The following is a 60,948-nucleotide window of genomic DNA, read 5'->3' on the forward strand; positions in this document are numbered from 1 at the left end:
TAATTATTTACAAATTATTATTGGAAGGACTCAGAAATGATGCCCTAAGCCACAGGACCTGATCCTTTGCATATATGTATGTAAGTTTATTGAGGTGTTTTTTTAGAAGCCATTAAATCATAATCAAAACCCTGTCCTATAACATTTTAAAAATCTGTCTGGACAATGTCATAATGTCTGGACATGCCAACATAAAAGAAAAGAAAAGAAAAGAAAAGAAAAGAAAAGAAAAGAGATGTACTAAGAAGTAGTTCATAACACAACACTGTTTATAATTATAATCATATCAGCATGACTCACTGTAGCCAATAATGGTGGTTGTGTCATCATTTCCAGTTGAGTCTGATTATGTCACAATCATTTTGTCCAAAGTGTGTCAGACAGTATGGTCACTGTGCACAATGAACTTCAACACTAACCTACTTCATGTTTGGGGATAGTCATATTAATATGGATTCCAGAGATAAAATTGAACTGTATTTTGTGATCTGTGAGTGTCACACTTTGCCATTGTTGCTATAATTTGTTTTGTATGCAGTGCAGTGTTCATTACATTTTTAAATACAGTATCTTTGTCCCTAATATGTTTTGTTTTTGTGTTCTAATCAATTACATGTAAAGAAATAATTGACTTCAATGTAACAGACAAATATGTCTTTCTGTCTGTTGTGGTTATATTAAAGCAATAATCATCACTTTTTCTTTTTCTTCATTTTGTTTTGTTATGGAAACAATCAGCAGGCAGCAGCACCCACTCACACAGCAAATCTGGAGTAGCCAGACGTTAAGCACTTTTTGCATACATTTTGGATTACACTGGAACAAAGGCTCAAGTAACCAGTGTGACACTCAAACCTCAGCTGGGCATATGCTGTTGTTGTACCATCTTGGGACATGTGAGCATGAAGGAAAGGTATGAGTTAAATGCCTGCTGGACAAAGCACATCTGTAGAGAGAAAGCTAGTATGAATGAAGATAAACCTGCAGCTGGAGGCAGAGGATGAAAGAGAAGAGGGCATGACAGAGCAGCCCAGTATGCCTTATAATAACATCCAGTTTGAACAGTTCCTCACCTTATGATTTACATCCAATTTTAACGTGGAGAACAAAGTATACACCATATCATCTCCCGGCCTGCATGGGCAAGTTGTTTTTCATTGTGTGTATATTGTTATTGTATTATAAGCAACATCAATTACAATGCCTATACAGTATTACATCATAGTCAATGTCATAAGTCTGTCCATTGTCTTAGTGCAACCAATATATAACACAATATGTACACAGACAACTAATGTCCCTGCCAGGTACTCTGGTCAAATAGGAGTTGAATTAATCAATACGCTGTTTTTTACTACTCAGTTTTTATTTTAACTCTCACACTCTCCGCAGTGTGTTGAAAGCGTAGAAACATCAGAACTGTTCTGCTATTGCAGAAAGATCAAACTGCTCACTTTTTCCATTCCTTGGTGATGAGTGGGCTGAGATGAAACTCCTGTTTGTTTGAATAGGAGGGCATTGGCATCAATTATAGGATTTTCTTTTCTTTTTCATATACAGCATTTCTGTGCCCCCTGGTGCAAGTACCAGTCTTCGGTCCTTTTAATGTCTATTTTACATGTTCTTCACCAACTCCACAGTGACTCCACTTCTCATAGACCCCCTGCTATCACACACTGGAGGCCTTTTTCTTTCCTATACATTAACATCCTTCTTTGACATACTGTAAATTAATGTATTACTGTTTTTCTAATTATATTGGGTCTTGCATCCATGCTTTTGAATGTCTGATGGAAGCACTGCTGTTTCTCTATGCAGTCCTGGACTCTTAAATGTTTCTTTGAGCCAAAGCTGCAGTTAATTGCTATTGGACATAAACATAAACCCAATATCAAGGTAGCTTAATTTTATTAATTTAAAAAAAGCATACACAAAACCGGTCAGGCTAAAAAAAGTCTTAATAATTTATCAGATGCCCTCAACTGTCTACAGCCAATAGCAGGCTTACAGCAGACTGACGTCAGATGTCTGTTGACGCATGTTTTATCTCTGATGGGTTGCTTGGTTGCACGGGGTGAGCGAAGTAAATGAAGAGTGTATATCTTGGTTACACATATACACACTCACTTACAGCAGGCACGTACAACCTGATCAAAGTTGGCATAATGTTCCAGACACAAACAGAAGAAATGACAAAAAGTTACTCTTAACTATACAGAATACACTGGCCTGCTGAAAGAGCCCATGCAGCTCAATTTATTCTTCCATTTCATTTCCTTTTTACAGTTTCTGGCTTGTTTTTTCCCACTCCTTATAACAAACCTTTTGTAAGTACATGAATTGATGGAAAAGCACACTTCAAACCTGGGTCCACTGTTATCTAACACTTTTGAGTATTTGCTACTTTTTAGGGGGGAAATTAAGTCTAATCTTGATTTTATCAGCAGTGTTAAGGTTCTGTCACTGCTAGATGAGATGGAGGCTGTGTTGTACTCAGAGTGTTGCACATCATACATTGGATCTTTGAGCACATAATAATAATAATTTTATTCCTGTAGCACCTTTTAAAACCAGAGAACAAGGTGCTTCGCAAAATAAAATGTAATGAAATAGAGAGCAGCAAAGAAAGCAACTGTGGAGAAAACAATAAATAAATAAATAAATAAAAGTACATCATAAACAGAAAATGCAATAAAAACAAGAAGTTTCAAGAAGTGGTCAAACATAGAACAAAATATGTGCACATTATGAAAATATTTGCCATTCAGTACAGGTGGGATTTTTAAAGCTTTTTAAACTGAGGCAATGACTCATCTGATCTGATACTGAGGGGGAGTAAAAGCATGACCCCCCCTTTGTTTAGGGAATGGTACGTGGAACTTAGATTATTGATCTAAGGAGTGCAGAACAAGAGTTAAGAGTTCTGAAATGTAAAGCGGAGCCAGACCATGTAGGGATTTAAAAGTAATCAATAAAATCTTAAATTGAATTCTGTAACACATGGAGAGCCGGTTTCATTTGGCTCGCTGCTACATTCTGCACCAACTGTAGACAGACAACTGCTTCATGGTTAAGACAAGTAAATAATGAATTGCAGTGGACTAAGCAGGAGGAAATGAGGGTCTGTTGAACTATGTTTTCAGGGAAGCATTTTTTGACTTTGGTAATATTTCCAATTTGTAAATAGAAGAATTGAACAAGACTTTTAATGTGCTGATTTAAGTTCTGTGGAGTCTATGAATAGCCTTCCTTTACCTACTCAATCTTGGACCATGAAACTTAATATTCTTCCATAGGTTTAGTTATTGAATTCTTGGTTAATGCAGACTTTGCTCTTTTTTTGGATGAATAAAATATTGTTTTTCATCAAACTACTGTTGTTTCCTCATTGCCTCACTGCTGGGTCCCTAACAGGTAATCTGGAAGTAATGGTGTATTACCAACAAACAAGCCCCATCAAACAGCCCTGTTCTGCTGGACATGTATCACTTGAAAAACCCTTTGCAATACACAAAATAAATAGTTGTAAAACTATGAGGCATATTACTTTTATGTTGAATGTGATGTAATCTGCTTTGTACAACAATGTTCGCCAAATTGATACAATGTAGTGTGTGTGGCCTGTGGGCCGTGGCTCACTCAGGGAATTATATGAATGAACTTGTGTTATGGCAGTGGATCTTTACCGTATATACAAGCTATTTTCCAAAACTGTTAAAAAATGACAGTTTGGGAAGTCAAGCAGAAGCATCCTTTAACATAATTATCATGGCAGGAGTACAAAGCACAGCATATTTACAGTAACAATACACTTTTATAGTAGGTGGTAATCAGGGTCAGGAGAAGTGAAACAAAGGGTGTAAGGAGTCTTTTCAGAGGAGACCAGGACAATAAACAAATGACTCTTTGTGGGGCTAAACCTGGCTATATCACTGAAGATAATTGACTATATAATCCTGGCAGTGCTTCCAGACACACACACAAATTATGAGGATTTCTTGCACACCAATTGAGAGGTGATCAGTGTATTTATTGAACCTGAGCAGCTTTATGAAGACCTCCTTAGGAGAAAAAAATCAAACAACTAAAGCAAGACAATCTGGATGTCCTGTATATTTCTTTTTACCCATTTGGCTTTTGGACTGCAGAGTGTGTTCTCATCAGATTGATTGTGCTCTGTTATGCGACTATCTGTTTTGGTTATTGGCTGATGTTCGCTTGTGATGTAACGCAGCCAGCTCTGTACTCTATCCAGGCGGTACATTACTGCCTGTGGAAGGTCCTACATGAGGGTCTAATCAGACAGCTAGCCTGACCTCCTTTCTGTATCAGTTAACCAGTCAGATGGCTTTCTTCTCTGGCCAACCAGTTAAGCAGCTTGTCCCTCCTACTGTTTGAGCCAGTCAACCAAACTTGAAGCACAAAGTCTTCTTTGATCGAAAAGCCAATTAGGAAACGATGCACGTCATTTTGTACTTCCCAACCGCTTACAGCTGTCCCCACCTCATTTCTGCAGGAGCTAACCAGTGAGTCAATGTGATTACTGAGCTGGAACACCACATCATGGCCAACAGCTACTTGGTGAAATTACAGCCTCTCATATGGCAAGCATGAAAACACGGCTCAGATTACTCAAGAACCAATCAACATATGGTATTAATACATGGCCAAGAAATATTACAGATCAACACACTGCAATCAGGGAAATTCAAGTTTCCACATAATCAACCAAAAACCTGCTGGAACATTGTCCAGCCAGCCCATTTATGCTGGACCTGTTTGACTATTGCCCCTTTATAAACTCATAGCCAACCACACCTCTTCTTTGTGCACAAGCAAATAATATGACATCCATGAACCAGTTATGAACTAGTGGAAGTGAACTCCCTGAATGTCAACTATTCAAGAGAGTCTGAGTGTGAATCTGTGAATGTGTGAAGAACTGATAATTCTGCATTACAACAATGACAGTAAGCCAGGGAATTTGAACTCACTGCTGATGAATCATCTGAAGTTGGTGGATGACATGAAGGGGACAATTGGTATTGTACTGCATTAATAAGTCATGTCTATCATCAATATTAATTTCTGTGTAAAGGACAAGTCTTTTATTTTCTGGCATATCAATATAATCTAATGTTTTATATCTGTGGTGGTACATATTATACATTGTAATATATGCTCCGTTTCATTTTATTGCATGCATTATCAAATAAAAAGGGTAAACCAATAATATGTTTAATGCATACATCCTTACATACTGGGATTTCCATATAGTCATTTCCTCAAATACATAAACCAAACTAATGAGGTGTAATGAGATTGAGGAAAATGGGGAAATGTAATTTAAAGTTGTCAGGACTGTTACAATTAGCTGGAAACCATATGTAGCAAATGCTACTACTCTCATATATGAACAGATGTGCCCTATAGCTACAGTGCACAATGCATTTACAATTTGAAGACAATTTTCATATGTACAGTAAACAGATGGGGGACAAATTAAAGGAAAACGGACATAAAGTCCCTTAGTATGGTATTTGGCCACCACATGTTGCCAGAACAGCTTCAATGCTCCTTGGCATTGATTGTACAAGGAGGGATGAACACCATTCTTCCAAATTCCCTTATTTAGTGTGTTGATGATGGCTGTCTAACCCGTCAGTCTAAATCTCTCATAGGTGTTTGTTTGGATTGAGATCTGGTGACTTTGAAGGCCACAGCATAGTATTCATATCATCTTCATACTCATCAAACCAGTCAGTGACCCCTCACCCCCTGTGGATTGGGGCCTTGCTATCCTGGAAGAGACCACTCCCATCAAGAGAGAAATGTTTCATTATAGGATGAAGGTGATCAATCAGAACAACTTTTATTGATTTACAGTAGACCCAAACCATGCCAGCAAAATGCCCACTGCAGCATTATAGATCCACCAGATACTGTCACTGTAGGGGTCAACCATTCAGACCTGAACCAGTTTTTCCTTTAAATGACCTTCTGTCTGTATTTACAATAAGAACTGCAAAAATATAATAGGACAGAGGTTACAAAAGACAATACATAGAAGCAAATATTTTTTTCAGTCCATCATTCTTTTCTTAAAGATTAAGAGGCACTCTGCAAATCTGATGCAGTTCGGTAACTTGTTCCAGTACTGCATTGGCAGAGTTTGATGAGTGAGAGGGTGCGTATACCTGAATAAAGGGGATCAGGTAGAAGGAGCTGTTTTATTTGATGTTTTGTAAGTGAATGTCAGGGTTCTGAAGTTAATGAGGGCAGCAACTGGGAGCCAGTGAGGGGATATTATTAGCAGGGTGATATATGTAGTTTTGGCATGGCTGGTTTTCAACCACTGTGTTCTGGATCATCTGCAGGTTAAAACATACATTTGGGGAGGCGTGCCAGTAAGGAGTTGCAGTTGTCAATGTATAATGTTATGAGAGCCAAGAGTAAAGGAGGAGTGAGTGGAGGAGAGTTTTATGAATGAATAGAATTTCTCAGACTTACATTTTTCTGCCTAGAATGACAGAGATGTCTTTGTTGTAAATGGTGAGTGAAGCATGTCCTTTCTTGACAGACTCACAAAGGTAGACTCACAGGTCTTTACCAATTCGATCTTAACACAATAAGGGCTCACACATAATAGCTGACACTTCACTGACACTACAGCACAGCTTGTTTGTTTAAGTACCAGGAAGCATCATGGCTGAACTTGCCTTTTAAATTTTTAGACCAAGGTAACAACAGAGGGTGTGGCCCACGGAGCTGACCCACTTATCGAAACTCAGAGAGTGAAGCCAGGAAGTACACTGCTCCAACAAAGCCTGACAACAGCTTAAGTCTGTGTCAAATTCAAAAAACACTTACCAACCAACTGCTATCATTTATGTTCAAGATCCAAGGTTGCTCTGTTCAGAGCTTCGTTCAATCTTTCTTCGTAGGAAAAAATCCCACCAATTTCAGATTTTCACAGCAAGGTAATAGAGATTGTGACCCACGCCAGCTGACCCACCTATTGAAACTCAGATGAAAGTCCAGCAGAAGAGGCAGCACTAGAAGTAGCATGAAACATATTATGTAGCTTGAAAGCCAGCTAATGGTTTGTGGAGTGCAATGCACAGTGAGTAACTGACAGCTTCCGCCATTGCATTGAGTTGAATTGAATTGATTTTTTTCACTATGACTTGACTGTAAAGGTGTGGGATGCAATTGTTGTGATGTTTATACTATCATAAACTGTTTGGATTGTCATGTAATCAAATGTTTAATCATACTGTGAGGAAATATTAACTATGATGTTTATTTATGTGATGATCTGAGCACTTTACAATTCAGGTGATTTAATGCAACTGACCACTTCTTATTAGGTCCCCACACCATTTTACTCATTTCTACGGTTTTGAGACACCCACTCCCTATGTTCAACTTGCATAACTCACATCCACATTTCCATTTTATCAGAGGAGCTGTAATGAACAGATCTCAGATTACTGTTTGATGTCGTCTTTAATCCTTCCAGTCAGGCAACTGAGACACCTTCTGGACTGCCTCTGCTGAGCAGATCTGGATCAGGGGAGCTGGGACTGCCTGCCAATCAACACTGTGAGTGTTCAGCATGTGAACACTGACTTGGATGTGTTCAGGAAATAGACTATTAACTAAGCTACATTTATCTGTAAAGCACAATGAAAATGAAATTTTACTACTCTGACCATATGCCATTTGCAAAGTGATTCAAAAAATGTGAACTTTGTGGGAACCAAAGACATGTCTGAAACTGAAAGACAAAGTGTCTCACAGTTCATCTGTGATATAAACAAAATTAAGTGAATCCATTGCATCCCTGCAGTGGACTCCACTAGCACACAGCATGCATGCATGCACAGTGAACAGAAAAATAATGGGTTAGGGTTAGATAGTATGATAGTATAATAGCTATTCACTTTATTCATACTTAATGCATAGGTGCCACAAATAAATAGTCAGAAGCAGTAGTAATCCTTTAGTAAATGTAATCATTTTCTCTGAAAATAAGACAATGAAAACACTGTTGTTATCCCAAATGTAATTGATTAATTCTATATAATGGTCATAAATGGGCATATATTTAATATTTGATATATTTAAGGATAACAGTTCCTATCTATTAGTTATGTATAAAATATAATAAACTAAAATTTGCAATGCAAATTTCTGAGGGATTTTTTTAACACCATGAATGCTAGTCTAGGAAAACACTTATTTTCTGCATATCATTAATCTCTTTTTTTAACCATCTACAGCTAACTATTTACTTACTGCTTTTATACACTGTATAATGGCTACTCTGCAGGCGGTTCATTTACTCACTATTAAACTAACCACTGCTGCAGCAGTAATGTTATTGCTTACTAGTTAAATTCTGCAAGACTCACTTTTAATGTGTAGATTTCACACATTAAAAGTGTGCATGAGACATGGGAGAGAGTGGAAAGGAAATTCACATTCAGAACCAGTTTTTCATCCAGAGTAAATTCAAAAACCTCCCAGTAACAAAAGACAATTAAAATGACATAATATAACTCTTTACTGACACTTCTCATACATTTAAAAATGAGCCAGACAAAATTAGACCTGACTAGCATAAACTGTTGAAAAGTGGGAAGTCATGTGTGTCAGATCTGAGCAGTTTAATGGAAATATTAAATGCCCTTCAAACTTACTGCTTAAAATCTGAAAAAGGTATAGAGGACAACAGGGCAAGGTATAAATTAAATCCTGCCCAACCAATTATATGCTTCCTGCCTATAAGATAAAGTTGATCATCTGAGCTTAAAATACTATACACAAACTCTCCATATTGAACAAAACACCATTCCATACTTCACGCTAATAACCTGCAGATACATAAATATTCATGTCACATACTGGCTCATACATCTCACTTATCCTTGGTATGTAGCGTGCTAATGAAGGCTGCAGTTGGGGATTCAACATTTTATCTTCATGAATTAAGATAACACTTTTATTGGCCCTAGTTTGAAGACACATGTTTGCCTTTCAGCCATTCAATCCATATTCTAAGCAGCTGTACCCCACAGCTTGCTCATTGTTTACTGGTTGTCAGTCTATTGCACACAAACACATTCAAGCTCAGCATCATATGTCAGTGGGCAATGGGAGAAAAATGGTGCAAACCCACACAGACACAGGGAGAACACAGACGAGACACACCATGAGTGCTCTGCCATCATACATATGGAAACATGAGAATGAGAAAGCTTAATGATGGATACATGATCCTGTATTCTGCAATCTAAAATTGATGGAAAATATATTTAGAATGGAGTGGGGCTTATGAGTGTAATATTAAAAAGAACAGTCCCAGCAATTGAGGTCATTCTCTGGACAGATGAACTGCCCTCTCTGTAAATGTATCCTCTCATAGTGAGTCCTAACCAGACAGGAGCCATTACTTTATCAATGACTGTAATAATAACTGACAAAGTACTAATCAAACCAGTCAAATCAAACTAATGACTAGATGACAGAAAAAAAAACAGCACACACCCATAAGTGCAGTTATTGATGGAATGGGAAAAGTACTTTTACAGAGACTTCAGCAGCTCTAGCATTGTTTTAAATATGGCACTGGTTGGCAACTGATACCACTGACTTTTAATATTATGCTCTGGTAAAGATAAAAGAAAAAGAAAATGAAAAAGCAAATTGAATACCTAATCTTCATTGTTGAACACTAGCCAGATGCTGAGGAGCATGGAAGGTTGGCTGCATTACAGTTTCGATTTGTTTAGGGCTGTTGATTTTACAACAAAGAAGGGCCAGTGCAGCGTCTGTTGTCCTTACAACACTGGGTATCTCAGCAGCTATCAACAGTTTTAAGATTTTATTGGTCCTCAGCAAAGAGTAGACAGCTCACTTCTGCAGCAGCAAGTCAGTTCACTTTGGCCAATTGAAAAGTACAGTAATTTAAGGTGTGGCTGTGACGGCACCATGATTGCTGTTCTTGAGCAGCAGATGAGAAGCTTGATAGAAATGGAACAAAAGCTGCAACCTGGATGAGGCAGGTCAGTAGTTTTGGACATGTTTCTTTATTGGCCAAACTGGTGAATGTGTTTTTTTTCACACACTTTCATTCTGTACCCCTCAGAGCCCCCCATGGGTGTATTGTTTTTTTTTTTTAAATATAGCTTTTAATAAATATTCTACATATTCAACCTTTAAGGGTTAATGAAAAAGAACGGACAATACTGATGTCTAGACTGATGCCTGTCTAGACACACACACATACACACACACACACACACACACACACACACACACACACACACACACACACACACACACACACACTGTACACAAGACATTTATTAGATTAGATTCTACAGTGACAGAAATCCAAACCCTTGTGTTTTAAATTGTAAGAAACACAAATTCATAACAGAGTACAGTTTTATAAAGATGTATTATTACTAAATACTGTATACTTAAGACAAAATACCATGATTCATCTGATCCCATTCCTTTATTTGCTTTGCCCTGCTCTTCACTGAAGAATCTGCCCTATTATCTCTGTCTTAAATGTGAAAGGGTCCATGTGTCGTAAGGGCACTCAAGTTTAGAACACATGCTTCTAGATCCAAAATTAAATTAGTATTGGAGCGTTTTCTTTTCATCTTACTATTCATACAACTGGTGTCACTGAGACAGACAAATTCATTAAGAGCATTTCCTCAACTAAAAGCTTTCTAAATAAAGATCAGTATTTACCTCATAAAATCTGCAGTTATAATACATTAAGTACATTTCATTAAAGAGTTCCCTCCAGTCTCTTTGCTTTACAGGGAAATGCAATTGTGCAATATTGTTTCTCAGTGAAATGATTACAGGGATGAACAAAGTTAATCTAACATGTGGATTAGTCCGTTAATCCATGCATTAATGATTAGATGCAATTAAAGCCATCTTTTACATACTAAATCTTAATCCGCATTATTAAGGGCAAACATAACCAGTCAACTGACCTTTGAGATATTAAAATTGTCAAACTTTATCAAATGGAAATATGAGAGTAAACTGTTTTGTTGAACTTCTTATGTGGTGAACTTCAATTGCATGAAGTAACATTTTAATATTTAAGTGAAGATTGGAGCGATAGTTAGCAAAATACTTATACTAATTTTTAATCACTGACCTATTCATCTGTGATAGCAGTTTGGGTTCTGTTACTTTTCATCTGTGCTGCCCCCTTCCTCTTATTGTAGTAAGACACATATTTGATGAATGAGGTTATGAGGGTTAGCACTTGCAAAACCCTTTTTTTAAAGTGTCTTATCACACAATTTCCAAGAAGTCCCCATTTTATACCTTTATATAGTGAAGAAAGTGTTATTTTCTCCACATGAAAGATTCATCAGTTGTATCAACAGCAAGTATTGCCCTTTTTTTTACATTATAGTAGCCATGTGTGTATTCAATTTGATTATGGGGATGAGTTGAGACCACCATCTGGATATCGTCCACTGCAATTATTCATCTGAAGCTACCAGTAATTTATCTCAACCACATCCCCATTTCTTTATCATAATCCTTGCCTCCGGTGCTGGATCACCTCCAGCCACTTGTCCATGTCCTGCCGTCTGCTAAAATCTAATCTGCATTTACTTTGCTTAATGCCTTTTTCTGTTGGGTGTCTGTCAGCCAACAACATTACAAAACTGTGTGACTATAAATTACTTCATAACATTGGAAGCATTGAAAGACTGCTAAAAACACTTCTGTGTCATGCACTGATAATTGGACAATTATTTTTAAGATTCAATATCCTGAGACGTGTAATTTGCGAGCACAGATTAGTTGGCAGAGGTGGATCAAAGTAAATTCACTTCAAGTTTTATTGAAAAACAAAAATTAAGAAAAGGAAACGCTAACCCTAACCCTAAACCTTTACATAAATGTTAACTACCTCATTCACATCCCTATTCACATCCTCACCTGAAAGTGCATGTTCACTAGCCTGGGTAAACCCATGCTCTCTTTCCAGCGACATTCCACTTCGCTCAGAAAGTTAGCATGGCCACCACCTGGGCTCAAGGCGATGATGACCATAGAGCGACTCAGTTTACATCCAGCATGGCGGCCACAGAGGTGCAGCGACCGTTCAAAGCAGCAGTAGATTGTGTGCTAAATAAATTGGAAGTCAAGTTCACTTTGAAAATAGAACAAAAACTCTCACTACATGATTTTTCCTTCATAAACAGGAAGTGTTCGCTCTACTCCCTACAGGCTCTGAATACGTCATCATCTATCGGTGATATGATTGGCTGTAAATTTGTCCAGTAGCGTATAGTTTAATCGACATTCTTTGATCCCGCCTTAAATACGAGGAAATTAACGTCTCCTTGCCAGACCCTACCTCACTTGTGGTAGAGTCTGGCGATAGACAGGCTACATGTTCACAGTTTTTCAAATCTGGCCTAAAACAACATTCAGATGCCCAAATGAACATTGACACATGCATTTTCTTGCTGTAATCTTACATGGTGCTTATACTGGCCATCATAATGGTCATAATACACTTTCCATGTAAGTGATGGGGGATGAAATCCACAGCCCTCCATCTGTGCAAAAATGTATTTAAATATTTATTTGAAGATAATATGAAGCTTCAGTCATCCAAAAACATAAAATTAAGTCAATATCTTTAAAGTGTTTTTAGTGCCAAATTCCCTATGTTAGTATGTATTGTCCTATAGCAGCTGAAGAGGAAAATACTGAGACAAACTGTAACTGTGGAAGATATTCCACTTGATTTGATATGACTGAATCCCCCATTAGTTACATTATATAAGTGCATTGGAGGGGATCTTGAGGAATGATTACAAGAAGAGACACATTTCTTTAACATGCATATGGGCACCTGTTGTCATTGAAAAATTGTGAACCATTAATATGCTTTAATGCTTTCATCCTTTAATATGCCTTCCCTTGAAACGTTCTATCCATTTCTCCCAGCCACATAAAAGAAGAGTTGGGAAGACTCTACAACTACAAGGCAGCAGGGCCTGATGGCACAAGGGAGTTCAAAGCATGCACCACTAGCTTGCAAAAAGCTCTCTAGCTTCAATTAAACCTAGTTCTGAGTCTTAAGAGGGTGCCTCATTCAACTACAGGAAATTTGTTGGATTTAGTGAATCTCTTTTAAGAAACTTTTTAACCACTTACTAAGGTATGAAATATGAAATGCAATGTCCTGTGGAGAAAGAGAGCGGCAAAGTTGGTAAAAGTCCATTGAAATGCTTATCTCAGAGTGTATTTCTGATGATTTCCCAGATGCACAAATGAGCAAATATCACACAGCATAAATTATAGATTTTATTTTTTTCCATAACATTGTGTTTCAAGAGAACTGTACACATAATGCATATTTATTTTTTTAATTTTGTTTTTATACACAGTTAATTTCGATGAGACTTACAGTAGTGTCACAACCAAGCCTTTTTGAGTGTTGAAAATTCAAATTCCATTACATTCCACAGATTTCCTTTTGGTTCATGTTACTCAAACTGTCCTCTGGGCATTGCGGTCTCCAGCTGTTGGCAAATTCTTGTTGAATGAACATCGGTCATAAAGAACAACAGACAAGCATGCACATTCACACAGCTGCTGGAACAGAACACAGTTATCAAGACACAGTAGTCAACTGGCTATATGCCTGAAATGCAAAGTTCAATCAGTAATTTCCAACCACGCTCAAAGTCATTTTTAATTGTCTGCTGCACCAGAAAAGTAATAAAACATTACTTTTTTTTTCACAAGAGCCATTTATGACTTTAAGATAAACACTCAGTTGCCAGATTTTTATCAGTTACAACCCCTTTTTATGAACCCCATGTCCGATGAGTGGACGCCCCACTAAAAAAATCAGCAGTAATTGTGTAACAGCATCAAGTCAGCATGAACAGGAATACTTGTGTAACATTTCCAACATTTAAGTCATGCCTGAAATAATTCAGGCTGCCGGCAAGCAGAGCTCCTACCTGCGTCTTCAGCTAATTAACTGGCCGCTGGGTGTAAATATTTATCAGATGATTTGTGCTTTGCAAATATTTTAAAAGCTGTTTTATGAATGTTTTCATAGTCAGAGTTTTAAATATGTGGATTGGTTTCTTCACTTTGACTGTGTATCTTGCATGACAACAAACTGTAAGTGCATGCCATTATGTTCCCATGGCTGATCATTTCATTTTCTTCTTTGATGGGAAAAAAAAGATCAGTGATGCGTCCTTGTCTGTTTTAAACTGTGAGCTGTTACATAACCCCTTAATGATACAAAAAAAACAACAGGTCCAGATGAAAATAAAGGCTTAAGAGCTGCCACATGTACAGTTAATAATTTGCCTACATTCCTCAGCCTATTCAACTTATATGGGGCAAGATATTTGTACCCGAGTTGTGCCATGCAGGCATGTAGCTTATAGTTAGCGGAGGAGAATGATATCATTTTCTCTGCAGGGTTGCCATGGTTCTGCACAGCAGACAGTATCTGATCAAACATACATACATTGGTATTTCCAATCATATAATAGCCTTAATTAGCATATAACTATGTGAACTTAACAATTTAATTAAACCCTGATTTGATTATCAAGTAGTTGTATGATTTTGGAATACATACAAGAACAGATTGCATGGCAGAATATAAAGGTCAGGAACTCAGATGTATCAATGAATGACTGTTCTAGTAGAACATTAACCTTGTATGAATGTTGTGCATTGAGGTTGGGGTGGGTGCAAGAGGGGCACCAACAGCATAATTCAGAAATTTGAGTGTGTCAGCTCATTACAGTGCACCACTCAAAATGATTGGTATCACACAGAGACCTCAGCTTTTATCTTCCAATGAAAAATGGTGTGAAAATCCTCACTGCTTTACTTCCTTATTTTATATATGATTTTTTTTTATTTACACGTAATGATAAAAATAAACATCGGTTCACTATTTGTCTTTTTTGACCCTAAACATCAAAATGTGGTTTTGCTTAATTTACAATCATGTATTCAGCATACCACACTCTGCTGAAGCATCTCGCCTGGTGTAAACAAAAATCTGTGACAGTTGTTTCAATTACAATTGAACAAAAGCAAGAAGTAACATTTATATTATGATTTGGAGGGCTAAATATTAGCCTAAACGGACTGTTAAAGCCAAGTGAGAAATTGGAGCAGAGTAGTTATTTTCTAAAAAACTAAAGTTACAAGGTTGTTGTCACGATCCTGCCATTCCCTGAGTGGCTCTCTCCTTCTTGCTCCTGTGTGTGCTTCTGTGTGTACTTGTGTGTGTGTTGTGACAACTCTCTCCGCCCTGTCTGCCTGTTACTTGGTTTGTGTGGCTGCTGTCTGTGCTCTCTCTGCAGGTACTGGAGAGCAACACCTGGGGCTCTATGTGCCAGTGTTCCTTAAAAAATTCCTCTTGGAGCTTTGTTGCTATGTGCTCTCCTCCCTAAGACAGAAACCCATTGGCTTATGGTTGGCATTGTGGCTTGGGTGTCTGCACCATGCAGCATTCCACTCACCTACACTGCTGATCTTACTGATTACACACGCCACTAATAGTTTAGGTTTTCCTTCTATGTTATTCCTATTTCAGTTTCAGTTGGCTCTGGCCGTGCCTTTTGTTATCTGAAATAATGGGGTCGAGATGTGTGTGCATGTGTGATTGTCAGCAGGTGTGCTAGAATCAGAGCAGAGCCACACCAGCTGCACCTCATTTCAGTAATCGAACCCTCTAACAATACTCAGCCCTGCCACTTCCACTCTGCCAGATCGTAGACTCTGCTATCTGTCAATGATATTACGCTTCAAGCCACTTTGCCTGTATTTATCCTGTTTTTTTTCTTCTTTTCCTTGTTGCTTGCTTCTTGCCTAACCCTATCTCCTATTCCCTGCAGGTGTCTGCTCTGTCTGGTCCCTGTCTCTCATCCCCTTTCATGTCAGCCCAGTTTCCCTGCTCTGGATCTCCACTTTTCCCAGCTTCCAGTTTCCCAGCTACCTGGCCTAGCTCTAACAATAATATTCCAGCTACCAGTCGAAGCTCCCCCTGGCCTGCATCTCCTTTTCGTCACCTTAAAATAAATACCTTGTTCCTACCATATATATATGTATCCCTGTCTCCCAGCCTGTCTGCATTTGGCTTCACCTGCACGACCCCCACATGACAGTTGTGCTATTAAGCCAGGCTGTAAATGATGGGAAACATTTTTTATAACATGTAGATTGAAAAAACAGAGAACCTATCCTTTTGTTTGGCAAGCAAGGTGTCATATTTGGTTGCATGTAGAAAATAAAGTATGGGTGCAGACAGAGAGCATAGGGAACATAAATGAACTTATTATATAATTTTGCCGTAGGGTATATAGGAAAAAGAACACAAAAGAGAAAAAAGATAATATTTGTTCTTCTGTTTTGACAATCGAGTCTCCTGCCTGAGGTCTGCATGTGAACTGCTGTGTGATACTGCAAAGAAAACTTTCTGTAGACGGATGTCCTGAATACATAAAAAGAAGCAATATGGAGGCAAGCCAGGTTTGCTGAATGGGTTCATTTTTAATAGAAAATATGGCACTCGCCATAATATTTTAAAATTTGACACTATTGTGTTAACTGTAAGGCAATACTTTTGAAAGGAAAAAAAGACCCAAGGTGTTTTAAAGTTTTTCCCCAGCAATAACTTGAGAGTCTCCGTGTTCCAAACCCCTTCAGCTATGCCCATTTCTTTGGTTTAAATTGAAGTCTTCGTGTTCCTCCGAGTGCATCTAAAACACTCCCCAGATGTTGTGAGCATTAGTTTTCTCTGTGCCATAACAACATCACTTTTCTTTTAGTCTTTGTGCTGTTCATCTCTCCCTTCCCTGCAGCGACCTAGACACCACTCCCGCTTCCCCAATGGTGGAATGACCTTCCCACCTCTAATGTCAGTGCAGCATAGTCATCACCTATATTTATCTAAATCTTACTCACTTACTGTCCCCCTGTTGTCTACCTTCCTCTGCATCATAAATGTCATTGTTGGCCTCCAAACATTCTTCCTCTGCTCATAATGCTCTTGCATCTGTCCTGTCCCAGGAATATTTATAGTATGACTTTGAATCTTTGCATCTGTTGCCAATCTTGATCTATGGCTTTGAACATTGTTTTTTCTTCTTTTTTTACCCTGTATAAGGGGACACAAATGCTTTTTTTTCTTGTTTATTGTGATTATAGAAGCTGAGTCCAAATCAGCTGTAATTGTATCACTCCACACTAAATAAAATAATTAAAAGAATATTTGCAGTGATGCAGTGTACAGTACATGTCAGTTAAACAAGAGATTGTTTTAGATGGACTTTGGAAGTGTAGTGGAGTTAATGGAAAGAGAGGATAACCATAATCCCATTATAAACTTTGAATTTTGTGGGGTTACTGAGCTTCTGATGCTGCATATTAAAAAACACGTCCCCAATAACAATATACCACAATTAAAAACCACAATGACACTAATTTACAAAATGTCCCTTTGAAATGTCTTCAGACTCCACTCATTTGGATGATTGTTTAAGACAACAAAATGTTCAGTAGGCACCCTGAGATGGGAATACAGATATGAGCTGTACCGTCTCAACAATCTGTCTTTCAATACATGTCTTCACTTCAGCTAAGAGGTGATGAATGTCACTCCATAAAATACAACCAAGTGACAGTACACTTCCCCTAATGTTCTCTCTTTTTCTTTCTTTCCCACAGTGAAAGCATCAAAATGTGTCCCTGGTCTATTTTTATATTTTTATTTTTTTATCTGAAAATAAATTAACAACAGTAATTAACAAAAATAAAGTACCTGTGAAATGAAAAGCTGATATTTTGCATAAGATTTTCTGAAAGAAAAATAACAGTTGCCACTGCATAAGATTAACGCACATTGAATATTTGAAAAATATCTACTGCATCTGATGTAGGAGGCAGAGGAACTTGTGTCCATTCTACATTGTGTGCTGTACATTCAGTAAATGTATTATTTCACTTACTTTTTCTAGATAGGTTTGAAGGTGTTTTAACATTTGAGGCAGGAGAACAAACTCCCTGAACCCTAACCCTACCCCTAACCCTGAACTGGTTGTGTATCTTAGTCCTTTTGTCATTGTGCGACCTGGAGAGCAGCATTGTTTACAGTAAATACATAAGAGTTTGTGACATCTTGTTCAAGTTAAGGGACCATCTCAGCTACACTATTAACTATATATGATCTTCTAGGTGACGTGAGCAGATGGCCATTGTGTTCCAAATTGCATAGTGTGCATAGCAAAGTAGATAAAGGATCATACACACTGTTGAACTTGAAGAATTTATGATTCTTCAAGCCCTTTTATATTATATTTTTGGCTACAAATTGTTATCAGACACTGCTAATGTTTTTGATTGTAAACATTGCTGTTTATAGAATATACATTTATATATTATTCATACATTGTATTTTATATATTGTATTTTTAAAAGGTGTAAACATAAAATATATATTATATACTGTTACATCTTTGAAAAAAGGTGCAATTGTGGTTGTTTATGTTATGTATAAAACTCATGCTGCAACTCTATTGTAGAAAAATGATGAAAATAAGGAAACCACCATATGTGGTATTTCAATGGCTATGACATTGTTTTAAGTTTTTAACATTAAGCTGTTAAGTGCAGAATGTTATCTGAGAGGTGAAATAATTAAAAATTTTGGGGCACCAAAAAACGCATTAATAACTGAAGAATAATTTCTGTTCTAATATCAAATTCATTTTTAGCCATTTCAGCAAAAAGGCTGACACAACAGTAATAACTCCTTGTATTGTTTTACTTGTGCATTCAGAATACATTTTCTATTTCAAAGATAATAGAAAGGATGACTTTAAATGTATCCCACAATGACCTATTGTATGAATTGGTATTGCAATAAAGTTGCAGCACGGTGAAACTGCAGCAGCTGAGAAAGTACAGGTGATATGATGGATAAAGCAGCAATAGTAGATATGTACGTAGGTGTCCTCCACCTGCTACATCACATGCACCATCTGAAAATAAAACAGCCATGTTTATTGACACATTTTAAATGGTTTGGTGCTAGATTTGGTCATGACTTGGTTTGTATCAGCCATTACTAAGGTGATGTTCCTGAATACATTTAATCATTATTATGTATATTACTAAGTTTCTGTGTCTTGTTCTTTGTGGTGCAATGCAGGGTCAGATCAGGCAGCATGGAGTGTAAGCTACCGCCACATTTAGGCATAGTGTGCAATTCTGACCACATCAGTGTCACCACGTCTAACCCTGTCAGACTGATTTTACACCCACGGAATGACATTGTCTTCTCTTTTACTAATCAAGCATTCAGGTGTGAGGCGCATTTTACTTTTTGAGGTTTTTGAAGTTACTAAAGAGAAGTGCATGTTTATCAGTTGTTACCCAGTTTTGTGAAATATGTCTAAGAGTCTACAGCAGCAGACATTAAAGGATATTACACTTGTAATGTAATATTAATGTACCATTTAGATTATTTTTAGAGTAGTCATGAGAACAACATGAAACTGCGATCCATGGCTCAGTTCTCCCAGGACACAATAACATCTCTTAAAATGTTTGTCCATTTAACAGGTCACAGAGAAAACCTGTAAAATTGTCTTTATTTAGCACTACAGTTGCTGAGTTAATCATCCCAACAATCCCAACTTTCTATAAAATTATATGGAATTCTTCAGAATTTTACCCAAAATTATTAAAAAAAACATATCCACAGATGTAAACATGTTCACCTGCTCGGTATATTGACTGATCAGTCAATATCAGTCAGTCAATAGTAAACCACCAAGCCATGTATTCCAGTTTCATCTTTTACTTGATACTCTTTAGCTGCACAACTGACTGGATGTCACATGAAAACAGGAATTACCATTTAACAGGCTCATGGATCCATGTTTAAGAGTTGAGAATTTCATTCCTTGTTTATGCGATCTCTGACTGACTCGTTGTTGTTGAGTGGCGGTGACTGCTTGCTCCGCATGCTCCTGCCGTCCGTGGCGGCCCGTGAAGTCTCGGTCACAAAAAGCCGAGTCACCCAAACAGATGTGACAATGCGTTTGTACTCGTTCCTAAAATTCCTATTAAGCAAGCCATAGATGATGGCATTCAGACAACTGTTGAAATAGGCCATGAAGTAGCTGACCACAAAAAGCCACTCAGGGATACGGGGAGCCACACGGGACGGATCTATGGCCACCGCCAAGCCAATCAGATTAAGTGGAGCCCAGCAGATGGCAAACAGCACAAAGACCACAAACATGGTAATGAAATTCCGCATGTCGCTGGGTCTGAGTCGAGGGCTGTCCTCAGTCTTCACTTTACGACGTACCTGGACATGATGAGACCACATAAGATGGAAAATTACACTTTATCTCTTCATGCCTCTTTGTTACACAAACAGACAGAAACCCACACATGAACAGACACCCACACATTACACAGAACACACCCATATCCATAACTATTCCAGGGATTGAGTCCATCTACCTTTGTCAAACATAGTGTCTCAGCTGAAATCACAGGCACTGACAGGCATTTGACAAATCTTTGCAGTTTTCTTTTTTCTATACTAACGAGCAATTAAAGATCAAACTGCTCAACTCTTGTGTGTTGTATGTCACACAGCATTTCACTGGTGTGATGATGCATTTTGTCAGTGTATTCTGACATTTAAAGAAATTACACTGACTCATCCAGTAAAGGGTCAATAATTAAAGGTCAAACACTAATCTAGAAAATACCATATTTTCTACATTACAGGTCCAGTTTGGATGAATCCTGGTGGACTGAGGAATCTTGTTATTGCTTGGCCCATGGGGTGTCTGCATTATTTACAGCTGATGACATGTTTATAGGTTTATTTGCTTTGGCCTTATTATGCCATTCAAATACTCCCCCCTATTAATACCTTTTGTGTTCCAATAAAGACATAAATAACCGTGTGGAGAAGCAGAAGCCTGACCTGAATCACAAGTACCCAAATGCGTAGATAACAGAAGGTAACGACTGCGATGGGAACCAGGAAGTGAACCACCACTACAGCCACTGTGTAGGAACTGCTGACATTCTGGGCGAAGGTGCAGGAGTAGACCCGCGGGTCGTAGCGTAGGGAACCGACGAAGAAATTCGGGACAATGGCCACTACTGTGAGCAGCCATATTAAGGCAACAAAGATCAGAGTGTTGCGATAGCTGTACAGCCGACTGTAGGAGAATGAGTGACAGATGTAGCAGTATCTGTTTACTGCAATCCCAGTGATGTTGAAAATGGAGCCGATGACGCTCAGACCCATGAGGAAACCACTGACCTGAACAGATAAGAGGAAAGAGTGCAGTGTTTGTGTCAGATTGTGTTGGGAGAGAGGTTACTGGTAGTAAACTGAAACATACTGTTGCTGATATTGTCTTACCATGCACTGCGTGTTTCCTAGTGCCCATCCGTCATGGAAAAGAGCGTACAGAACCAGTGGGTAGGGGTAGAACGCTACCACAAGGTCAGCGAATGCCAAACTCACCACGAACACATTACCTGGATAAGGAGACAAAAGAAGACAGCCTCAGTCTTCTTCAATTTATTTATTTTTTTATTTATCGTTTATTTGCCGAGGACAATGCATATTAATGGACAATTAGTGCAATGACGTCTTGTAAATATACCGGGTTTAGCTCAAGGCTAATATCCACCCGTAGTCCTCACATTAAAAGACAGACAAACATACCATAAAAACAAACAACTTAAAATATACTGCATTTTTTAAATGCAGTAAAAGTGGAACTATCTCTGATCGGAGTTGGGAGACTATTGCAACATGCGCTGCCCTTGACAGTTAATGAGTTTTGGCCTATATGACTACGTCTGAACTGCACCTCACAGTCCCCTCTGGAAGCAGATCTGGTGCTGAGTGTGTTGTCTCTCCATCTAAAAAAATCCTCTAACAGGGGAGGAGCCAGCCCATTGAGGGTTTTATAGATAAGGCAGCTGTTTTTAAAACTTTTAAGATTTTCAAAACTTAAGAAGTTGTACCTCGCAAGAATTGGACAGTGATGAGAAGAATAGGATTTTCTGGCAAATACCTTAATAGATTTTTTATATAGTTGTTCGATCAGTTTCAGTGTGGTGACACCAGCAAACGACCATACCACAAAACAATATTCAATGTGGGACAGAATCATACAGTGAAGGTAAGATTTAGCTGCATCAGACGAGATGAGGGGTCTGATTTGTTTAAAATTTTGCAGGCTGAATCTTATTGTGTTGGCCACTTTTTTGATGTGTTTTTTAAAAGTGAGATTTGAATCTAGTGTAACACCAAGGTACTTGAACTGGGTTACCAATTCAAGTTCCTCTCCTCCATTAAATAGGTTAGATCTATTCTGGTTTACTGGTCGTTTGGTGAAAGCCATACAACCGTTTTTTTTGTATTGAGCATAAGGCAGTTGTTATTAAGCCAGTCTTGTACCTTAGTTAAAGCGTTTGTTAGTTTGCTGGAAGTAACGTCAGATGAGTTGGAACCATGAGTAAAAATGACTGCACCGTCTGGGCACACATCTGGAAGGTCATTTATGTATAGTGAAAACAACAGAGGCGCAAGGATCGAACCCTGAGGGACACCAACAGTAGAAGTGCGAAAAGGCGATTTGACCCCGTCAGCAGTTACACATTGAGTTCTGCTTGATAGGTATGATTTAAACCATAGCATGGTGTTATCAGAGAAATTAAAAAATGTGAGTTTGTTTAAAAGTACTTGGTGGTCGACGGGGTCAAATGCCTTTTTAAGGTCAAGAAATACAGCACTAACACATGGGGACCAACAGACACTTAGTGTTTTCAATGAACATACAATTTGCTGACTCAGTGGAGTGGTGTGCCCTGAAACCAAACTGCATAGGATGCAGTGGAGTGTGACCTCCGCCCAGATGTGCGATCAGTTGGTTCGCTACCCATTTTTCAGCTACCTTGGAAATAATTGGTAGTATACTGATTGGTCTGTAGTTGGCTTCCAGTGTTTTGGAGCCAGATTTAAAAATGGGTCACCGTGGCCACCTTCCAGGCTGACGGGACTTTGTTCTGGTTAATTGATAAGTTAACCAGATGAGTAATGGGTTTAAGCAATGCATGAGAATGTGTCTTTATGAAATTTGTGTTGATACCAAATACATCTTTTGTTTTGGAACCTTTGAGTGCTCCAATAATCTTTGAGACTTCTGTCTCTATTATGTTAGCCAGCTGAAAAATGGGCTGTTCATTGCTGATCAAGCGAGGTACAATAGTTGAGGGAGTAAAATGTCTTGTTATTTCAAGCACACTGTCTAAAAAGTAATTGTTAAAAGTGTTCGCAATTCTTGCAGGATCCTTCACCAAGATATTATCAATTTCCAGTTCAAGAGTGTTTGTTTCGTGCTTGGTATCCTTATCTAATAATTTATTTAAGGTTTGCCACACCTTCGTCCCATTGCCCTTTGCATCCTTGATTACAGAAATAAAACAGTTTGCTTTGGCCTTTCTCAAAGACTGTACTACTTTGTTACGCATGTGTGTAAATTTTAGCCTGTCGGTAGGCAGGCCAGATTTCAGGTAATGCTTAAGTAGTGAGTCTCTAGACCTCATCAGGTCCCTGCAATTTTGGTCGAGCCATGGCAGGGCATTACGTGTCCTGGCCCTTCTCCTCCCTCTCCTGTTGAGAGGAGACAACACATTTTGGATTTTATTCAGAAAGGAATCACAGTTGGTTTCTATGTTGTTTGATGAGAGGGTTCCCAATCAATGTTTTCTATGCCCTCACTGAGGTTTTGTAGCTGATTCCTCGGTATTACATTAAAACTGGGGGAGGGGTGGGCTTTAGGTGGTCTGGTAAACCTTGAATTATTGAGCTTTCTAGACAAAAAGATGCTGTTATGGTCAGAGATACCAGTCAGGAAATTATATGTCTTGAATATTCTGTCGGGTTTGTTTGTAAATAAAAGATCAATTCTTGTCTGCGATTTATTTGTCAGTCTAGTTGGTTGCTCTATTAGTTGTTTTAGGTTATAATTTTCAGTGATTAATTTCAGGTTTTTCCTACCTTGTTTGTCATCCCAGTTTACATTGAAGTCTCCGAGGATGATTAACTCTTTATTTGAGCCAACTGAGTTCAACATGATTTTTAGTTGGTCATAAAAGTCTATTTTGGCGGATGGGTGGTGATATAGACATAGTAAAATGAAAGACATTTCAGTATATAGCAACACTTATACTCCAACACAGTCAAATTTGATGGCTTCTGGTAGTTCAAGGAGTTAGATTTTATATAAAGTAGTACTCCCCCAACTTTGCCTCTTTCCCTATCCTTTCTAAATACCTGGTATTCATGCATCATTACCAGGGCTTCAGCGGATGATGGTTTCAGCCAATGCATTTACAGTAACTCTCTCTATAATGTGAGGTATTGTATTATGCCAACACCCTTATTATGCAATTCCATTTAGATTCATCCTCTATTGTGGCTCTGATGGTTTGACCCCTCATCTTCTCATCTAAACGCAATGCAATTTGTCTGCATGTGCCCAGGCAATCAGAATAAGCACATTCAACTCTGATGGCTCATGAGTAGTGTTCATCCACTTTCAGTGATGTTACATTGTTTGATCACTGCTTTCCATTGTATGTGCCCTCTCAGGCTGACATTATGTTACAATGGCAGAGCTTGTCATGTTGCTACAGTACAGTGGTATAATTTTAGATAATTGCATGCACATCTTGCAAATTGCATCAACAATTGCCCCTGAAATTAGATTGCTGTACATTTCTTACTTTGGCAATGACCTTATGCGGGTTATAGTAATCAGAAAGTGCAGTTTATACTGCAGTATGTCTTATAATCATTTTGCTCCAGTAAATACTGGACTACTGCTAATTTTCATTATGCTTGGATTATATTTCAGCATTTCCAGTTTAGCAAGGTTGATGGCAGAGAGGGCTGAGACTGTGTACCAAAGGTTTCTAGCCGCTCTGCCCCACAGACGGTTACCTTGTTCAGTGACAAAGTTTTATAAGTAATGGCAGATTTGCTGTGTTTTGACAGAGTGGGAGGACAAATGTGTGGACAGCTTCTGTGACTCTGGGGCATGCTGGTGCTTTTTCATCTACCAAAACCCCAGACACATCTAAAAAGTGGTCTGTGGTTCACACTATCTAGTTGGTGTGTCGTATGGATCAGTTACTTCACTCATGCTTCATTTATTGGTTTGGATATCAGCTGATTAGTAATATCTCCTTGTAATAATAGTGGTGTACAGAGTCGCCATGATATCCTGACACTTTTATTGATTTAATAGAAGAAAAAAAAGATCTAATGTTAGTAATATTAATACATCTTTAGTGATGTTCCTGAGGTCATAGGGTGTTTGGGGTCTTTCAGCATCAGATACCCTCACTAAGGTGATTCAGCCAAGGATGGCTAGCGACGTCATGAATACTGTGCAGACCGGCCATCACAAGCGAGTGTGCGGCCCTCCCTCTACTGTCATGAACCGGTTAATATTCATTCAATGTACGCGAGTGACACCAATGCCGCAAGATACTGAGAAAACCACACGATATATGTCAACTTTTTGTAATCCATGATGTATTTATGTCACTTTCTTGCTGTGCATTTCTCTGTCATCTCATGTCATACTTTCTTATCACTTCCAATTTTGCAACTTAAATCAACTCCTATTTCAGTATTCTACAACTTCTACTACTTTGATTGTATATTTAAAAATTATAACTGCAATATATTATTTTCTTTGTTTCTTCTTAAAATGTGGAATGGAGCACAGTCTGCTGGGAAAGGGAGAAAAGGGCTCATCCAATGATTTTGAACCAGTTGGGACATAACACCAGGGCCGGGGCCGGTGAAAAAATTCCCGGTGGATTTCAAGGCCTCACTCCACCGCTGAGCAGAGGTGAGCAGTCCGGCTGCTGGTCTTGGCTGTGCCTGCAGGAGTTCGCCAACCCTGACGAAGATGGTATATTTTGGGCCGCAAACTTGATGGTTCTTGTATACAGCATCAGAAATGGCCTCTGCCACTGTCTTTAGCACCTGGTCTTGCTGCCAGCAGTAGCGGCCCTCCCCCAGAACAAATATGCTCCAGAGAGCCAATGCCAGGGCAATAGGGACATGCTGGACAGTCTGTCTTATCCCAGACATGGAGGTTTGCCGGACTAGGTCCATGCTCCTCCCTGACACCTGCCCGTACCTCCTCCAGGATGAGGTGGTGTCTGTCCTTGCCTTGGGCTTTGTCCAAACGAGGTTGCGATCTGGCTCCCAGGCCTGCTCGTCCGGTTGCCACTGTACCCACTTAGGCTGCATGGCAGGCCTAACCATCTGCGGATGTAGGTATCCAAGCCTTCAACTTGTCAGGTAGTCCAGATTTGTCCACTCTGCTGAGCCAAACTTCCAGCCCTTGGTGGTAGTGTGACTGTTGTATCCCAGAGGCTGCAGTCAAAGATCTTACCCAGGCTCTTGACTTGTAACTCAGTGATGGATGGGATTATAACGCCATCCACAGAGAAGCTGAATTTATCCACCACCTTCCCTCGCCCAGGCTATGAGTTTCTCTAGGCCCTGAAGGATCCACCTGCCTCCAGGCACTGATGTTGTGGTGACAGTGAGGTCATCCATGAAGGCTCTAATGGGGGGCTGCCGAATGCCTGGCTTAGACAGAGGGCCTCTGCACTCAGTCTCTGCTGCCTTGACCACCATGTTCATTGCAAGGTCAAACAGGATAACGGAGATGGTACAACCAGTCATAATTCCTTTTACAAGCCGATGCCAGTACTAAAAGTAGGCGTGTCATAATGGAACTAACCTCTGTGCCACTAAAAGGTGAAGACTGATTGATGGATGTCATGCCATTATCAGTTGAAATGGGTTAGTTCAAGCCTACATAAGTACACATCATATTTTATTTTATAGGAAGAAAACATGATGTTTTGATATAAGAAAGAAATGGATTGTTTTTTGGTATATATTGTTAAATAAGTGCACAGTATGATCACAGATGTGATCTGAAAGGGTTAAAAAAGCATTTTTTATTTAATCTCCACTTTAAGGAGGATTAGTTCTCACAGCAAAACCCTTATTCCCGCTCAGATTTTTTAAGCAGACCCCTTTCTGCCAAATATAATAATCTGTTTATATTTCAGCTATATTTCCAGATAAAATAGTGCAAAACATCAGCAGTGTCTTACACCTTTTATTCATATTGAAGGACATGAAGTACTGTAGGGACCCCAGGTTCCTGTGAAGGACATGGCTGAGGAGGGGGGCTGCCTTTGTGTCATATTTCCAGACATCTCTTAAAGGGATTGGGGGAACTTGTCGTGTCTTATGTAATCCATCTGCTCAAAGCATGTCAAAAGTGCATGGTGCAAAGTGCACCTGAGCTTTATTTATAGTTATATCAAGCATGAGCAGCTTACTCACATTTCTTTTTGTAACTACAGTATGTGCAAATGTGGCTTTGGTGTGTGGCTGTTAACCTAGAACTGTCACTATGCACCATGATGCATAAAGCCAGCAATCCTGCACTTCCTGTACAAGGACAACAGTCTTCTCTCGGTTTGGTGGGGAAAAAACACTTTGGACTCAGCTCTCCCATCATTTAAGTGTCAGAGTGCTATAACACAGAATGCTCTGCTTTTGGTAGCAAGGGACAGTGCAGATTTGACTGGGCATGACTGAACCTACACCCTATCCAAATGATAGGTATTCTTTTTTGGAAAACAAAAACAGCAATAAACTTTTCCTGGGCTGCAAGTATAGTGGAGGTGACCCAATTACAATTACACCATTTGCTGCTTGTGCTGTTAAATAGTTTTCTTTTTATTTAATGTGGCTTTTTGATGAATTGATCTACAATTATTACAATTGTAAACTGCTGTTTATAGACACTGTTTATAATAGTAGTGCATTTGTGGTTTAACACCCTAAATGTGCACTGTGAATAAAGTATAAAAATCTTTGGTGGTTAACAGATATTTGCAAGATACCACTTTTATGATCTGAGCAATCTTTACAAAATACCAAGTACAATTACACGAGCCAAGGCATATTCAAAGGATAACTGTATCTTTCTTACATAAAAGATGTTTGGCACCTCAAAAGTGTCAAACGAGATTTAGCCTTCAAATGTCAGGGATGAATGCTACTATGTAAAACTGGTGTAAGATATAGAATTTGCTCTAAAGAGCATCATTACACTAAAACATGCACAGGATATTTTTCTACACAAAATGATGTGGTGGGATTTTTGATAGTTGCCTGGCTCTAGGCATGGCAAGAACTGACCTTTCCTCTAGCACCATCATCAAAAAGGATAAAATTGTGGTTATTTTTGTTAATTACCAAATACTTACAAAATGAATGACATTTGCCTCAGCTGTCATTCGTGTTAAATGTAAATCAGCACAGGGAAGTTATCTAACACACTAATCTAAGATGGTGATGGTGGTGAACATCCGAGCTGCTAAATGGCAATAGCACTGTCTCACAGAGCTGCTATGGCAGACAAAGCTTGTTTTCCAGCAGGCTCAAGTTACTGTTGTACCCTGCTTGGATTCCTGCTTGGTTGATTTTATTATTTTCATGACAATCCTGGGGCATTTATGGGGCTTGCATGGTATACACTTTTAATCATATTAACAAAACATGGAAAAAGTCTATGTATTTCCATTCCTTAACCGTAATAGCTGTCCTCGAGGCCATAACAGACAATTTCACTTAAAATGTACAAGTTAGGTTAAAAGAATTAATGAAACATCCATTCATGTCTCTGTAACATACACCTTGAGGCCTGATTTTAATCTAAACTTTGCTCCATAAATACTGACTGATACAGCTTGAGCAGTTTGTTACTCTAACCAGTGAGTGATTTGCATTGACTTTTGAGGAAAAGTGAATACAGGATTTTTACACTACTCTCATGTGTAAATTATTATTATTTTTCATTTAAGTGCTAATTGAAAACAAATGCCTGTCTCTAATATACAAACAATGAATATATTAGATTACACTTAAATGCCGCAAAGAAAATGTATTAGTCTAGCTCACATTTTGTTTAAAAATATGAGGGCAACATTGTTGTCTAATATATCACTGATTGGACAGTCACAGTAAATATGTATCAGTCCCATCCAGATAAAAATATATATGCCGATAAGAAAAACTACTGGACAATTACTTCATTTACGGGTTAAAGCAAATGCAGCATGGCATCTCAAATTATAGTCTGATAAGCCTTCATACTGCAATACTGTTCATTCTTTCCGGTGCATTTGAATATAAATGGGATATGTTCAGCAAAGAGAAACACCATATTGTACAATGAGAAGAGGGATGACGTTCTGTATCTTAAAAAAAAATCCTTAACGTGGGTCTTTTCATTACAGGACTCCTCAAAAATGATAACGTGGAAATTATCTTTTCGGTCTGGATAGATTAATGTTCATTACTAACTGCTTTCTGTGTGTGTGTGTGGGCATGCGTGTCCCACTTCAATAAATAGATTAAGCAAAGGAGAAAGACACATACTATCAAAGCATGGAAACAACACAGAGGTAGCTTACACACAAACCTCTTTATAATAAACAGACAGAGAGCAAAAAAAGAAAAGAAAAAAAACCCCAATCAGATTGCTTGTCATGTCATCTTGGAGCTACAGCGGTCTTTACAGGGAAGACATAACTCACTTTAATTCTACTTTTCTTTTTATGTTAATGATCATCCTAAAACATAGTGTTTCTGGTAATTGTCTTACGTATCTTCTTTTTCCTTGCTTTCAAGCTTTCTTTCTGTGCAAATATGCCTCCATGCGCTGTCAGAGCAATATCAGTTTGAGCAAGCACATGGGCAGTAGACCTTGTTAATAATTACTGCTCAAATTTCGGATCATTAACCATCATTAACCATTTAATTTTTTTTTAAAAATATGGGCTTAAAATGAATGTTGCAACAACTGTGCTTGCTAATCTCTGGCTTTTTTAATGATGCTGAGCAATGAGCAGCCTGCTAAGAAAATGTGATCATTTTATTTATGGTTGTTACAACATTTAGTTAAATTAGGCAATAAAAGTTTAAAACTGGAGCTCCAAGTTTATGACTCTACAAGAAAGATTCCACAATCACACAGTCAGAGTTAATCTACAAAGGGAGGCACAGACAAAAAAAGTATTCTTGAAAGGTTGGTGACAGTTTCTGTTTGAGTTTACTTCTAAGCAATTCAAAAATGATTATTTTCACAACTCATAACCTAGAAACATTTTTTTTCCACGAAACAAAAAAGCACTCTACACAATCAGAAAGGACTGCGTATAACTTAAAAAATATATATATAATTATGGGGATGCCAATGTCAATTTACATTTTTAACTGGGCCACCTCCAACACAGCAAAGATCACTGCATATTTGCAATTGTGAGTTTTTAAGTATTCAGACAATTATTACAAAGCTGTCAAAATCACGTTTTGTTTTAAAAAGGAAACCACCGCCGCATCTAAATAGTGAAATGTCTGACTTGTCTAAAATGACCCCCTACTCCATTGCACTGCTGTGACATCACACTACAGGTGAATTAACAAGCATTACATAAACCTTTGTACAGCTGTACAGCTGTTATGAGGCTCTCTCTAAGGCATACTTGTGCATTAAACCAGATTTGATGTAGTTATGCCAGTTAAGATGTTTGTTTCATTGTGTGTGTTTAGTTGTGTGTGTTAATGTTTATTCTTGAATGTGTGAGTAAAGTTTGTTATGATGTTTTGAGATGTGATGGTGTGACTATTAAATAGGAAAGTTGTAAATCACAATTTTTCTTTCTTTTAATCTAACACACATCTTATAGACAAATTATTGTTCTGCAGTAAAAGAAAAAAAACAAACAACAAAGTAGATTGTGGTGTAATAATCAACCAAAATGAGAAAGAAAATTATTTCTGTGATTCTGTGGCTGACTTCCCTAACCAAGCAATGTTGTTGTCACTGCATAAACCCGCCACTCCTTACACATGGGCTGCTTGGGCTGTGTTTCACATGTGGGAGACCAAACACAGATGCATGCTGACACACCTGTGAGAATTCTTTTTGAACCACCTGTTCACTAAGCCGTGGAGTATGATGATGACCATATTTCATAATTATTCATAGAGGAGAGTCTAAGCTTAAAGTCTGTGTAAAGTAAGAATAAATATGTGTTCTGAGTTTGACATACCACAGAAAAGTGTGTTGTTAACCACCCTGCCAAATTTGAATGATTAAAAAAATCGCCAAATATATGAAATTAGGCTTCAAAGTTGTGTAAAAATCAGCCTCTTTCTCTGCTCCCAAATGCTGCGGGCGTGCCCGCCAAAACTCCGCCCCCTACCAAGTGTCACCTGTCAATCAAAGTCACCACCTCTACCCGAAACATGGACGCTATGTCTGATAGCGTTCTGCTGCTAAGTCAGCTGCTAACTGGCTAACTGTAGTAGTAGTAGTGTGCTGAATGTATTTATACCTCTACAGCAGCAGGGGGAACGCGGCAGTGATTTTCAGACCGGCCCACTAAATCCTGAACACAGAAATCTTGAAACACAGTTTGTGAAGCCTAGCTCCACAATTCAAATCTAAATGGTTGAAATGCTTTTCACACCTTTTTTAGAAATATATTTCTGACCTATTTAATGTGTTTAGAAGAAAATGTCTGAATTCACTTTACACAGCCTTTAAATGTGGCAATCTTGTTTCAGGGTATTGACCCACAGAGCGGAATATAAACTACATTGCAACTTAATTTACCCCCTGGAAATGAAACTGTTCAGAGACCTTGAACATTTTTGAATTTCCAGATGAAAGTATTTGCAGTCTGCAGTGTTGCAACCTATTTAGTTGCAATCAAAGAGGAAATGAACAAACATGCACTGTATTTTTAGTAGTAGTTTAGCAGTATTTTTTGCACTGCTGCTTGTTTTTTAAATTTTTCCTTTTATGTCTAATGGGTGGATTTGATGTTCTCAAGACCGAAGTTTGGACTGCTTTTAACAGGGTTACTCATATGTACATAATTACATATGGAAATGTTGACTGAAACATAATCTCCTTTGTCAAAGCAATGAGTAAATGATTACTGTAATATACAATGTTAGAACCAAAAGTGATTTTGTGCATTTTTCCTCCACGTCTGTAAGCAATGCCCTAAGGGAAGAGATTGCAACGATTTTCCTCTCATTTGCTTTTTTTAATGTCTTTCCTGTAGGAGGACATGCAAGGCAGATTTGCCTTGTTTGCATTTAAATGTGTTTTTTTAGTGAGGGAACCGGGGCAAGAAATAGATGGTAAGGGAATGATGACAGGAATGGCGACAGAATCCAAAAGGGATTGATGTGGAGGGAAGTGGTCAGGAGCGATAAAAGCTGCACTTTCATGTGGAAACGCTACATTAAAAGAGGGGAGCCAATCTCTTTTTAAGGAGGGTAAGTAATACAATCCCTAAAGGATTTTGTAATTATGTTGTCACCTCTGGTCATTGCCTCAATCCGTTAAATGTATGAACATGACACAAAGACAAAAAGAAGGCAACGCCTGACTCAATCTGCAGAGGTGAATGAACAAAGCTGTCAACAGGAAATGGAAAATTAGGGAGATGGCGGAAAAATAGAAGGAGATTAAAGGTCAGCAGAGGATGGGATTGTTACCGGTGGAGGAAAGGGAGAGAATAAGCTGATGACAGAACACTAGATAATCATTTTCTCATAGTTTTGTGTGGAAGGCAATAGACGGTCATGTCATCACCACTATACATCAGAGCCCTCTACAAAGCACACAGAGGTTCTCCATGCCGGTAGCTTCCTCATCCCCCTGCCCTGCCAACTGCTTGGTCATATATGTCAGTCTCAGTTTAGCCCTGCTGACCAGACAAGGGAAAAAAGGATTGTTAAATCACATCTACCACTTCTTCCAACATCCATCTTGTCTTCTTTGTGTCTGTTCATTAAGCCACCCTTCAAATTTCTCAACTAAGGAATTGGTTTTGAGCGGTGACCCTCCCTCCGCCCCTCGCTTGCGCTCCCCCTCCTAATAATCCTGTTTTTGCAACATCTGCTGCCTTGTTTACAGAAGTGGAATGTGTTTCTCTGAGAAGACAAAACAAGTTCCTAACCAACAGAGACTGGTAAAGCCATGTTGCTAATCTGAAATGGAATGAATAGATTATATTATATTACATAAAAATAACACTAAAACTGACTCACTGACTCTCCAATATCTAAAGTTTAACTCTGTTCTTATACAGAGTTCAGAATATGTATGCTGTAACTAAATAGCAGCTATGACTTCAGGCAAATACTGTAAGTCAAACTTTACACTCTCATAAGCTTCTGCAACAGCAAGGACAAACATAGTCTACGGCACATTCAGATCCGCTTCTAGTGTCAGTGTCACTAAAGCTGCAGCAGGCAATGTTTGAATTTGGCATGCGTATATATGACAGCTACAGGTAACTATTAAAAGAGCATGACTTTAAAAGCCAGAAATGTCTTGTTTATAAGGTTAATCAGTTTGGCAGGAGCCTTATCTTTACCCCAAATGTACAAGTTTGGGAGATTAATGTAAAAAAGAAAAAAAATGAATTGAATCGATGTTAATAAATGTCAAGACACTTCCTATCTGCAAAGACTTTATCCACAGCTTGCCAAATATTCTGTTACAGCACATTTGGCTTGACGAATCATTTGTCTGACCCTCCAGTAATTTCTGTCTAAAGTGCAGAGAGGAAAAGTCATTCAGGTTGGCTTAAGTGATATAAAGAACCCCAAGGTTACATTTTAATTAGGGATATGCAGCAATTTATCAAGGTGTGACAAGTCCAATTTACTTGACTGTATTAATTTACCTGGAAGTTAGTGCTCAACTCTAACCAGCTCAAATATGTCAAAGGATTATATGGGCAGACATTTTCAGTGGCAGATCAATTAAAAAAAAGGTTAATACAGAATTTCTTTGAGGTGGTAAATCTGGATTATTAATAAGCAAAATGCCATAGTTTGAGATGTGTACTGCATTTTAAATACTATAAAGAACTTGAATTATATATTTAGAGTTGTTGTATTTTTCATATCTGCCTTCCTTTTTGGTTTGTGTGTTTTATCCCAAAAAGTCTCCTTGGAATACAGTACCTTCACCCAGAAGACTTGCCTCGCCACAAGTCTTTTAGTCAAAGTCATCTCATGTTTGGACCAATATAGCATTTTCTGATTGTAACCTCTAGTTATGTCAAGTTTATGCAATTAAAACTGCGCTGCTTAAGGTTATGCAACAATTGTGGTCATGGTTACAGGAAACCAACATTGACTGTCAGTAAGCAACAGGATGCAAAGACCAGTCACCCGTGTCTAAGTCAGACACAGCAGACTTCCTGCCCAAGATTTTATATAGTGCTATAAAAGTGATTAAGATTACACTGATAAGAACATTCATTATTCGCATGATCATAAAAGGTTGCTTGGAAAGAAATTGTAAGTTGAATGTAATGTTACATTTTGGTGTTATACAAACAACTGAATTTATCTTTCTCCCAGTGATTTGAAGGAGAGCAATAATACACATATCATGTGGTGCAGGGCTATCAGGAAAACAGCATCAATTAAAAAAGGATATGTCCACATACTTGCCCCAAATAAAAGTTTACTGACAACATTAGGTCCAGATGAGCCCTTCTGCTCTGAATGGCCAGGCCCCTGAAGTTGCCCTTTGGCAGATGTCCACCAGCTGCACCATAGAACGAGCGATAGTAGTAGGATTTCACAACTTTTTCTTGTCCTTACCCCAAAAAACCCACTTTTCAAATACATACATACATATTCAACCCAAAATCCAATCTGAAATATGAAAGTGGACAATGCAAATAACACTTAGCAATAACTGTAGCAACCGGGGCTACAGTTACAACGTCAGCTTGTTGGTAAGGTAGAACCAACATTGCAAATGAAGCATTCAGAGCAGGCTTTTGACTTGCAGTAAGCATTCCTACATAGAAGAACCTCACGTTTTGGAACTTTGACCAACTGACCAACATCTTTCACAAAGATTTATACATAACTGTATATAAATAACAGAAACCCTGATAAAAGCATTATGTGGCCCTTTTAACATCAAGCTGAAAAGCAGTGTCACTGACATCTTCTGGTTGAAAGCTTCAAATATTATCCACCTTTTATCACCTCTACATTACTGCAACAGTGCAACAACTGGGGGACAGAAAGATTTTTTAAAGTGATGTTAAGTTACTCTTAAACAAGAGCTACTGAGTCAAAAACACTTTGATTACAGCAAAGCGTGTAAGAACCGGCTGTTGAATATTTCAGTGATGTGATTCAGCAGTTGGTCTGCTGCTGCTTTGAAACAGGGTTTGCAAAGAGGCTCTTCCTTTAGCTGCCCCCCTCAGGTCTCTGTCTCTCTCTGCATCTGTTGCCTCTCTTTTAAAGGTCACAGTTTGTTTACAGTGTGAACAATGTGCAACACCCAATACAAAACTTAATTTATAAATTACATTAATCTTTAGCAAACATAGTCGATGATTATTGTGTTATAGTGTTAAGCAACTATCCTGAAGATACCTAACGCAATGCAATGAAATCCCTAATAGAGTTTTCACAGTTGGAGCATTAATAATTAATTCTCAATAAATTACATTAAAAATGTGCTGTCATATAATTTTACTATTAAGAAGTTGAAGACTAACACAAAATATTGGTCACAAAAATAAACACAACCCTAATGCTGTGTGCTCTACATGCTAATTAACTGAGAACCAATTAAGGAGCTGCCATGCAGTATAACCTTAGTTTCAGGCAAATGTGCAAAGCAACCGTAACTACTGAGTAAATCACCTACATAATGATAAAGAACAACTTAAACTGTGTTCCATCTAGCACAAAGATGGAAGGCATGGAGGGATGAAGAGGAGCCTTCTCACAGTAACTGTATAAACAGGGAGAATAATAACACGGCTGCTAATGTCATTGAGTTTATTAATGTTGATTTTAAAATGTGTTCAACTAAAGGTGAGACATTTTAGTCAAGAGACGCTTGCTTTAACATTGTTTGCATGGTGATCTGATTTGTACACAGTATGTTTGTATAATGATCTGCCCCTGTGTACAGACAATTTGCATTTTCAATTACAGTCAATTGTTGTGTGCAGTGGATCAGACAAAGAGTCACTTTTCTGCCCTTTATGCTGCTATGCACAGAGAGAATGGCCATACTGAAACAAACTTATCAAAGTCACTCATCTTCTGGTTTGTGTAAGTATCAGCATCTGCTGCCTGTGTTCATTCACATTCATCTGAATACCACTCACACTAAACAGGCTGTGGCAGTGTATGAGTGTATGTGTGCACAAGCTGGGATGAATTGCTTGTGCATTTGCACATTATTCTTGTAAAATGTGGTTTCACATGTATTAAATTATTCAAAATGTTATCTGTTATGTGTGGGATGGGAAAATAATAATATTTCTCAACGTAAGTCTGCACAAAATGTATTTTACCATGCAACCACTTTATGAAAAATTTAACCTTTTCAAAAACTGACTAATATTGAGCTAATTTATTATGCCACATTAAAGATAATATATCATAGTATGATACATACTACCTACGCAACATATGAACAAGAAACACAACATCAGGAAAGAAAAAAAGCATTGGCAGTAACCGATGTGAATATCAAACTGGGTGATGCATTGAGCAGACAGATGGTTCTGTATCATGTGATGACCGGAAAACGTGACTTCATTACCATATACATGAGGGCAAGCAGAGTTGGAATTACATCAGAGAAAAAGTCAAAAAGTCAAATATTTCCAATTTTTAGGTCTGTGCTGTATCACCTTCATCAAAAAAAATCTCTTACTGTTGCAGCAGTTATGGTAGATTGCTCGCTTGTCTGAAGCATAATGTTGAGAGACAATGGTTGTCTTACAAATAGTCTGGCCATAGAATAGGAAGTGCTGCCAGTACATATGGCCGTTTTGTTTTCAGGTACTTGCTTTGGGGCTTGCCTTGGGTTTGGGCAACACAGACCACACACTGCAAGAGAAAGCATATGGACATTGGTGGAATCACAATACAGCAATGTGATAAAAAAGCTTGCCAGGTGAAGGGATGGAGTGAAGGATTTACAGCTGGTGGTTTTAATCCACAGATCCACACAGAAACCCCAAACCCTCAGGAACTGTCTTGCAAACTGTTTATCTATGTCAGGGCTGGGTTCCGTGATGATGAATGGGTTTCTATCTCACAAAATATTTAACTCAGTCTGTTTTAATTTTTTTTATCCATATAAATGTATATATACACACATACAGTATATGCTACATACATACATACAGATACATATATATATTTATTTACATTTCAGAATACCCCCCCCCCCTCCCCCAGGCAGCACTGACAAATCCATTAATGAGCAAAATATAACTGGACTGAGAGAGAGAGAGCAGAGACAATCAGTCAGCTAACAGGATATCTCATAATGTGCTTAAAGTAGCTGTATGTAAGAAATGTATTCCAAGTAATCAAAAATGTCCCTGATACGTCACCAGACATTAAGGAATCATGTTAATTTCAAACACTGATATCACTGACAGTAGTAGTCCAGCCAGAATATTCACATTTGAAAAGCTCAGTTGCTGCCCTCAAGTAATGTTTATGTTGTCATTTTGTGTTTTGGCCCGATGCGCTACCCACCACCTATTAACCAATCACAAAGTCAGTAGCGTTTCAGCATCCAGGTTGCCAGTTGCCACTGAGCTGCAGCTAGGAACACTGCAGATAATGTCTGATGTTTCAAAACCAAAACAGCCTCATTATGACTCTCAAATAAGTTGTGACAATTTGAGAAACAAAACAAGGGGATGTATAGGAGATGCTTTTGAAAGATGGAGACAGCTGAAAATGTATGGAGTCAGACAACTCTACACTGCTGTCTCTGTCACACAGGAGAGGAGCAGCTAACTCACTGTGTGTGTGTGTGTGTGTGTGTGTGATGGTGTCACTCTCCTTTGCTTTGTATGTATGCTGACAGTCTGCTCAATGTGGGAATACCACTACTTTATTCCGCCTCCCAAGACGATGTTGTGTTAACTGTGGTGGAGTGAGGTATAGTGGATGAAGAGAGAGGGAGCTCTGACAGTAAGAAGCCGGTGAATCAGATTGTTTCACAGCGGTTACGTTCAACAATTAGTAATAATAACATACACATTAGCCAGTCAACTTACACTGTGGGCAGACGTCCCAACTCTCCTGGAAGTTCTGGGAGTCTCCCGCATATTGATAGTGTCTCCATGACGCCCGCAAATGAGACATAATCTCCCAGAATCTGGAGGAATGAGCAAGAGCGTGCACTAGAGAGTGACAGCGCGTGTGTGTTTGTGTGACTATAAATGCAGCGCGTGAGAGCAAAGCATCCTTATAACTCTGTGTTGCCACTTATTAGTCCGATTGCATATCCAACAACTGGCAACCTGCGTGAACGTCAAGAGGGCGAGGAGTGACAGCTCTCTCCAGTGTTTTGAACTTGGGCCGCAGTACCATTTATAAACACTTGGTGTCAGAGTTACAACCTTGAACTTTAACTCCAGATAAGACTGTCATTAGAAATTATAGTGTATAGTTTACCATCTCTGCTCAGTAAAATGATGATTACTACAGTATGTCACAACTGACACAATGATTAAAAGGAGATCTGGAATCATATTTTTTTCAATCATAATTGGTTGTGCTATTAGCCAGAATCCATGTGGAGGTGGATATGTAACCCTTACTGTTCCGGGTCAAATTTGACCCATTTTTTACATTTAAGAGCTTTAAAAACATCATACACATTTCTTTTAGCTGGACTTTTCCTAATGTGACCCACAGTATACAAATATGGAAATATTATAATAATTTTTTTTTTTTTTTGTGCAGCTGATGCACATTTTTATATATGCAAATGTACAAATTTGACCTGTGTTGATTAAAAAAAATCAAAAATCAGCATTCAAATGTTCTCCTGGACCATAAAATAGTGATTGGGAATGTATTTTTCACATTAGATTAACCAAACAGAAGGATTAATCAAACATGTATTAATGAGTGATGGGACATTTATGGATATGTACTGGTATAGAGACTAATTATGAGTCCGAATATGAGCAGTGTGTGAGGGTTAAAAGGGCAAATACATCAAAACTGCATCACACAATGAAAATAAAAACATTTAAAAAGAACTAATATATTGACAATCAATATGGGGGTGTGATGTTCTGTAGCTGCTGACTTGTCATGGGAACTCATCCTGCCTTGTGGTAATACAGTTCTTGGTATACCGATGATAAGTTGAGGATAAACATCTGTGTGCTTGCAGGTGAATATTATTAAACTGAATGAGGAGACTATTAAAGCAGGAGTGAAAAATCCAGAGAGAACTCAAGATAACCAGACAGAATCTGTGAAAGCCAGCAGCCAACAAGATGCAGTGAAGTTAAAGTGTGGTATCGATCAGAGCAGTCACTAAAGAAACATCAAAAGTTTCAAGGATTTGGCATTGGAAAGTTCATCCAACACACAGTCATGCACAGCCCAGACAGGAAGCTTAAGCGTATCTCTAGCTTATCTCTGAACATCTCTGCACTGTTCCTACCTCAGTGATGGAGCACTGCTCTGCGATATTACCAAAGATTAAAGCAGATCTTTGGGGCACACCAGGCAGGTGAAAAAAGTGTCTGCATGATATCTATCTATCTATCTATCTATCTATATATATATATATGTATATATATATATATATATATATATATGGCATATATATATATAAATATCAGCTGTATGCTTGCCGTACGCTTTTAAACAGCACGTCAGCCTTTCAGATTCAGAGGTTTGAGGCTGAGCTGCAGGGTTGAGTGGAGGTGTTGAGTGGAAGTTTATTTTTGCTGTTGAACATAACCACTGTGAAACAATGAGAAAATAACATGTTGATTGATTCACTGGCTTTTTTTTCCAGTATAGACACCTTTATTGAGTAGAGAGACAGGAAATTACGGGAGAGAAGGGTGTGTGATATGAAGCAAAGGTCCGCCGGCTTTTTTACTGTCAGCTCTCCCTCACTTCATTCACTCTCTACCACACTTGGCCACAGCTAACACAACAGCATCCTATAGCCTACCTTTGTAGACGCGGAGCAACTCTGTCCCTCTCATTCAGTCTCTGGACCTTTTATACAGAACAGTGAGGCTGCATAAAGTAGAACAGACTCTCTGAGAGCCGAGGAGCTAACTGCAGCAGAGGCTAACGTTAGCTGCTCCTCTCTTCTGTCTCAGCTGGGGCAGAGCTGAGCCTCCATGCAGAGACAGAGTGGTGGAGAGTTGTAACTCAGTCATTTAGATGCAGTAATGGTCTGCTTACTTCCAACACCATTTTAACAATTAATTGACATTTGTAAATTGACTCTTGTATATATGGCCTTTTGGCAGTCCAATTGACAGAAATCAGTCGTAGCGACGGATAACTTTAAACCCTGGAGATGTCGTTTGCAGCTGAGAGCAGGTAGGAGACTGCAGTAGAGTGAGGATATATTAAAAAAAATCTCCCTTTTGCGGACCTTGCTCAGAACTTGTTCCCATTCAGCCAACTTTTGGAAGCTTCGAAACCATCTAAATTAACAAAAGAACGACTTGAGATTGTGAGATTGGGTATCAAGCTTTAAACCAGCTTTATTTAAGCAGCAGAACTCAACTTTGAGTTATAATGTCGCCTGTCTTAATAGCTCAGAGTAACCAGGAATAAGATATTTCAAAATAATAAATAAAAAATGGCATTTTATGATAAATCGTGTTGAAATAGTGGCATTTAAACATTAGTGCCATTAAAATTAATTTCGTTAACGTATTACCGCGTCAATGTTGACATGTTATATGTATATTTGTGTGTGTGTGTGTGTGTATGTATACATACACACACATATATTCTCATATATTTTCAAAATTGATATTAGTGTTTTGTATGGTTATATTTGATGAAATGACCCCAAAGTCACTTGCCATCCACTTCAACCTCCTCCGTGAGATGTTCAATGATGACATAACAATGTCAGGCTACAGTACTACCACACTTGTCACTTAAAGGGGACTTGAATTACTCTTATGACTGTAAGAGGTCTCTGGATTCTTTATGGTGTAGACCTATCCAGTCACCTCTCCTAAAAAAATATGATGCCATCGTATCCTCTTTACATTTATTTTTATAATATTAGTTGTACTTTTTGTGAATAGTATTGAGCAGTGATAACATGACTCATCAGGATAGGGAAATGATCAACTCACAACTTTGTGAACTCTCATCCTGGTGACTCTCCTACCTGGCCAGACAAAGATTTCAAATGTAAACATCAGAGTAAACATTGAAGAAAAGGTGGAGGGGATAAACACTAGCTATGATCCCAACCACAAAGACAAGCATGCATGTATCTTTAGCAAGTGAGCAAAAAAATGTTAATGCTGAGGCCATCAGCAGCCAACAAGAAGAAGCACCTGAAGCAGAGGTTAATAGGTGGGTGCAACTTTCACAACTATTATCCATCGCCTTTTTGAGCATGACGTCAGGATAGCTTTTAAGTGTGTGAACACCAAGAAAGCAACAGGACCAGAGAGTATCAGTAGTCATGTCCTTAAACTACGTCAATCAACAGAAAATGCTACAACACATATCCTTCATACCATATCTCACCAAGACAAGAAAGAGAGCTATGTGTTAAGTTCAGAGTTAAACACCATAGTTCCCTTGAGACTCATCACAAAAATTAAGGATCTTAGTTTGGCATTGCATGTGGATCCTTGACCTCCTGATGGGCAGACCTCAGGTGGCAGGGGTGGATTGGCCATTGGGAGTACCAGGATTTTTCCCGGTGGGCCGATCAATAATGGGCCGATGACTGTCCGTTTTTTATTTTTTATTTGTTCATTTAATTTTTGCCATGGTAACTCTTCCGGTCCAGGGCCAGAGACTTGCACCGGCCCACAGAGCTCCGCTGCAGCCTGCAGACACAGCAGAGGCCCATTGGCTTGTCTGTCTAATAAATACCTGGTCCAATGGCCTATGATAGGCTACAGAGGCCCAGGAGTCCCACCCACGCATGTTCTAGTCCCCCCCCCCCCCCCGCCGTCCAATCAGCTTTAATGACAAGCAGTCATGATGAGAGAGCGAGTGAGAGAAACAACAACACACCAGCACATGAAAAACAAAGTGAGAAATACAAAATAGAGAATGAGGCGGTAAAAAACGAAAAGGAGGAGCTGAAAAACGGAGAAAAGAAAAGAAAAGCTCTCGCGACCGACGCTGCAAAAAAAATGTCAGAAATGTTTGCTGCTGCGGCCAACGTAGCCAGAGCTAGCAGCAGTGGTTCCTCTCAGCAGCAGGTGTGTCAGAGTGAGGCTCCCCCTGCCATGGTGGTGCAGCAGCAGGTTTTATCACCATGTGGAAATGGTGATACAGTCTTAAGCAGGTGTGATAAACACTCATTAAATGTTCAGAACAGTTACTTAACTGTCTATGTAACTGTCATAATAAATAGCAAACTCTGCATAGTGTGGTGTGTTACAACTACGGTAGGCCTAAATCTAGTTATCTAAAGTATTGGAAAACAATAACCATATTCATATACTATCCTGATTAATTGCGTAGTTGCTTTTATTACCCACTTAACTACTATTTTCATCAAAGGATGCCACATAATTACAAATCTGCAAGCTTACAACTCACATGTTGCAATGTGATATGGTTTGAGCATGTAGATCTGCTATTTTCACAATTTCTACCTATAATGACTTCCCCCAAATCAGGTCACCAGAGTTAAAGTGTTTCAAGTGTCAACATGCACCTTTCTTCGTGCCCACAGTCCAATGTGTTCATGAAGGACATTGATCTAACAACATAACACATATGTAGCCTATGATGGTTTATTGCTAGTTCAACAGTTTCACATTATACAGTTAAAACTAATTCAAGCCTATTCAAGTCTCCAGAATATAAGGGATATTGTTCGGTATACTACTGTTATTAAGGGCTTGTGTGTTTAAATGTACATCAATGCCAGTTGGCACAATATCTGCGCATGGATTGTAGTGGGCCAGTCTGGACCAAAAAGTCCAGGTTTCAGCTTGCCTCTTGTTCCACTTGCCACTGGTTTATTCTTTCTGTTTATTTTCGAGGAAAGTTTCAAACCTCCTGTTGTCACACTTTGGCTTTTTTCTCCCCGTGCTGGTGTCTGTAATAAAAAATAGCAGGCAATTTACTGTAGCTCTGGTTGTCAACTGCAGTGCAAATACTGCCAACCAGCTCTGCCTGTTGGTTCCCAGCAGTTCAATCCTCATCAACTTGGCTAAAGGAGATGATGTTGCTGCTGGCAAGGCAGGCCACTCACCAGCTAGGCTAGCTGCTGTCCAACCGCAGGCTGCAGTACCTTCAGGTGTGGCCTCTCTGCCTTTCTTTGTTGCATTATTTTTAGCAGGCAACTCATTTAAAACCTCTTTGTCTGACCACATAAAATGCGAAGTCATTTTGAACTGATACAGTATAACCTTGGCTTTTGTTCTTCTTCTGCCATTGCCTTACTAGAATAAAATACAATATGTTACTGGATAATTGAAATAAAACTAGGATGTTACAGTGGATTATATAAAAAGTACATTGATAAGTGTTAAAAACAAAAGCAAAAAAACTATTGTATAACAGTTTCCACATGTACAGGCGAACCACATTTTAAAATCCAAAAGAAGGAATATAAATGAACCTGGTGATTTCTTTTGACATTTGTCTTTTTACTTATTTATGATTCTTAACTATAGTTCTTCCATACTATTTCATCTTTGTGATATAAGCAAAAAAAGTTGTAAAAAAAGAAAACATATTACTTAAATGGATACTTTATAATGATAAAAAGTTAATGAAGTGACCCAACATTATATTTGTAATAGCTCCAGCAAAACTAAAACTATTGTTATACAATACAAAGCATATTGAAATTGAATATATTCTCTGAAGAATAGCTGGCAAAACAGTTGAAAAAGAATATTCTTCTTTTTATTGTTCTTGCTCTGTGTAGACTTGTGGTTGCTGCAGCACCCTAAGAATTCGCTCAGTTCAGTTATGCCTCCAGCCGGCTATCCAGTATCTGTGGTCTTCATAAACTTGTCACCAGTTTGACAAATACATGGAAATAGGGTGGAATATATTAAATGTTTAAGAAAACAATCTTCTTTAAAACATCCTACTGAATCACAATGTTAATGTAACAGCTCTGATGAACACTGCATCATTTTGCCCTGAAAGGTGTAATGTTTTCCACCATGTGTAATTGAAAGTACAATCACAGTTGAACCACCTGCTAATCATATCCACACTTCTTTCCTTGCCGCTCTTACTTCTTCAAGCATCAAATTTTCAATAGGCACCATGAATGGGTCACGTCATTTTTTCCACTCCATTGTAAGTGACTTTCAGTTTGTTTCTCTAATGCATGCCACATTAGTGATGCTACTCTGGCACAGGTTTTCTAGCATGACTTGAAGTGTGAAGGCACAGAAATAGTGCTCAGGTCTGTCAATATGTTTTAGTGCTGGATTTTTAGGTACCAACCTGTTTTTGTTTTTTTTTTCATCAGGTGTGAATACACTTCTGTCTCCCTGACATGCAGAGGTCCCACATATAGTATGTATGTGTGCCTGGCAGCGGCTACATTTCTGTTGTTCCATTAAAGTGTTTTCAAACAGCACAGCTGACTTGTGAGCTGCAGCTCATTGTCAGTGCAGGGAGGTGGATGTCTGTTTGAAGAATCACCAGACTTACTTACCTGAGGTGGTTAGGGTGAAGTGTTTCATCTGAGTCAACACCAACTGCTTTAACTTGCAACAAAATTGCAATTTGAATGGGCCATTGTGCTATATGACAAAACATGATTGAACAGAACAAAGATTAAAATCTTTTGTACTCATAAAGTTGGGGCAAACTACAGCTGAGAGACACCAGAGGTTTGTGGAATGGCATGAATTTCTAGGTTCCAGGAAGGGGTTTTCATTGCTGATGAGGCTAATCACTTCTTTGCGAAGTTCGATGAACATGATTTCTCTCCTGAGCTTGAATCAGTCCACTCCACTCTCTCCCTGAGGGAGTCAAATGGTAACCCAGCCCCCCAGAAACAGTCACCTCTGATGAGGTCTGCTCCTAGCTGAGGAGGCTCAGGGCAAATATGGCACCTGGCCCAGATGGGGCCTTGCCATATGCCCTTAAGGTGTGGGCAGACCAATTTAGTGATGTGCTCCAGTTCATTTTCTTTCAATCTCTATCCCAGTCCATGATAGCTTTGAGATGGAAAACCTCATGCATTGCGCCTGTTCCCGAAAAAACAAATGCTCAGGGACCTCAGGCATATAGCTCTCACCTCTCAGCTTCAAAAGAGTAGTACTTGGGCAATTCAGTAGGCAGGTTTCTGCATGCCAAGATCCACTCCAGTTTGCATATAGGAAGTGTGTTAGAATGGATTATGTTCTACTCTGTCTACAGTCAGAGCCAGCTGATGCTTTTATCGCAATTAAGCCACACATTTTAGCCAATACGCTTATTGATTCTAACATAGAACACAACTGTTGCATGTGTTACAGACTACAATCAGTCAGACTATATATATATATATATATAAAACAAAGACCAGCACTCAATGAAAACAGGCACTAAGGATCATACATCTAGTCAAATTGCATTGTGGAAACACCAGAAGCAAGATTGCAAAACAAGGTAATAATAAAAAGGTGAGGTATGAAAACTCCAAACAGAGATAAAAAAGTGAAGAAAAGTTCAATTAAAAGCCAGGCCATAAAGGTAGGTCTTGAGTTGGCTTTTACAAATATCCTCTGCTGCCCTCATGTCTTCAGGAAGGCTGTTCCAGAGAGGATCATAAAAATAAAAGGATGTCTCACTGTGGGTTTTTGTTCTGACTTAATTAAAAGGCCACTATCAGAGGACCTGCGGATTCGAGAGGGTTCATAGGCTAAAAGCAAATCTGATAAATAGGTAGGACCAAGACCGTTAAGAGATTTATAAACCAATAAAACAATCTTTAAATCAATTCTGAAACAAATGAGTATAAGATAACGCCTATTTTTTAATTTGTTGAACACGTTTAATGCCGGTGCTTCCACTGAGTTTGTCTCTCATTGAATTTCAGTACCAATAAGCAAGATTTCAGTTTTGTCCTGGCTGAGCTGTAAAAAAAAAAATATGCCATTCATATCTAACATCCATATCTAAAATACAGTTAAAAAGGACATTGATTGGCCCTGAGTCATCTGGGCTAAGAGATGTCCTCACATACTAAACCCTAGTATGTGGAGGTGAGGTATCCAATATCATTATTACCAACACAGGCACATCCCAAGTCACTGTTTTGTCCCCATCTTATTTATGGCATGAGGCTACCACCTGTATACATTTTCTAATGAGTCCACACTTGTTTGCTGTATCCTCACAGACAATTACCTATTTTACCCACAGGAGGTAGATGACTTCATCAAATTGTGTGATGAAACCCAATGATTTTTTTACTAAAAGTAAGGCCAAGGAGCTAATAATTGATTTGGAAAGTAGAAGGCTGTGATGAGCTATGTCTTGATTAAAGATGATGCCATTGAGGTGGCTTCCTCTTATAAGTGCCTCTGTGTCTTTTTGGATAATAGGCTGGACTGGAACAAGAACACCAGTGCTATATTTAAACGGACCCAGTCCAGGCTGTTTTCCCTCAGGAAGCTCCAGGTTTTTGATGTCGGAAGGTCACTCCTGTACATGTTTTATCAAAGCATTTTAGAAAGCATCCTATTTCATGCCATAGTCTGTTGGGGTGTGGTTTAAGCTCAGAGGACAGGAACAAGATCAATAAACTTATCAGGAAGGCAGGATCCATTAATTGCTTGACCCCTGACTCACTACAGGTCATTATTGAGCAAATTATGGGTAGGAAGCTCAATAGTGTTATGTAAAATGAGGATCATCCCATCCACTATTTTTTTAGCATGCTGAAGAACCCTTTTAATGATGGGCTTGTTAGGCCTGGTGCTCTCAGATTCAGGATAACCTCTGTGCCTGCTGCTGTGAAGTTTTTTTTAATGAGCATTGTCATTGACAGTCACTGTTGATGATGATCTTATGTAGATGACTACGATGGCGGTTGTAGTGAGGATTGTGGTAATGTAGTGTAATAAACTGCCTGGCCAAAAAAAAAGTCACCACCAAAATAAGAAAGGTCACACACACTAATTTTTTGCTTTGATATGGCACACATTCGCTTTGGCATTGTTTCCATAAGCTTCTGCAATGTCACAAGATTTACTTCCATCCAGTGTTGCATTCATTTTTCACCAAGATCTTGTATTGATGATGGGAGAGTCGAACCATTGCGCAAAGTCTTCTCCAGCACATCCCAAAGACTCTTAATGGGGTTAAGGTCTGGACTCTGTGGTGGACAATCCATGTGTGAAAATTATGTCTCATGCTCCCTGAACCACTCTTTCACAATTTGAGCCCGATGAATCCTGGCATTGTCATCTTAGAATATGCCCGTGCATGCCTGTATTAAACATAGCCCTGAGTTCTACTGTACGATTTGATTTCACCAAACGTTTCACCAAACTTAAACGTTTGGTGAAATCAAATTGTAGAAAAACAACAGTAGAACTCAGGGCTATGTTTAATAGTGAAAGTAAGAGCATTTCCACACGCACAATGCAAAGGGAACTCAAGGGATTGGGACTGAACAGCTGTGTAGCCTTAAGAAAACCACTAATCAGTGTGGGTAATCGGAAAAAAAGGCTTCAATTTGCTAGGGAGCATAAAAGATTGGTCTCTGGAGCAATGGAAGAAGGTCATTTGGTCTGATGAGTCCAGATTTACCCTATGCCAGAGTGATGGGCGCATCAGGGTAAGAAGAGTGGCAGATGAAGTGATGCACCCATAACGCCTAGTGCCTACTGTACAAGCCTGTGGGGGCAGTGCTATGATCTGGGGTTGCTGCAGTTGGTCAGGTCTAGGTTCAGCAACATTATGTGCCCAAAGAATGAGGTCAGCTGACTACCTGAATATACTGAATGACCAGGTTATTCCATCAAAGTTTTTTTTCTTCCCTGAAGGCACGGGCATATTCCAAGATGACAATGCCAGGATTCATCGGGCTCAAATAGTGAAAGAGTGGTTCAGGGAGCATGAGACATCATTTTCACACATGGATTGGCCACCACAGAGTCCAGACCTTAACCCCATTGAGAATCTTTGGGATGTGCTGGAGAAGACTTTGCTCAGTGGTCTGACTCTCCCATCATCAATACAAGATCTTGGTGAAAAATTAATGCAACACTGGATGGAAGTAAATCTTGTGACATTGCAGAAGCTTATGGAAACAATGAACAATGCCACAGCGAATGTGTGCCATAATCAAAGCTAAAGGCGGTCCAACAAAATATTAGAATGTGTGACCTTTTTTGCTTTGGTGGCGACTTTTTTTTTGGCCAGGCAGTGTATATAACCACTAACATAAACTAGTGCAGTCACGTTGAAGTTTACAGTATTCATTAAGGTGCTCTGATCTCTTTTTTGTACTGTCTTGAAATGTGTGTGCCTTTTTCCTATTGTCTAACTGGTTGTCTGACCTTTATGTATGGTGACAATCAGTTTCTTCCCTGGAGGAATTAATAAATTATTTTGTATCATTATCATACTTAAATTGCCAGTTTCCTTTCTCTGCGGAAATAGGGTGACAGAATGTGAAGAGTTTTTTCTTACTTGACAAATTGGCCACATAGAGTTCTTTTCAATATGTTTTGCTGTGTAAATATGGAAAAGTAATGTTGACATTATTTGTAAAATACTAAAGACATCCCCCAGTGAGCATTATGAGAATATTGTGAGGCTGCTGTTTATGGGTTAGAAAAATAAATATGTGAGTATGTCAAATATGTGAGTGCAGGGAGTTTCAGTAAGTAGAGCTGGCTATTAATTTCCTCTAGAGAGTTTTATGGAACTAGAAAACTTTTTGCTAGGTAAGTTATTGGTCATATTTTTCAGAAGTTACAAGGGAAATTAAAATTTTGTTGCCAACTGCTGTTTATCTTTTGCATGGCTACTAATCCCTCTCAAACTGCCTCTTGAGCCAGATGAAACCTTCCTAAATATTTCGCACAGTGAATAACATACAGTACGAAACACTTAATTGTGTGCAACAAGAGGCTACAGGACCCGTGTGTTCTATGTATTTATGTTATGTCTTCTATATTTGTTTAAATGCGGAGATGAACTCAGGTCAGGAGCAATTTGCATTCAAAATGCACTTTGTGGACGATTTGCAACAGACAAGCCAAACCCTCTGCACCCCACCCTGCGCCCACATTTAGAATGCACAACACTGGGTCTCGTCCATTTTTAACAGCAGCAGACATGCCTCAGTCTGTCTCTAAACTCACAGAAAAGTTTAAGTAGCTCCAAGACACGAGCATGCACAAGTTCAACTGTTCAACTTATAAGGCATTGTCAAATAGTTCCCTACAGTAAAAAATCTGGATAAAAGAGGTTACTCTTCTCTCTACACAGTAGATTCTTAGTAATATATGTTATTATATCTGTGATTTGGTAAATGTACACATTGGACCCAAATGATTCTGTGATTCTGAGGCTTACCGGCTTTTCCACTAAGTACTGTATAGCAGGCAGACATTAAGTCTGGTTAGTCCTAGCAGATTGACCTTTGAAGTGCACACTGAACTGTAGCAAAGCAGATGATTAAATCAGAAAGCTGTCTTAGCTCATCATTATAACAGTGAACATTTGGAAAATAAAAGTCTAGATTAAAGCTGCACTGCACAAAGGGAGAAATGACTATTGACATTATCGATTATGAAACCACCAACCACCAAAATGTGTCTTTCAGGCACAATCTCTTTCATTATGTAAAGGCTTTGGCTTGCCTATCTACTTCATAACTTATAGAATTACTTCCAGTTGATCAACTACACCCTTTGAAGGGATTTCATTCCTGTGGGCATTATGTGTTTGATCAGAAAACTTGGCATTTTGGATGCACAGCATTTGAGTACTCAAACTGTCTTTTCTGGCTGCCAAGTTAAACCAGGCATGCAAATATGCTCCAATCGGAGGTTGTGAAACAGATGAAACCAAAGGACATGTAAACCCCCATGAGAGAAAAATGACTTTGAATTGCTGTTCTTTGTTTCTATTCACATATGCCTCTTTTGTTGATTTCCCCGTAGCCTGTATGGTAGTGAAATTAATATTTCTGAGAACCGTTCCAAATACATTTTAACTTTGTGGGAATGTCATTTATATAGTCTTCTAATGTCAGATGTCCATGTTAAACAGAGTCCAAATTCCAAAACTGAGTGTATGTAAAAATGTTCCCTGAAAGTTGAAAGCCCTGAACCCTCCATTTGCAATGATATCACAACTTCCCTATTCAATTGACCTCAGATGATTTGCGCATACCCACAAATCTCTCTTCTGGTTGTTGAGTGGTTGCTCATGTTGTCTGCTTGCATATTTTTGATCGGATTTCAGCTTGAAAGAGATGACATTTTCAGTAAAGAATGAGACAAACAAGTGAAATCCTACTGCTGTTTCTTTACGCAGCCTCTCAAGCTGGAGACAGAGGCTGAACTGAAGAGTTACATAATGGGCCAGCATGAGGTAAATAACAACTTGTTTTTTGTTTTTGCTGTTTTTGTTTGTTTGTTTTGTTTGGGTCTTTTTTTTCTTTTTCTTTTTTAATTACAATAAATCATGCAAAGATGTCCAACTAGAGCCCCAGAATATAAACATAGAGATGGAAATGTATCTTTGGCTCAATCTCAAAATCAAAAGTTTGATAGATGAAAATTAGGGAACAAATTATGTGTAATATGTCATTTCCATTATACCACCAGTCTCAGTTTCTTTGAGCCTTGAACATCTTCAGCTAAAGTTTGAAGGACGAGAGTATGCATGAGCCAAATCAATAACCGTAAAACCATAAATATTCAATTTGCAGTATTTGGAATCAGTTAAATACAGATGTTCCCTTTAGACATATTTATTTCAGAGACTCATAATAATATATATTATATGTCTATGAACGGTAACTCTGTACTGTACTGTATTTATAATGGCTTCATGGTTTACCATATAGAAAATTAGTTGATTGAAAACTACACACTCTTCATCTTGTAATTTTCTTTGAAGTAAAGCATATAGTGTCATTAACACCACTGACACAACACAACATTTGGATGATTCAACCAGAGCTAGGGTGTAACACATCAAAATGCAGCTCTCAATCTTGTGCTGGCAAATGGCTGAAAATTATAACTTTAAAAAAAGAAAGAAGTTGTGCAATTCACTACGATTTCTTTCTTTTTTTTAAGATTTTGTCTGGCATAGACACCTTTACTTAGCAGTAGACAGACAGGAAACATGGGAGAGAGAGGGGGGTGTGACATGCAGCAAAGGACCTCTGACCAGGATTCGAACAGGGGTCAGCTGCGTATATGGCATGCACTCTAAAAACTCAACCACCTGCGCTCCACGCTACGATGTCTTAGGCTTTATGATATGATATCAGTCATGCTCTGAGGGCAACTATTTGCAATCTAAACACAAATTCCTCTATACATTGAATATAAAATAATTTTCCAGATGCAATTATAGTCAGTATCATCCTATTCATTTGGCTCCTAAACCTTTATGTGCAGTCTTCATCTACAGTACATCTCTTTGCAGTTGCTTCCAGGAGGAGATTAGAAAGTGGCTTCCATCCTGCTTCACTGTCTCCTACTGCAAACATTCTGTTTGTCTGTCTTGTTTGTGGACTCGTTTGCATTAATACCGTTCTGCACAGCCCTGCAACACCTCCCTCCCTGCTTTTTCCATTCTCATTTTCTCATCCTAGATTGCCCTTGATTTCTCATGTCTTCTCTGTATCACCTCCCTCCTTTCCCTCTCTTTCTCCTCCTTCTCTTGCAGCAAATCCCTTGCTTCTTCCACCTCTTCACCCACTGCTGCCTGAGGGTTTTGAGAAACTGTTACATAATGCACTCCAAATTATCACAATGCATGTATTATGGATATGGGGAGATACAGCAGGCATTACAGGATTTGATAAGGAATAGAGGAACAAAATTACTGATCACTTGCTTTGCTGATTAAATGGGTCAATCTATCATGTTCATGGTTATTGAGATTAAAGAAAATTGTTCTGTCAGCTGCTGTGTGTGTGCACGCATATGTGCAAACTTGTGCTACTGAATCATCCCCCATCTCAGCACTAAAGTACTGATAACAACTGGGTGATTCTGATGACACATGACAGTAGTTCTTACATTGTCTCTGCTGTGTGCCTCTTCCCTCTCTAAAACAGCATCACTCCTCCTTTTCAAAGCAAGGATTTCAGCCCTTTTCCTCTCTTATCTAAATATTAGGTTGTCTTTCTTTATATCATAGCCTGTGTCCTTGTCATTTTTTTCTTTTTGAGCTCTTCCAAAACCGTTCCTTCCGCATCCCTCTCTAGCCTTGCTCCTCTCTTTCTTAGCTCTTCCTGTTTCCTTTATCCAGCTGTCTGTGTTCAAGGGAATTACAGAAGTCATGCTTCACCCAAAAGATGCAGGACAGTGTCTGGGCACAGCTCACGCTGAGGAAGAAGCTGCTGAAAACATTCTAAGCAATCATGTCCAACCTCCAGTTCTGCCTAAATACTCACTGAGTAAGACAATAAAACAGTAAAACCAGATGATGAAAGAATTATATGGCAAAGCCTCAACACATACAGAAAATCCCCAAAAGCCCTAAAGACACTCTCCTCCCATGCATTATAGATCAGTGGCAACTTAGCTCCCCTATGGATTCTACACGAAACTACATGATGAAACTAGACTGAGTGGCTGATATTTGTCACAATGGGATGTATAATGGGATGTCAAATGCAATTTTCATGCAAGATTCCAAATGATTCAATATCAAGTAAATGGATTAATTCAAATCAAACTAGCAACAGAGCCCCTGTGTCTAATCCCCCCCCCCCTTTTTTTTAAGCTACAGCTTAACACTCCTCTATTTCCATTTCGCCTGCTCTGTGATCTCTCTCCCTCCCTGCCTCCATTTTCTCCATCTCCTCTGTTATGCACATGAAAAGGTTCCAATAGGGTCATTGCTTGATATGAGCCTGCTTTCAGCTGTCTGGTTTGGAGTACCCTTTTTTAACTGCGCATCAGAAGGCTAAGAAAGCTCCTCGGGATTAGAGAATATCTGATTGATCTTACAACCTGTTCAGCTGGCTAATCTTCTGTTTTGATTTTAATGAATTAAAATCAAACAAGCAAGTGCCCCCATGGCAAAAAATAAAACAACCTTGGTCGGGAATGCAAATTATAGTAGAATCAGAAAGGATCTGAGGATGCCTACTGGGTCATAGTGGAAATGAAGGGCATAACTATGCATTAAAAGTGATGAGTAGAATATTAAAATCCATTCTAAACCAAAGAACAGAGAAGAGATGCAAGAATCAGGATTTTTATAGCTAAAATCATAGTTTCTGCATTCTGTAGGCTTATGTGCTTGGTACATTAGTGATGTAAGAATAAGAAGAGATATAGTACAGAAAGTAAGTAAATCCTTTTGAAACCCTAAAGCAAGGGTTACAACGTGCTTCATATCAATAAAGATCAACCTATTTATCAAAGGAACTTCCTACTACATTGTACCCTTTGCACCTCATACGTTTAGAAGTTTTTTTTGGTTTGCTCCTTGTAATTTGTAGCAGTCTAAGACTCACCAAGACTAAAATCTGAATATGATCCTGGAAAGAGCTCAAAGAGGAGTAAATAAACATTGTACTGGAAGAGATGCTATGTTTACTGACATCATTACCCACAATGGTAGATAACTAATGATTCCCATTTCATTTAGAAGAATACATTTGAAAATGCTTATTCAAAATCGTTAGATATCTGTCTAATTAAGTGAAATAACTCATTTCTAACATTAATGTTACTTAGACACATGTTTCATCTGATAAAAAATCGAACAATTGCAAGACAATTATATTATGTTGTACTTTAGGTAGAAGTGAATTGGGAGGAAGTTTTTCAGTGGATCGTAATATCACATTTTTAAACAGTGCAATATTCACTGAAATATTAGGAATATGATATAATGGTGTGACATATCTCAGCTATGCTTCTATATCATGCATGCATTTCATAAACAAATCACTCATGAGCATGTAGCAGAAATATGTAATCATCATTTTTGTAAATCACTGTGGGTCTTTGACTTTAATAGCTAATTGCTCAAATTGACAGTCAATGTACACTTTAAGTATAGACAGGGCAGCAAGATGGTGTTCATGTTGGCAGAGCTTCCTTGCAATACTCTGCAAACAGCAGCCTTTCCTGTCAAAATGTCTTTGAGCAAGACACAGAAATCCCCCATATTTATTCACTGGGAGACATTGTGGATTAATGTGTCAGCTGAATGCCTAAAATGTAAAGATGTAGACTTAGGAACTGTCCAATAAACTAGAAATCTAGAGTTGCCTGTTAGGAACTCAACACACAAGTTCTCTGACTTCCATCACATTACTTCAGTCATACATACACACACATTTGCAGACTTCAGAGGATAATCTATTGACCTGCATTCATTTACTGGGGGCAAACACTTACAGTACCTGTAACATATCTACTGTAAAGTTACTCTTAACCCATTTGTACCCTTTTAAGATGTCAGGACCAGCATAAATCTAGTTGCCAGAAGTGCTTTAATTTTCAAAGGTTGCTCGTCACAAGTATAATGAAACCAGACAGGCCATAGACATACAGTACACACGTGCACGCTCTGTCTCTATTAACATTTTAATGGCTTTTTCATGTTAAAACTGAAATAAACTGAAATTGAATGAATAGGTGTCAGCACCATGGAGAGAGTCTAACAAAGCGACAACATATGAGTTTCGGCACCACGAAGAGAGACAGTGAGGTGATTGAGTTTAAATGTTTCAGCACCATGGAGAGTGACCAACGGAAAGACTGAGTTTGAGTGTTTCAGCACCTTGGAGATAGCCAGACAAAGAGACTGGGGTTTGAGTGTTTCTGCACCAGGGAGACAGGCAGTGCTGAGACTGGGTTTAAGCGTTTCAGCACCATGAAAAGGAGACAGTGAAGACACTATATTTGAGTGTTTCAGCACCTTGGAGACAGACAGACAAAGAGACTGGTTTTGAGTGTTTCAGCACCGTGGAAAGAGGTAGAAGGAGGGAGACTGGGTGTGAGAGTAGGGAGTGTAATTTCAAGCCTTACTCCTGGGACCCACTGTCTACCCTTTACATGAGCAGTGTTTGTGCGTTGCTGAACTACTGCACCTCGTATGCGTGCAGTGTCTACACAGTCAGCATTGCTGGTGCAGCGCTGCTACTGTCAGCCATATCTGTCTACATAGAGTTTGACTTTAGAAATGGCCATGATAGAGTCTTTCATATCATTTCATTATAAATTTAATGTTCTCAATTTTGAAAAATAAATCATAATATGAGGTGAACATGTCTTTCTGATGGGCATGGAAGGTTCTGGTTGGGGCTATGTCTATGTCAGCCACATAAACTCTTCAAACAGGACATTCTATGTGATTATATTGATTATTAAACCCCTGTTGTCACCACTCCAAGTCAAGAAAATCCCTCCACAATGACATACTTTCTGAAAGACTTGGTTTGAAATAATATCACAAAGATAGAGTTAAGAAAATAAGCTTTGTGTGTCACTCTCCATACCAGAGGCTCCCTGCCCTAGCCCTGACCCGCACTGCTGACACTTTATACATTTTTCATATCTCTGACATGTGATGTAGACATTGAAACTATAATAATAATAATTATGTGATAATAGAAATGATGGTTATCATGATGATGGTGATTATTAGGGGCCGAGCCGGAAGGCAAAGGAGTCTCTATAGCCCCCCAATTACTTTCTGAAGAGGCATGTCTTGATGACTCTATAGCCCCCCCAATTACTTTCTGAAGAGACATGTCTTGATTTCTGATATGGGTCTTGGGCTTGGGTGTGGCATAATGGCCTCCACCTTTAAATTTGACATAGCTGTATGAAATTTGATAGGCAGATGTTTCCAGCCTCTTGGAGCCATACAACAAGTCAGAGATTTTGAATTTAAGGTGCAATTGTTTCACACAGTGAAGCTAAATTTTTATTTTTGATAAACTCCTCCAAGAGAATTGGCACAAGATACTTTAGATTTATTAGGTGACATATAAAAACCTCTTCTATGCTACATTGTGAAGCTTTTGGGGTTACACAAAAATGCCTTTGACATAATGTGCCAGTTTTGCCCAAAATATGAAACAGGAAGTTGCTGTAACTCTACTTTACATTCCAATCTGCCTCCATTTTTATCATGCTTGACAAGAGTCCAGGCCTGAACACATTTACATATCACATTTATCATTTCAATATTGAGTCATAAAATCAGCTTTATGTGACACATACAAACATCATCCGGTTTACATTAACTTTACATGGTGTGTTCTTACTGGTCTGTTGTGTTCTTACTGGTGCTCTCTAGTGCTATATAGTTGACACAGAAAGTGTTAATTATTCATGCAAGGACCAATAAGACCCCAGGCATGAAGACATCTACATGTCTGCAATAAACTTTGACTGCAGTGTGCCCTTACGTGCATGAAGGTGTGAGGGCCTGATCATTGCTACTCTCAGCTTTAATTTAGGCATTATTTCTGTAAAGGCAGAGAGCTTTAGAGAAAAGTAGCTGTAGAGCGGATGAGAGGGAGGGGGGAGAGATATGATGTAAATAAAGTCTCTTTGAAGAGAGTCTCTGTAATGTGTGACCCTGTCTAACTCGCTTTGAAGGCTTGCAACACCTAAGCTCCTTCAAAGGCAAATCTCAAGGGACAAAAACCTCTACCCCACACAACTATGCAAGACACTTTTCACATACTCACACATACACCATTCATAAAGGAAACATTACAATATGATGTGTATGACTTTTACTGTACTGGATATCCCTGAATATGCTGTGTGTGTTTTTACATGCAAGTACACATCTGTAAGTTAGAGAGCTCGTATATGAGTTAAAGCTTTCCCTTATAAAAGACACATTTCAGAGGACAAACGGTTCTAATGGCTCATGAATGCATTCATGTTCTTGACTGAATTTCTGCGGCACAAGCTTGCCACTATATACAGTACAATAGCACATGATGAGAGAGAAAGCTCTTTAAATTAAACATTGTGGAGTTTGAAAAGGGAAAAGGGAAAAACCAGTGAAAGGGGTGGAAAGGTAATGTGCAATTCCTCTGCAATCCTAATGCAGCTTAGCTCCAGTAAATGGCCGACAATAATAATGAGTTTCTACTGTAATATTTACTACTGGTACGCATATATCACTATTGTGGGTGGGTGAGAATAAAACAACGTTAGTCATCACTCACCATTCTGACAAAATATTGCAGTCCCAGCACTCAGTGGTCAGTTTACTGTGTTCACTGTTCACAGAGAGACATAGCAGGGACTTATGCAATATGATGGCATATGACCACTGTAGTGATCATATGCCTCCCTCTGCTCTTGCTGTGAATGTTTTAAGAACTGTCGTTTAGGCAAGTATTTTTCCATCTAAACTGTTGAGTAGATTGTTTAAGTCCATGGTATTCATCCTTCCAGTTCATGACTGTGGGTTCAGCTCTGTTTCTGAACGGCTGAGTGGGCTGTTTGAGTTGAGAAAGATCAAGGAAGGGATGCACTGTGTGAATGGCGAAAAGAAACCCAGCTGAACTATAGAGGAAACTACAGAAAATCAAAAAAATAGATTTACAACACATAATCCAAATATATCCTGAAATTGAACAGGCAAGCTGTCAACATTTTTTGTACTGTTATATAGAGTAGTCTCACCCTGACAGTTGATATAACAGAAGACATGTCAGGTGTCCCTGTGCAGGCCATTGTTACATGAGATTGTCCTGTAATGTTAAATTTACTGTCGAGCACTTTGGTTGTGTCATGGTCCTAATTCAGTAAAAGAAAATCAACATGATGACCTGTTCCTCTAACATGCAAGCCACAGGCACCTTGCTGATGCACAAGAGCTGCTTGAATCAGTTTCTGCAGTCAGATAAAGGTGTATTGCCAATGAACAAACACAGTACAGAGCATAATCTTATCCAACATGCTGATCCTTATAGAAGGGTGACTATCACATGAGCTGTGAGATTTACTTGTGGCAAAAACTCCCAGAATTTTTGTATGAGTCTCGCTTGCATTCACTGTATCAGTTTGAAGGTGTGCTACACAGTCTTAAATTTAAATTAAAAGCGATAAAGATGTTAAACATGCTCTCTGATTACAAAAAACAATCTCTTTGAATGAGCCATAATCTCTGTCTTATTCATCCAAGAGCTGAGAAGAATTCTGTTTGATTACATTCAATTCTATGAATGTAGCTAACTGAAGTCTCTCACTGTGTGTAATGTTTAATACGATAATGATTAACAAGAAGCTTTTAGGTTACACTACACACATGAAATCACTCTTAACATATTGCTTCTAATTTACACATGTGTTTGTTCATTCTTAACTTTTTGAGTTCCACCTCTTTTTAACAGTAGCAATACATTTTAAAAAACAACCTTGATTCAAGGTGACACAGAGCTATGACTAAGCTGAAGTTTACCTAAACCGTAAGAAAATCCATGTTAGAGTGTAGAATGTGAGGTGGGAGTCTTTCTCTGAAGAAAGCGTTCCATTGATCAGTGTATCCAACTGACTGAAAAAAAAGGTTTTTCCCATGTGAATCAACAGAGGGAGAGCTTCATAATGTCCTTAAATGAAAGGATGTAGCAGTTTTTGTTAATCCTCTTGGTATCTGCCCATCGTTTAATAAGGAAGAAAGATTCCTGGTTGCATCCTGCTAGCCGAAAAATAGTTGCTGATTTACAGAATATGCAAATAAATGTATATTTCCTGCCTGAACTGTTGCCTGATAAAGCACAAAATAGAGGGTCAGCACAGTGTGGCAGACTTCACTGCACAAAATATTCATCTTGAAGTTTTTGATCTCCCATTTGTTGTTAAAACAATTTATTTAGCATATATTAAAGATCTTTCACTAGAATGAGATATAGGATCATTTGTTTTGTGAATTTATGGTTTTAAAAAAGTGTCAGTAGATTATAATGAAGAGAGGAAAATAAACAAACTAAACATAAGAAATTTGATTAATGCATGGTTCAATAAGTTTTTTTAATGGAGTTGCTTTTCATTAAAAAATAGATGAATTTCAACCACAGGAGGACTTCTTTTTTTTTTTTTTTTACCTGGAGCAAGAGTTCAGTGAAAGAACCCATCCATGCTTTATGATTTGGCATTATGCTTCACTGTAGCTGCATGAGGTCTCCTGGGTAATTTCACACATTCACATCAGAAAAGGTTCATCAACACTATTATACAGCTTTTCATCCACTGCACTTATTAATCAGCTCTTACACAGCCAGTGTAAATCAGATTACCTTTGAATTTACTGCTGAGGAGAACAATGATGAGGGAAGACAAAGACAACCAAAGCAGCATAGTGCAAAGAAACAACCTAGCTGTCACTATAGGATTATATGAAGTTATGAATACATGATTGGCAGAAATAAGTCTTCAACACACTATCCTTTAACTGGAAGTGTAAAGGTTATCTCCCTGTACCAGACATCACTGTTCCAATCAGGAGGTACATATTCTGTCCAGATGCCCTTCAGCAATATATGAAGCCTGCACCATATGGTGGTCTGGATAATGTTGTCAGTAATGTAGTCAATGCAGTTAGGTTGCGTGCAGGCTGCCAGAAGTAGGTTGAAACGCAATACAAAAGTAGACATTCAGTTGAAATTGTGTGTTGTATTTTTTAAATAAATTTTTACTTCCATTCCTAATTTTCATGCTTAAATTGACTAAGTTGCTCGAAGTTACTTTGGGATAGTTTCTATCACTGAGGTCACTAATGACAGCTATTGGGCATGGGTCATCAAAGTATGAAATGCGTACAAACAGTTTACAGAAAGAGGTGAAGGATTAATGCAAACTAAATTGTATCTACCCATAATTCATAATTTCCCATACGGGAATAGATGAGTTATTATCGTAATTCATAATGTCATAGTTATTAAATTTCTGCAATAGTTAAACAAAAATCAAATGTTTCTGTCAAGATATGAGTTGTTATTAGTGGTTGTGATCACTATCACCGGGTTTACAGACCTTTTATTAAATTAGGCAACATCATTGCATGGAACGAATCTTACCCGCGTTCCTCAGTTTGCGGTTCCTGAGTACCGAGATTATCACCAGCAGATTCCCCAGCACATCCACTACCGTGGTGAAGATCAACACGCTTGCCAATATTGCTATGACCCATGCGGGGCGGGCGCTCCCCTCCGTGGCCAGTGTGCGCTCTAGCTGCCCCAGCCGTGGCTCTGTCCGGTTCTTTATGAGTGAGAATGTGTCCGGCATCACTGGCCCACAGCCCAATGCTGCTTCCAAGTCCCAACTGTCTCTTATGTCCCGCAGGTACCACCGGTACCGGTATGTCCTGAATGAAACATGGAGCGCACCTGGGTGCCTCCCCGAGTTCCAAAAGAACGCACGTCAAGTCTGCTACATACAGTATCCTATGGACATGATATGAGCAACTTGATATTACTGGTTGATCAC

The 60,948-nt window shown here is 38.7% G+C and overlaps 1 protein-coding gene across 2 annotated transcripts; it reads right to left on the reverse strand.

The window, feature by feature from the left end:
- Positions 1 to 13,528: 13,528 nt before the first annotated feature.
- On the reverse strand, positions 13,529 to 60,747 carry mtnr1bb (melatonin receptor 1Bb). 2 transcript variants are annotated; one of them, XM_053331376.1, is made up of 6 exons: positions 60,540 to 60,747; positions 21,515 to 21,633; positions 21,068 to 21,412; positions 20,045 to 20,434; positions 17,983 to 17,987; positions 13,529 to 13,589 (listed from the first exon to the last, which is right to left on the reverse strand). In XM_053331376.1, the coding sequence occupies exons 1-6, from the start codon at positions 60,745 to 60,747 to the stop codon at positions 13,529 to 13,531; spliced, it is 1,128 nt and encodes a 375-aa protein (XP_053187351.1). The 2 variants fall into 2 exon arrangements, with proteins under 2 accessions (XP_053187351.1, XP_053187350.1); XM_053331375.1 differs by lacking the exons at positions 13,529 to 13,589; positions 17,983 to 17,987 and having other exon boundaries at positions 20,018 to 20,434.
- Between the last annotated feature and the right edge of the window lie 201 nt (positions 60,748 to 60,948).

This window comes from Scomber japonicus, chromosome 13 (genome assembly GCF_027409825.1).
Source record: "Scomber japonicus isolate fScoJap1 chromosome 13, fScoJap1.pri, whole genome shotgun sequence".
In the NCBI taxonomy this organism is placed as follows: domain Eukaryota; kingdom Metazoa; phylum Chordata; class Actinopteri; order Scombriformes; family Scombridae; genus Scomber; species Scomber japonicus.

Excerpts from the sequence above, each read along its gene's own strand:
- mtnr1bb (XM_053331376.1), bottom strand. The coding sequence starts at position 60,747 with ATGCCGGACACATTCTCACTCATAAAGAACCGGACAGAGCCACGGCTG. Across the intron at positions 21,634-60,539 it reads CCGCAAACTGAGGAACGCGG|GTAATGTGTTCGTGGTGAGT; the intron begins GTAAGATTCGTT and ends CTCCTTATCCAG. Across the intron at positions 20,435-21,067 it reads TTTGGGTACTTGTGATTCAG|GTACGTCGTAAAGTGAAGAC; the intron begins GTCAGGCTTCTG and ends CATCATGTCCAG.